At 36.7% G+C, this 72,089-nt stretch overlaps 1 protein-coding gene across 1 annotated transcript; it reads left to right on the top strand.

Moving 5' to 3' along the window:
• Positions 1-25,952: 25,952 nt before the first annotated feature.
• LOC103561029 (vitamin D3 hydroxylase-associated protein-like) lies at positions 25,953-68,100 on the top strand. The gene is made up of 15 exons (XM_008535414.2): positions 25,953-26,312; positions 31,053-31,166; positions 31,897-32,040; positions 35,478-35,611; positions 36,393-36,599; positions 38,254-38,294; positions 39,053-39,177; positions 40,586-40,711; positions 44,791-44,888; positions 46,046-46,145; positions 59,752-59,795; positions 60,160-60,199; positions 61,344-61,452; positions 64,874-65,019; positions 67,641-68,100. Exons 1-15 carry the CDS (start codon positions 26,082-26,084, stop codon positions 67,767-67,769), a joined length of 1,788 nt encoding a protein of 595 aa, XP_008533636.2. The 5' UTR covers positions 25,953-26,081; the 3' UTR covers positions 67,770-68,100.
• The last annotated feature ends 3,989 nt before the right edge of the window (positions 68,101-72,089 follow it).

Below are 72,089 nucleotides of genomic sequence, written 5' to 3'. Positions count from 1 at the left end.
TGTACCTGTATAGAGAAAAGTCTTATTTTAAGTTTAGATTTTTTTAACTAACTATAAAAAATACCTTTAAAATATATCTGCATCTATTGAGTAACTAAATAAAAATTACGGTTGCTAGATTGGAGGATAGACATGGGCATATTGATTGAGTGCTGTAGATCCTCTATCTGGAGCATTTTGGAGGAATAATCAATATGAGCTACTGTTTGTTGAGCAACACCATTTATGTGATGGGTGCTTCAACAAATGATCTTATGTCTTTGTACAAACTCAGACCATCAGGAAATGGAAACTGAGAAGTAAAGCAATGTTATGAGTAGTTTTATGCATAGAGTCTGGTGTTAGACTGTCTGGGTTTGAATCCTGCTTCTCCCTATTACTTTCTATGTGGCTTGGGTGAGTTCCTCGTCTCTCTGTCTCCCTGTTCTTCTCCATACAGTGAAGGTAGTAATAGTCCCCAGCTCAGGGGTCCTATGAAAATGAAATCAGATAGGACGTGTAAAATGATTAGCACATTGTCTGGCACAGAATAAATACTACATAAATGTTAGCCACTAGCATTACTATTATTATTATTATTATTTGCCAGAGGAAGAGGATAAAGGAGAGGAAAGTCATCTAAGGTCACAATGTGACTGGCAGGGAGCCCAATCTCTTTCAATTGGAGCCTCCCTTAATAACATCTGAGTTGAAATGTTTCCATATGCTCTTTTCCACTGCTGTTGGGAAAAGTCCAAATTCCCTAATAAGATTTTTGGGTTCATTTTTAATGAGGCTTCAACAATCCCCTTCAGTCATCATATGCTTTAGGTACTCTGGTCTACTTGATTCTCAAACCCGAACTTCACATCTCCACATCTTCGCTCATTTTTTCCTTTTGTTGAAGTGTTCTGCCCTGTCCCTTTATATATCTGGGAAATTGTTATTTATCCTTTAAGACATAGCTGTCCTAGTCAGAGAGTGTTTGGATGCAGTCATAGAGACTCCCATAAGCTAGATTTTATGGAAACTGAATTTAATGGGAGGACGCACAGGATATCAACCAGAACCTAAGGGCAAGACGTGCAGGCAAGCCTCAGGAGGACTGGAGTCCGAAATTGGAAGTGGCCTGGAATCAAACCTCTTTTCCTGTCTCCCTCTGTCTGAGAAGCTAAATGTCTTTTCCTCTTTCCCCTACAATGTCTGCTTCACTCTTCTGTCTCAGAGATTGTGTTCTCTGTTTTTCACATACATGGTGGAAAATAGCAACCACAGGCTAAATATTCTTTCAGTTTAGTTGATAACAGAATGGGTTAGAATTTCTATTTCCAAATTGCAAATTTCTTGGGAAGCCAGACCAATTACTCAAGCTTGGGCCAGCCTTCTACCCCTAGGACCAGCACTGGCTAGGAAAGGCAGGGCTCTTTACTGAAACGTGTCTTCAGGGTCCTGCCCCTTGCTGTGAAGGAAATGATGCAGAGATGGGATGGATATATGTAGGCCAGGAAGCCTGCATTAATCTTCTCTTTAAAGCATATCCAGACTCCTGCCAGCTAGGACTCATTACTCCCCTTTGTGATCCTGTGGAGCTTATCAGATGATAACATTGTTAATTATACGGTACACCCATAAATATTCTCATTAGGGTGTGAACTCCTCAAAGACTAGTGGGTTGTCTAATTTATCTTTGTATTTCCATCACTTGATAGTGGTATAGCTCTCAAGGAGTTCTGTATAATAGGGGAAAACCAAGAACAATACCAATTTCAATATAAGAAAATATTTGAAAAGAGAAACAAGCATTATTGGATTTCAGGGGAACTAGAGATCATTTTTGATATGAGTAATTGAAAAGCTTTCATGAAGGGAACAGCATTTGAGTTGTACCTTGAAAGATATGTAGATTTTGTCAGGTAGAAAAGTTGAGAATAAGGCATTTCTACCCATGAGAAAAACAGGAGTGAAATTGTGAAAGTAGGAAAATGGTAAGATGTATACATGGAAGTGTAAAGTGAGATTCAATATAATTTTGTGGTTATTGAGAATCTGTAGAAAGAATGAATAAGAGGTATGGTGAAAAACACAATTAATATAAATTTTACAAGCTTGCACTGAAACAACAATATTTTGTTAGTTTTTTTCAACATATTTTACAAGAAGACATTCAAGTAGAAAGATACATTAAAATGATTGCTCCTGGAATGGGAGAACAGAATAAAAGTACAGTATCAGAATAAAAGAAAATAATAGATACGTAGTTAGGAAGCTAAAAGTTGTATTACTTTGTTTTCCTTTTTGTCTAGAACGTGATATATTTTATAACAACCCCCTTTATAGGAAAAGTTATTAATAAATGACATTCAATGAATTGTCATGTCAAAGATTTATATTTTAGTCTTATCTGTGTGAAAATAAACAAAGGCCACCCAAATGAGAATATGCAAAGGCTGTTTATTCCGAGCTTGCTGTAGCAAGGAAGTCAGCCACCATCACTTGTATCTGCTCAAAGGCAGAGGAGGAGGAAAGCTTTATAGTGGAAAAAAGGGAAGGCTTTGCCGGATGTTGGTGTGGGGAAGATGTTGGCATGGTACCACCTTTACAGTGGGGTCCCTAGAAGTGGAACATCTTATGAGATTGGTTTGGGGAACATATTTGACCTTTTCTGGTTGGCCTTAAGTTAGAAGTGGGGGCAAAAATTGGGGAAGCTGTCGGTTATTAATCAAGTTCTAGTTCTTTAGACCAATCCTTATGGGGATTCTTGTCTGGTTTCCTGGACTGTTTGCTAGAGATAGTGGTCTGACTTCACACAAGTCTGCCTTGTAGATCGTAGATTGACTTTCTGGGCTGGTTACTACAGTTTGTGAGTCAGAGTACCATTTTTACATGTGGTCTGGCCATTGTCCATTTGTATATTCAGTCTCTCATTTGCAAGGATAATTCTAAATGCTTGAGGATAATGCTATATGCAAAAGGGATCACTTCTTATATATACATATATATATATGTCTATTATCGAAGACTACAAACAACTCTTAGTTATTATAAACATGTTGAGCAAATTCAACATACAAGCAATTGTAAATGAGAAAAACAAAAATGTTTTACATACCATCCCTGCATTTTCCCAGGCCTAAAAACTAATGAGCATTAGAGTTGAATGCTAGTAGTAACAATACTTATTTAATTGGCTCCTGTCCTCATACTTTTCTAAAGTAGTTGTTGTTGATCTCCAGGTGTTTTAATCTTAGATCAATCATCCAGAAGCTCCAGTCTGGTGCCATTTTTAACTATCTCTCTCCCCCAAACTCAAGGCCATCTTTTTACTGGGTCAATCTTTCCTTACCTGGTTTTTTCTTTCTTTTCACATAAAACTCTTTGTTTCCTATTTTTAAAAAAATTTCTAAAAAGCCTTTCTCTTTGTCTTGTTGGCCATACCCAGAAACGTATGCATCCCATTTTCTTCTGAAGCTGGAGACTGTGCTGTATATAAATAAAGCATTCATGACTAAGTGTGAATGAAATGGAATTATTCTGCCTCTGTCACTGGATAATCATCCAGCAAGTATGCTCACCTGGGCTGTGCAACGTTTGATGCCTTTGACAAGTCTGCCTTGAAGCACTTTGTGATTTCCAGAATAACACATCGTTTTGGCTTTCCTCTTAGATGTCTGTTTCATTTTGTCATCATGAACAGATTGCCCAGTCTTTGTTCTTTCCTTATCATCTGTGGTTTTCAAGGTTCTGTCCTCAGAAGTCTTCTCTTCCTTAACTCATACTCCCTAAATGATATACTTACTCCTGTGGCTTTAATGACCATTTATTTGCCAGTCCCAAACATATATCACTTATAGGTTGCACACCCGTGTATTCAGCTCCCTATTGTATATATTTTTGGGGGGTTGGACTAATCTAATAATTGTCTTTTTTCTTTTTATTTTGTTTTCACCTAGACGTGGGGGTGAGGGGGTAGGAGTGAAAAGCTTAAGAATCCATGTGGAGATGAAAATAAAACACTGACTTTAAATTAGAGCTTTCTGGTAATTTCTACACTGGAGAATGTGGCAAGGCTCCCATTTCTTTTTTCACTCTCCTGCCAAACTTCACTCTTACAAACACACACTTCCTCCCTTCAGGCTACGGTAGAAAACCATGACCTGTCTCATATTCAATGATGCAGAGCAGCAGAGAGAAAAAGGATGAATCTTCAGTAAAGTTGCCCCACTCTGTTAATTTAACCTATTGGACATCAAACTCTCTCTAACTTGGCAAATGGATAAATTGTTTCTTTACACACAAGGAGGGATGTTTGAGGGAGGAGAAGTGAGGTGACAGAATAGTTTTGCTCTGATACTAATCTATCTCTCAGGAAAACACAAAACAAAATTAGTTTTCTACTGGGAGTTTCCAATTGGATCTTCTAAAGGAACTTTGAATTCAACAGACAAAACCACAGCCTTCCATTCACCATCTCACCTCAGCCTGCTTCTCCTCTTGGTCTTACTGACTCAGTGAACACAATCACCCTTGAAACCAGTAGAGTTAGCCATTGATGATTAAGTAGCTAGGAACCAAAGGTTTTTTTCCTTTTTGCAATTACTGATTATAACTTTTAGCTGTTTAACCCACCCACTGTTAGCTGTGCTGTTTAGGCAATATGCTATCTGACTCCCACTAGGTTCCTATAGATAACATCTTCCTGGAGCCTTGGTCACCATGGTAATGGGTAGGCAGATCTTTTTCAGGAATTAGAACTCCTTGTTCACTTCAGGCCAGTTGAGACCACCAACTCATCAACTGGGCCTATGCAGATGTCTGATAAGTGACCTTTTGACATCAAGAGGCTAAAAACTCCACCCTCGGGGGCTGGCCTGGTGGCACAGTGGTTAAGTTTGTGCATTCCGCTTCAGCAGCCTGGGGTTTGCCAGTTCCGATCCTGGGTGCAGACCTGCACACCACTTGTCAAGCCATGCTGTGGCAGGTGTCCCACATACAAAATGGAGGAGGATGGGCACGGATGTTAGCTCAGGGCCAGTCTTCCTCAGCAAAAAGAGAAGGATTGGTGCCAGATGTTAGCTCAGAGCTAATCTTCCTCAAAAACAAACAAACAAACAAAAAACTCCACCCTCAGATTGTGCTAATGCCGCCATTTTGTAAGCATATGTCCTATGAAGAGGCGTGGAGTCTGACTACGCTTGCGCAGATCGTCAATCACCTCACCTCTCCTCACCTCCAGTCACCTATCTCCACATTTCAGCCCACCTTACCCCCGTCCCATAAATATCCCTGAGTCCCTATTTTCGGGGAAGCAGACTTGAGATTCCTGCTCTCGCTTCCTCACATGGCTGCGTTGTGATTAAACTCTCTCTGGGCTGCCATCTTGTCATCTTGCTGTTTGGCTTTCCGGGTGGTGGGCAAAAATGAACCTGGTTCAGTAACACTGAGAATGAAGAAAAGACAGAAATATGCATTTCCTATTTTTCCTACATATTCTCCAAGAAGTACTAAAAATAGAAAGGGAAAAATGTACATTCGTGTTGGCAACAACATCCTTTTTACAACTGATCCTCTGCCATTTCACCATGCTAGTTGAACTTCGGCTTTCATCAACCATCTGACAATGGGGCAAAGTCATGAATTTGCATTGTGATGCCTGATACTTGGGCCTCTAAATCCTGCAGTCTCATTCCTGGCTGGCTATTTTTTAGAATTCTTTTTTTCCATCTGACCAATAATAACCTCTTCATATCAAATAGTTTATAATATGTAAGGGTGCTCAAAAGTTTGTTTAGAATGCATACATTTCTTTGAAACTTGTGAAATAGGTGGATGACATATAGATCTATACAAGGAAGAGAAGATTTGTAAGCATCAGTTCTACTTTAAATGCCAGTTCTTGTTGTAGACTGAAAACCAAAATTAATATGACCTCCTTACACACAAAAAAATTATGTTCTCTAGGAATTATAATTCTTAGAATTGCAAAGAACACAACAACATATTTCACAGAAATACACTAGATTTTGTCATTTATTTTACTTCTTATCTTGGATGAAAATGCATTTCAAAATTTACCATTTTAAGTCTATGCTCTTAATAGTTGATTCTGTCCATACAGAGAAGATGGCTTAGACTTACCCTATGAAAGTAATTTAACACCTCTCAACTATTATAAATTAAGAATTATAAGATCTGTAATAAGTCAGACAATTTTATAAGAACACTACTGAAAATTCTTGATTATAAAACAGTTTAAATGTACTAACGTGCAAGGTATCACTTTTTTTTATGCTATAGGAATAATGACTTTTTTCATTACTTTTCTCTGAATCTGACACTCAGACCTAAGAATCTTTGTGGTGATAATAAATAACATACGTTATGTACTTACTATGTGCCAAGCATTGCACTATGTACTTCATTCATAAATTCATTTAACTCTATGAAGTAATAGGTATTACAGTTGTACAGTCCTTATCCTGAAATCCTTGGGGCCAGATGTGTTTTGAAAATTGGAGATTTTTAAGTTTCACAACAATAATACAGTGCGTATATTATAGATTATGTCACACACAGAAGAGTCTGCAGAAACACTTCATAATCAAACTCATTAACATTTCAATAGAGAAATTGATAAATGTTCACATTACCTGAGAAAATATGGCAATGAGTAATCCATATCAGCTCAGATGTGTTCTTGTTGCCAGGTGAGTTTGCTCCAAACTTAAAGCTTTTAGTTTTGAAAAATTTTGGATTTTATAATCATGCAAAAGGGATTGGTGACCCATATTTTTCAGATGAAGAAATGGAGGTATAGAGTTATTAAGTAGCTTCCCCAAATCCTATTGGACAGCTAGAAATTAAACCCAGGCAGTCTGGCTCTAGAATCTTTCAAGTTCCATAATCTACCATCATCCCTCGAGGCTGAACGATAAAGAGAAGACGATTTCCCTTCCTCAGCAGTGCAGGAAGTGTTTAGTCTGTGTCCGTACAAATGGATTCCTTTAATAATATGTAATCTGCTACCTCACAAGAACCCACTGTTCTTTCTAATGAAGAGATGAGATCTACTTCTCCATACCTCCATTCATGATTCATAGTTTTGCCTTTAGAAGCAACAAATAATAAATCCATTCCTAAATGACAGTATTTCAAATATTTCAGGATGGTTCTTACCATTTTCCTTTATTTTCCCCTCTGTTTATCTAAACCCTCCCGGTCAGTTCATATATTACATTCTTTCCTTTCCATAATAGGTCTAAATGTCCTCCTGACAACTACCATGTTTTTATTAATATTCCTTTAAAAAATACATTGACAAGACGAGAAGTCAGTAAGCTGATTTGGCTTTTAGAGTAGAACACAGTGGGATACTTATTCCTGTGATAAAACATCATTCTTATGTTGTTGGAAACTAACTCATGAGCTAGCTTTTTAACTATTTTCTGCTATTGTCTTGTATTACATCTGTGGTTAACTAATACCTGTATATCTTCATCATGTGATTTGCTAGCAAGTATAATTTTCATCACCATTTACTTAAGCAAATGAATTTTTTAAAACCCAAAATCTAGTCTTATATATTTATCATGTCATATTTAACAGTTTTTAGCTTTGCCAGGATAACTCAGAATCTAGAATCCGTTATCTATTAGGTAACCTTCTGGCTTTATGGCATTTAGGTCTCCACTAAGTATCTTTTTATCAGAGATTCCATCTTTGATCATGCTTTATAAACTTGCATCCTCCCACCATCACACTTTATTACCTTAAAAAATTATCATTTGACTTTCTATGTGCATGATAAATTCTATGTGCAATTTGCTTATTTTCTTGTTGTCTGTCTCTCTCAAACAGACTGTGTGCTCCAGGAGAACAGTTTTTATTTTCTTCACTGATGTAACCCTCAGCACTTCTGACAATGCCTGACACTTATACATATTTAATAAATACTTTAACTAAATTAATTGAATGTTAGCATACATTTAATATCTTCATCAGACCTTTGATAAAACTGTTGTACAACTAGCTAGCCAAAGATAGAATTTTATAAGCAGGTCACTGAATATCTTATTAACTTTGGCATATAGCCATTAATAAACAACTTTGGCATTTGGTATCATTTTAAATCAAAGACATCTATGCAATTTTCAATCAGTTTTTTGTTGCAGTAATGATATATTTCTCTCAGACCTTTCCCTAATCAGTGAATAAATTAATATTGCCCAACAAAGTATTTTACTATGATTTGCTTTGAATAAGCAATGATACCTTCTGCGGGTTACCTCATTTTTCTCATGCTAACAAAGAAACCATTTATTTAATAATTGATTCTCTAATTTTACCAAAAGTCAGCATCCAGTCTGTCCAGTAATTATTTGTTCCTTGCTTTTGGAAGTTGGGAAATTTGCCAGTCACCAGTCTAGAGTTCTTTCCCCAACATACGTGATTGCTTTGAATATAAATGTTCCTGGATGGTATGGAAATATGCTTTTTCCAATCTATTATAAAATTAACCAGGACTGGGATACTTAAACACACTAAAACTGTCTGGTCCTTCTCATTATATTATTACCTGTAGTGAACTGATGTTGCTTTTCTCTTTCCAATTCTAAGCCTATCCTAATTGTTAGAGAAGATGCATTTTCCGTAAACTGTTGATATATGTTATCTTCATCAATCAGTGGCTCATCCCTTCTTCCTCATTTACTTTTATATGATAATGATAGTAATAACTAACATTTAAGGATATTTTACTTGAGCCACATGCTTTTTATATTTATTCTTATTTAAACCTCAAAATGATCCTAAGAGGTTGATATCCCTGTTATCTTCATTCTCAGAAAGAAGGAATGTCCCAACATATTCCATATCTTAGAAATAGAGTTCAGTTCACACAGGTCAAAGGGGGCCAGAGCAATGGCTGCAAGTAGAAAGTTAATAATAGAACCAGAAGTCAGTTAATTGGCTCTTAATTAGCTGATCTGGGTTCTGATCACTGGACCAGTCAGAAACTCCATTATTTCCAGCCCTGTATTCTAGCTTGGCGGTAAACCTAATTCACAAGACAAACTGTAACAAGTATAGCAAGAGAGTGAAAAGAATTTGCTTTTGTAGAAGAAAGACAGACTCATTTGCTGTTAACTAGTTTAATATTTAATCTCTTAAATAAAAATACAAAGTGCCCTCTTTTTATCAGTAGCTGCAGAAGACTGAAAAAAAAATTAAGCACATCATTCATCATAGCCTTCTATTCAAAAATAAACCAAAGCCTTCCTCTCTAAAGATCTGGATTTAAGTTGAAAAGAGTGAGTGTGAAAAGTCGCTGCTTAAATGCAAAGTCACATTTGGTGGCGTGATGAAAAGTGATTGAATGCGTTTTTTACCTCAAATGTTCTTAGAGCTGGTGAGCGTTTTTATCCCCAGGATTTCAAGCTTTCAAGGTATATATGCTCTTTTTCTCTTTCCTAATCTTTTCAAGTAGTATTGATAAGATCAACATTTATTGGAAAAAAATCAGGCCTTAGAAATACATATTTTTTTCATTTCCCACAATTTATTTCCAGGGAAGGTAAACAGAGTTTATACTTATCTATTGCAAGAAAGCTTGTTTACATGTATTACATTCAGCAAAAACCTGAATGGTGAAGTAAAAGGATCTCTCACGAGGACAGAGGACTAACCCATAAACACAGCTGACCCTACCTAGAAGTGGTGTAAATTCATCGGTTCGTGTTGTATTTTGAGGTCGAACAAAAGTTTCCTCTCCATAAAAATTGTAATAATTCTGGTCCATCAGTGCAGTGCCTGAGTCATTCACCAATAATTAATTTCTCCCCATCAAGGAATTTTGTGCCTTAGAAGGCCACACTGTGACTTGAGAGGCAGCCCACTGGAACTTTTCTAACTTGGCATGGACTGGTTGATCAGCTATCTCAGTTTATCAAAGAATAGCATCTTAGAATATAAGAATAGCATCTTAGATGAAAGAGCATCTCACCCAAGAAAGGTAGTTTTTAATGGGCTGGGAACATCTTGAACTTGGAGGACACAGAGAGGATGATAACGTTGTGGGTTTACTGTCCTTCACAGGGGAAAACAAGGGTGGTCCTATTTTTATAGGTATTTTCTTTAGCTGTCAGGGAACTTTCTCACTGAAAAGACTGCATTTTCTCCTGGGTACATGATCAATGCTCTGTAATCAACATTCAATTTCTTTACAAGTAGGCTTTCCTGTCAATTGGTTACTATTGCCATTTAATAATGAGAGTGGAAACTGGAGGCTGTTGGGTCTGGGCAAAATCTTCCAGAAATTTGAGGTTTTCTCCTGGTTGATAATCCACTTTGAAAGGCTCTTGTAGTTGTCTCAGTCAGTGCTTCTTTTTATATTTGGCCTCAAACCCAGCCTGGGTTAAGACTAATTTAATAGATTCCTATTCTGTAAGGAAAACTGTTTACCTTGATTTTCCTCTCTGGACAAAAGAACCTTGATTACAAAGTCAGTTAGAGGTTATTTGATTTAGTTATCTAGCTGAAACCAAACAAGAAAGTGTTTTATAATTAAGGAATTTATGAAGATGGTAAAGAACGAATTTACGGGTGACTAAATCTACGTTACTGTACAGTTAACTTGAACATAATTATATACAACAAACTCCATAATTATTATGTGGGGGTCTGATGTTAACAGTAGTTTCTCTTCCTTAGAAGTTGTGAATCCTCTTTGCCAAGGAGTGACTAAAGAAAGTGTTTTTACTCTGATCTACTTTTAGTTTTCCTTTTCTTTTTTTTAAACATCCATGTTCTGCTTTGTATTTTAGATGTGATTTACCTTAATCATTTGCTGGTGATATTAGGGATGGTCACTTCTTTGACATTGCCAATTAAAAAGTTATCAGTCTCAGGACCAGCCCGGTGGCGTAGTGGTTAAGTTTGCATGTTCCCATTCAGCGGCCCAGGGTTCACCGGTTTGGATCTCGGGCGCAAACCTAGGTGCTGCTTATCAAACCACACTGTGGCAGGTGTCCCACATACAAAATAGAGGAAGATGGGCATGGAGGTTAGCTCAGGGCTAATCTTCCTCAAAACAGAAAAAATAAAGTTATCAGTATCTTCATCTGAAATTGCTCAAAAGTTTACATGTAAAATTTTAATACAGAATTTCATAAACTGAATTTATTTTAAAAATGAATTTACTTTTCCTTTTGTAGTTTGAAAACAGCACATTTTCATTTATGAAAATTTAGATAAAAAGAAGATAATAATCATCTGTTAGTCAACCACACTGTGTATATCCTTTCAGATTTTTAATGCATCTTCATGTACATAAAATCCCAGAGTCCCTGTATATTCTGTGTACCCCTTGTTTTTCACTTCATATATCACGAGTCTTTTTCATTTTCAATAAACATACTTCTATGATATCTTGAATGGGCATTTAAATAACCACTATTTTTGCACATTTAATTTGCTTCCATTTTTTTCCTATTGTAAATAACACTGTGGTAATTATCTTTGCAATTAAATATTTGGGCACATACTTAATGATGTCTGAGAAATGGATTTGCAGGATGAAAAGGAAAATGTATTTTAAAGCTTTTCACAGCCATTACTTTATTGTCAGTTGTAGTTTAAAAACAATGCCTGCTCCTATTTTTCACTACCTCCTCTGACTGCCTATTTTTGAAGATGTGAAAGTTCTTTATCAAAGTATTCTCATCACAGCCATGGTATTCTTCTCTTGCTCTGCGAATGCAGAGAGTTTCATAAGCTTCTGTCTTTTTGGTTGGCAAGAGTGAAACATTTAAAATATTATCCTCTGGGTAGAGCAAGGATTCTGTTAATACCAGATGCCACAATCTGGAGAATGTGCTGTCAAACACTTTACAACAATTTGTGCGGGCAAAGTTCATCCAATTCAGAATTCAGCTCATGATCCTCATACCCATAGCTTCTTTAGCATCTGGAGGTCCAGGAGGTTTATATTCTCCTGGTCCCTTCTAAATCTAAGTTCCCGCTTGCCTAAGCCTCTCAATTTCACTCATGTTTCACATCTCAGTGTTCTATTTTTTCTCAAAACACTACTTTGTAGTTTTAATTGTGAAATAAAGAGTGTATGTTGACCGTTTTTAAAAAAGTCAATAGGCATTGCCTAGAAGAATAAAAATGATTCTATTGATGGCAAGAAACAACTCCAGACAAGATTCTTCAAACTTTGGTTTACTAATTTATTTTCCAAAAGGTATCCATGTTGGAGATATCCAAAAAGTATCCAACGCCTTGGAGAGTCAAGCAATACATTTTTATGAGCAAATGGTCACAATATTATCTCTGAATCATGAAGCAATTATTAATTCATATTTACTGACAAATAGAAATGGCAAGCAATAGGATATATTGGAGTATCTAAGAAAGCCATTTGGTGTAAACCTAATTCGGCCTGACTTTGTTTTTTCCAAAAGGGCCTGACGTGGCCATTGAGCATGCATTATATATCTGCTTTTAACATTTCCTATGGTGAGAACAAATGCCCTTAAGATAAAGGTGCAACTTCCCCCAAATTGGCATTTCCTTAGGATGAGCATCTCTTCCTAGGCAAGGAACTGATTGCTGTGCTCACCTTTGACTACCCAGCTCGCCTGTGATCACCCAGCTCGAGACAGCAGACCTGCCACTCTGCTGAGTCCACTGAGACAGCAGACTTACCTGCTGTGTCCATCAATCGCTGTGCCGACAGAGCAGTCTCACGACTACTATAAAAGGGACATTTCAATCATATGTGAAACATCCTCTTTGGGGGTATATAACCACTCTGTACACCCCACTTCTTTGGTGCCCTTTCTTCCTTTGGGAAGAAATCCCTGGGCCATGGTCCTCACATTTTAGCTCAGAATAAACTCACCCAAGTTTTCATTTATAGATTGGTTATGGATTATTTTCGTTGACATTACCAAATTCCTATTCTGAGGAATTTTATTGTAAATTATGTTTGAAATAAAAAGATTTTGCAATTAAAGGAATAACTAGGTATTTTAAAAAGCTTAAGGGCATCTCCGTGTCAGTTATTCTGCCTGACTTTGAAAAGTATTTCCTCATTTTATCCTTAAAATAAGTTTGCAAGCAAGTCAGGTAAATGAGGTGGTGAGTGAGTCTAACTTCAAATCTTCAAATGCAATAAAGAAAGCTTTGCTTTTATGATTTTTTGTAAGAAATTTTATTATAAGAAAGCAGATGAATTCTTTGCTACTGCTTTGATCTACATCACCAGAGAATCACAGAGTTTTAGAATCACTTGTTGGACAAGGACCTTAAGTGTCAAGTCCAATGACTCATCCAATGTTTAAATATTCGCTAATGGGGTCCGAGGCATTAATGAACTCCTCCAGGAGTGGAACTTGGTTTAAAGAACATAGACATTATCACCAATGATGTGATTTTGCCTTTTCTGTTTCTTTATTATTTTTCAGAAGACCAAAATCATTATTACTATTTCCTTAAAAATAGGTGTAGGCAAGGCTGGAAGACAAAGAAAATTCCAAACCTGCTTATATTTGTTTGTAAAGGAAGCAGCTGCTAATTGTTTCATGGTCTTAATCATGGCCTGGGATAAAATTACTTGGGGACAAATTTAATTTGGCTTGATGTAATCATGTGGAAGGTGGTCCAGAACTCGGATTTTTACAGACCTCTAGGAATGTCTCCAGAAGATTTTGGAAAAAGCTTTGCAAACTCCTAACAGTTGAGTTCTGAGGCTTCTTTTCAGTCAGTCTACTAGAAAATTTTCTAGAACGTGAACCATCTGAACAGTGATATGACTAGGGTGGTAGAACACAGAGTTGAATTTCTGACACGAGACCAACCTGGGAAAGATAAAATTTGTTTTAGTTTCCTGATGCTGCTTTAACAAATTACCACAAACTTGGTGGCTTAAAACAACACACATTTATTCTCTTACAGTTCTGGGGCTCAGGAGTCTGAAATCAGTTTCACTGGACTGAAGTCAAGGCACTGGCAGGGCTGTGCTCCCTCTGGAGGTTCTAGAGGAGAATTTACTTCTAGAGACCACTCACATTCCTTGGCTCTTGGCCTCCTTCCTTCATCTTCAAAGTCAGAAACAGTAAATCAAGTTTTTGTCACACTACAGTCATGTACTGCATAATGACATTTTGATCAACAGTGGACCGCGTATACAACAGTGGTCTCACAAGGTTATAATGAAGCTGAAAAATTCCTGTTGCTTAGTGATGTCCTAGTTGTCATAACGTCATAGCTCAATGCATGACTCACATGTTTGTGGTCATGCTGGTGTAAACAAACCTACTGTGCTGCCGGTCATATAAAAGTATAGCACATGCAATTATGTACAGTACATGATTCTTTTAATGATAATAAATGTCTATGTTACTGGTTTATGTATTTACTATACTATACTTTTTATTGTTATTTTAGAATGTATTCTTTCTACTTATAAAAAAGGTTTACTGTAAAACAGTATGCTGTGTTACACCAGCAGCAGCTTCATAATCTCATGTTTACTGCGTCTCTTGATTGCATCCTTTTCTCTTGTGCTTGATTTAATCTCGTGTTGCTTTGTTCATCATGGCCCCTAAACATACAAAATCCACTGATAATGTTGCCAGGAAGAGACCATGTCGAGTAACTGACCTGGGAACAAAATTAAAAGTGATCAAGGACTACGAAGGTGGAAAAATCTGTGATGGTTATTGCTCAAAGGTGGAAAATCAGTGATGGTTATTCCTCGCCAGTCAGGCGTGTCCCATTCCACCAAAACTACAATCTTGAAGAACAAGAACAAAGCAATGGAAGCTGTGAAAGGATCTGCTTCATTGAAGACAACAAGACAGGAAATGTCGAGAAGGGCCTATATCAGACATGGAGAAACTTCTAATTATTTGGATTAAAGACCAGACACAAAAATGTATCCCTCTTAACACCATGACAATCATGGTCAAAGTAAAAGTTTGTTTGCAATGTTGAAAGAAAAGGCTGGACCCAACTACACTGTTGAATTTATCTCTAGCTCTGGGTGGCTTAAACGATTCAAGAATTGTCATTCAATACATCATGTGAAAGTGAGTGGTGAGTCTGTGAGTGCGGATGTGAAGGCAGCTGAAGAGTTTTTGGAAACTCTACATAAGCTGATTATGGAGGAAAATTACTCACCAGAGCAAATATTCAACACGAATCAAACCTCCCTATTCTAGAAAAGAATGCCTAAAAGGACTTTCATTCATAAGGAGGCGGAGTCAATGCAAGGTTTCAAGGCTTTTAAGGACAGGATAACAGTCTTGCTTGGAGCAATGTTGCAGGCTACAGTTGAAACCCTTTGTGATTCGGCATAATGAGAAGCCCAGAGTCTTCAAGCATATCAGTAAGCACACACGGCCAGTGTACTACAGGAGCAATAAGAAGTCATAGATGACTCAGCTCCTCTTCCAAGATGTCTTCCTGAGCTGCTATGCCAGTGAAATGGAAAAGTACTCTTTGGAGAATAATATACCTTTCAAGATTTTCCTTATTATTGATAATACTCCTGGACATCCTCCTTTTATTGGTAATCTTCATCCCAAGATCAAAGTGGTGTTTACCCCTCCAAACACCATCTCTTTGATACAACCAACGGATCAAGGAGTTATATAGCGGCTTTTAGGCCTACCACCTGAGGAGGACCTTTGCCCAGGCTATTGTTGCAAATGAGGAAGACACTGAAGCAATTCTGGAAGGAGTACAACATCTACGACTTGCATCAAGAACCTTGCTTTGGCTTGGGGTGATATCACCAAGGAGTGTATCAATGGCATCTGGAAGAAGACATCCAAGAGGTTCATCCATGACTTCAAAGGATTTGCAAAAGATGAGGAGGTTGCAAAAATCAACAAGGCTGTGTTTGAGATGGCAAACAACCTTAACTGGATGTGGATGGGTGTGACATCGAGGGGATCTTAAAGTGATTCCTGAGGAATTGACTAATGAGGAGTTGCTGGAACTGGAACAGGAATGCACAGCTGAAGAAGAGGCAAGAGAAAAGCTAACTATAGGAGAAGAAAAAGAAGAAGAACCCCCAAGGAAATTCAGAGTGAAGGGTTTAGCAGAAGCTTTTGCAGACCTCAACGAGCTCCTTAAGAAGCCTGAAAACATGGACTCCAAGACCAAAAGGTTTTCATTAATAGTGAGGAATGTTTAAGGTGCATTATCACTTATAAGCAAATCTGTGATGAAAAAAAATAGAAACAAATCATGCAAACCACCATGAATGTATTTCTGAATGACTATGTCCTGAGGAACACCTCCTCAAGAAAAGACCCAGACAGGTCCTTCAGGAGGTATTCCAAAAGAAGAGATTGTTATCATAAAATATGACAGCTCTGTGAGTGTTATTGCCTCTGAAGACCTTCCAGCAGGACAAGATGTGGAGGCAGAAGACAGCGATAGTGAGGATCCTGACCCTGTGTAGGCCTAGGCTAATGTGTGTGTTTGTGTCTTAGTTTTTAACAAAAAAGTTTAAAAAGTAAAAAAAACTTAAAAATTTAAAAAATAGAAGAAAACATAGAGTAAAGATATAAAGTAAATATATTTGTACAGCTGTGTAATGTGTTTGTGTTTTAAGCTGTTTTTACAGAAGAGTCAAAAAGTTAAAAAAACTAAAAAGTTTATAAGGTTACAGTAAGCTAAAGTTAACTTACTATGGAAGAAAGAAAAATATTCTTTTATAAATTTAGTGTAGCCTAAGTCTACAGTGTTGATAAAATCTACAGCAGTATACAATAATGTCCTAGGCCTTCCCACTCACTCACTGACTCACCCAGAGCAACTTCCAGCCCTGTAAGCTCCATTCATGGTACATGCCTTACACAAGTGTATGATTTTTTTAATCTTTTGTACTGTATTTTTATTGTACCTTTTCTATGTTTAAATATGTTTAGATATACAAATACTTATATTGTGTTACGGTTGCCTACAGTATTCAGCACGGTAACATGCTGTACAGGTTCACAGCATAGGAGCAAGAGGCTATACCATACAGCCTAGGTGTGCAGTAGGCTATACCATCCAGGTTTGTGTAAGTACTCTCTGTGATGTTTGCACAATGATGAAATTGCCTAATGATGCATTTCTCAGAATGTAGCCCTGTCGTTAAGTGATGCATGGCTGCCTATTACTTTTACCTCCTCCTTCTTCCACATGTAAGGACTCCGGGTTTACATTGTCACCATCCGCATAGTCCATGATAACCTCCCTATTCTAAGGTCATCTAATCAGCAAACTTAATTCCATCTGCAACTTTAATTCCCATTGTAATTTTCCATGTAATCTTACATATTCACAGGCTCTAAGGATTAGGATGTGGCATCTTTTAGGGGTCATTATTCTGCCAACTATGAAGGTTTTTAGGCAATGTATTACTTTGCCAGGACTGCCATAACAAAGCATCACAAACTGGGTGGCTCAAACAATAGAAATTTATCTCATAGTTCTGGAGGCTAGAAGTTCAAAATTAAGGTATTTGTAGGGTTTATTCCTTCTCAGGACTGTGAAGGAAGGACCAATTCCAGGTCTCTCTCCTTGGCTTATAGATGGCCGTCTTCCCCATGCATCTCTTCACAGTGTCTTCCTTCCTTCTATGCATGTCTCTATGTCCAAATTTCTCTTTTTCATAAAGATACCAGTCATATTGGATTAGAGTCTATCTGATTGACCTCATTTTAACTTGATTCTCTCTATAAAGATTCCATTTCAAGAAAAGGCCTCATTCTGAGGTGCTGAGGCTTAGGACTTCACCATATGAATTCTGAGGGTACTTAATTCAACCCATAACAAGCAATCTCTTGCTTTAAAACTTGCCCAAGAATTTACAAAGTTTTTCATCATATTATACAGAGGATCTGGGATTTTAAAGAAGGAATATTTTATTTTCTGATCAGATTTACTTAAGTAATGAGGGAGAGAAAGTATTTTTATATTCCCAATACTTTTCCTCAGCTAACATGAAACACATTTTCTACTCATTTGTCCCTCTAACTTAAGAAAAAAAATTCCACAACATGAAGCCATAAAGTAAAACTAAAATCCTACTTCTCCAGAGAATTCAGATAATTAGCAATAGAAATCTAGGTGGCAAATTGACCTGTTACAATTACTAAAAACATATGAATTCTAAAATTCAATAGAAATGTTGTCTCCCTAGTTAAGGGCCTCAAATCAGTTCTGAAATGCTAATTGCTCTCATTAGGAATGTTCTTGTTTCCCTGAAAAAATGGTAGAGTTTATGCCCTCACATAATACGTTAGCATCTGCTTTTTTTTTCAGCCCTTAAGGAAAAGAAAACTGTGTTAAACTCTTTCCCCCTCTCTGAGAATCCATCAGTCGCTGTCAATGGAGGGCCTGGGCTATGCACAGTCAAGTACTATGTTTTGGGAGCATGAAAACATTGTAAAACAGTAACAAAACATATTGCCTGCCCTGGAAAATCAGTCAAAGCAGTAGCATAATTTGAAGAAACTGAAGGGAATATATGATTTTTCACGTCATCACAGTATAATGCCCCCATATCTCTAGGGACAGAGAAAGAGACTACATGAAATGTGGCAAACTCGACCGAAGTATGATAAAAATAAAAATTAGCTTTTTGTTTGTGAGAGTGAATGTTGTAACACTTTCACTAAGATAGAAATTTAAAACATAGGTACATGAAGCCAATCTCGATACATCCACTAGTCCCCTATTATCGCCCATCCTCCATGATGCCTGTGGGAGGGAAAGATACAATGGACAATGCCTGCAATCTGGGTTTTACTAATGTACGGATATACAACACACAGCCTGTCTGACAGTCTTTAGTCAAAACAAAAAATATTTACCTGATCAGCTAGTACAAATGTACCTTATTCCAGCAGTGTGCAAGTCAGACCTTCAAGAAAAGTTGTGCAACTAACTTCCAAAAGTTAGATTGCCAGTTCTGAAACAACTATTAATTGTAAAGAAAGCTGAAAGAAATTAATTATAAATTAGAATTGTTCATTTAATTTTATTAATATCCTGAAATAGGGCATCATGGGTAAAAATCAGTATGAATAAATGCACTTGCCTAGAACTGGAATCGTGTCCAAACTCCACAAGACAAATGGATTCCAACTTCTCCCGATGGGTAATGTAAAGCTCATTGGTGTGGTACACACATGCTAATGCACCCCTCCGTGTAACAAAGTCACACATCATCATTACAATATGTTAGCTAATTATGGCTGTAGGAAGAAAACTTACTAAAGTGGATTTTCAAGGGAGAAATAACTTGTTTTCCTGCCCTTGACTTGGTACCATAAAAATGATTCTATTTTTCTCTTTTTTTCACAAGGGATTCTTTGATCCTGGTCATCGGCATTTTGGTCGCCACTCTTACCAGCCATTTAACAACTACATTTATAAACTCGACAAGAAGCTTTTAGAAACTAGCTGAGAGTCTATGATTGAGAAATTTACTTCATTTTTCTTGCTTCTATTTTCTCCTCATAATAAGATGTTTGTTCCTTGTAAATAATTTCCTTGGTTGTGGTATATCCCCGGGGAGTCTGTGCAGTCACTGTGACCCAGCTGGCCTTGTTAGGATGGTGGGGCCCTGGTGTCAGGCAATATTCAGACCAGCCAGGGCCCCATTGTCACCTCCTTTCACCGCTGCTTGCCATGGCTAGAAATAAAGAACAACAGTAATTACTTCCCAACAGGTAGGCTCCAGGAAGGCTTTTTTTTAGTGATAGTGAAAGAAAGTTTAATAAAGATACACCTAGAGAAAAACAGAATAGAATTTGAAAGACCAAAAGAAAGTTTATTTTAAAAGAAATAATGCCTCTCTCGCTCTTGTCTTTTTTCTTTTTTGTCCTGATTAGGATTTAATCGTTCTTTCTCCTGCTTTCTGAAGAGGAAACAAACCCTGTATCACTCTCTTTTATAAAATACTGCCCCATCATTCACCGCAAACACTCAGTGACACATAATTAGTGTAGGTACTCTTATAGCTGCAACACGTAATTTTCTGTGGCTATTTGAGCTGTTACAATAGAGAGGAACAGCCTGTCGTCTGTTATGACATGTGGGTATGAGCATAATCTTGAGAGAATGCCTACGGATGGGTCGAACAGCCTCCTCTACCCCAGTAGGGGCTTGGCCAAGAGCCTCTCTGCTTTGTCAGTGGAGAATGTGTTAGTTCTCATGAATCCTGTGGAAAACAAAGGGTCCTCCCTGCGAGGGTTTGCGAGGGTTCGAGGATCCTGGTCTGCTTTGGTCATCATCAGTGGGTTAAGCTCATGTATGAAATAATATAACACTGTTTCTCCAAATTGTCTCCTTGTAAAAAATACACAAATCTAAGGTAATGCTAGGATTACAAAAGATTTTCAAAGGGCCTGAGTATATATAGCTAGCAAAAGTGGCAAAATCTGGTCATCTGATTCTTTTCTCATTGAATTAGCAGGGAAGCATACTGCTTATCATCGATAATTATAGTTGTTCTTTTTTATGTCACATTTCCCTTCAAAACCATTCGTAGGTACTCTGATAGAATTATTTAAGTATGGATTCTAGAAAATAATACTCTACTGGGTGCAAAACTTTGACATACCAGAATATCAATTAAAAAAATGTTATAGACTCTAGCCAGCTGTGCACTGAGGAAACTTTCTTAGACATAAATGTGTTAACCTCATGCATTGCTTATGAATATGCACATTAATTTTTATAGGGTTAGTATTAACACCATCTAAATTCACATAGGTTTGTTTTACATCTGCACCTGCAGTGTTTGTGGTGTGTCAAATTTGTTGACATTTGTGAGGACTTTAGGCATGAGGTAAGCTGAAACTGTTATTAAATGGCCTATTAGATATTAAAAATGATAGTTAATTTGATTAATCAAAGGAAGAGGATCTAAGCAGTTAAATACCATTACATTTCATCTTTTCAGCTTAGGGTGTATCAAATCACCTGTGGGGAGTTTGCAGCCAAATTGTATTCTCTGTGCCATAGTCTTCTTGGCAGGCTATACCCATCTTTTCTTAAGTTTTGTAGTTGGACTGGTTTTTTGGGGGTGGGTGAATAGAGAGAAATGGGTCTTGAGTAATCATCTTCTATGCCACACGTTTTCCTTGAATGCGTGGCCAACATCATACCTGTGTATGTTTGCTGTAACCAGTTCTGTGCCTTGATCAATAAATATTTTGTCAGTGATCCAAATGATAAAGTTAAAAGAGCATGTTGCACAGGCACTGTGTAATTAGTTCCCTTATACTATTTAGATTCTATTAGAAGATTTTGTTCGCGTGTTTGTATCTTTTTAATAACTCACAAATTACTACTTATAATAGGTGCATATCCTAAGTGTTAGAGATGTTAAAGCAGTTGGCAAGGAAAAAAGGTATGGCATTGGAAATCATGCCCCACAAAACCAAGAGGCTGTGCAGGCGAGAGCATCTGAGTTAGAAGCAAAAGTAAAATAATGTTGAATTGGTTTAGTTACAAGGATGCAGTAATCATATGCTTGAAAATTCACTTATCGCTCAGGGTTTGGGGCCATGTATATGTACTAAAGCATAAGCTAATAAAAATGTAAATAAACCAAAGTAAGTTGTAGAGGCAGAAACTGCAAGCTCTTTTGCAAATGCTGTCATTTGGAGAATGCCATTTTACACATAAGACATTTCTTATAAAAATCTCTTGACCCATGAGCTTTGTGAAATCGAAGATTAATTATTTTTTTGTTTCCAGGCATTTTCTCAGTATGACAAGTTGTTGGTGTAAGCCAAAGGCGTTATCGGTGTTTTGCTTATCTTGGATTTCAATACGGTGCACCCTAGTTTTTGTCTGGGACTCTGTGTGATTTCCCATCTTTCCTCGTGTCCCAGGGAAGGGGAGGTGAGTCCAGACCATACAAAGAAGAATAAAGAGTTGCCAAAAATAGCTACCACTCCTTGAATACTTAATACATGGAAGTCACTTCACTAAGCACTTTACATAAGCTGCCTCATTTTGTCTTCAGGTATTTTGATCCATCTTTTACAGATGAAGAAATGGAAATGGAAACCCAAAGAGATCAAGTAACTTGCCACATAACAAATATCTTATAAATTATGATCTGATGTGTGTGAACTGTTGCTTGTCAAATTCCAGAACCTATACTCAACCATTCCACCATTCTGCCAATATAAATCTAGTTCCTCATTTCAGGCCCTGACAAGCCAGACGGGAAGTGAGTGCTGTTCAGCACAACCCCTCAAAGGCCATACCTAAGGCATGTGAAAAATCCTTCTGTTCTAAGAGGAATCCATGTTTTAAGACCCAGAAGAAAGTGCCTGAGGGCAATTAGCAGCTTAATACTTTTTTCTCTAATTCAAACCATGGGAGTCTAAAAATGTTTTTATTACATTAAGTTTAACATTGGTCAGAGGTGTAAGTTAATGCTGATCTGTAACACTGCTGTTCATACTGAGTAGCTCTTGAAATTAAATAATTTCCTGCTAGTAAAGTAGGTAGTCTAGAGGTCCAGTAATTTTGGTTTAAATTTGGAAGGAATAAGATACATTCTTTGAATTGCTCAGTAAATTTAAATGAGAGAATAAAAACTGAACTGCCCCACTGCTTACAGGTACCATCATTGATGAGACTTTGTGCCTGGGACTAAGGCGATGTCTAAGATTCTCTCTATATTCTTTCTATCTGTCAGGACAGGGGTTCTCTAGGATGCAGGGAAAAGCATGAAAAGCTCTCTCTGCCTTTCAGGGGTGGGTGGGCATTTAAGAAGGTGATGCTCACCAAACACTTGGGAGAGAGGGAAAACAAAATAAAGATTATTAGCATTTTGTTGTATTACATATATGAATGGACATCTAATTCCTACAAGGAATTTTAGTTGAGCCAGAGACTTGAAAACTCACCAGGGTCACAGTGACAGTGAAGGTGGTGGGAGACAATAGTGGGAATGCTGGTAATGACAGAAGCGGAATTCTCAAGCCAATATATAGGGACTTTACCCAAGTAGCTCAGTCTTCAAGATATCGCTAAGGAAACATGACCATCATAGCTTCAAATACATTAGAACCATTAAGATAGTTTATCCTAATAAGATACCAATAAATCATGGAGATCTTTGTGAGAATAACAGAGTATTCACCAACATCTAATACCCCACTAATGACCTAGAAAATAGTTATCTATACATTTATTTTGTTGTCATATCCCAGGCTGTATATTCAACTTCAATTTTCACTTTTCCTTATTACCCTGAGCTTTCCTAGAATGCAGTCAGAATCTAATATTTGTGATATTGCAGCTGCCTTTTGCAGTGGAAAATGAAATAGTACCAGTTTGGGTGTTGGTCCTTTTCAGCCATACTGTGACGTACGGTGACAGAAGTCACTGCAGATGATCAATTCTGGTCCAGATAATAAAACCCAAATCAGCAGAGTGAGCTGGGGTTAGATGTCAGGAGCACCAGAATCCAGTCTTTGCAGTAAGATTAAAGTCAGGATATGACCAGGGTCAAATGCCAGATTAATACATCAAGATTTATTACATCCAAGTGGGTCAAGCTATACTGTCCAAAAGTTAAGATCTAAACCGCGCAATTTAGACGCAGATAAATTTTCATGACATTCGTGAATTCTAAAAGTACTGTTTCCAGAACATGGTGTCTGGAACCACTGCTGCTAAGAGGAATGCACCAGTGGTACCACTGTTATGGATGACTCTGTGCTCGCTGAGAAGATCCTCTCACATCTCATACCTCGTCTTTAGCAAAAGACCACCACCCTTCTACACCTGTTCCTACCCACATCTTCAGCGTTTTTCAGCCAAGAAGTTGGAAAGCATGGCTTTTCCTGATCACCTTTCCTCAGCCTTCTCTAGACTCTCAAGAACCATAAGGTGGGTTTGACCTAAGGTTAGGAACTGACGATGGGGTTCAAGTCCATCATCTTATAATCATTGAAATTGAAGCGTATGATACAAATTTGTATTTCTAAAGCAATTAGCTGATTACAAAGCCCTCTAATGTGTATTTTCTTAGTTTCTCTTTATAGCAACCCTAAAAGATAAATATAGCAGATGTTACTACTCCAATTAACAAAGATATGGAAAATGAAGTTAAAAGTACTAAAGGATTTTGTTTTACATTCTGTAGATAGCAAAACCAGGCCTCAGATTTGGGTCTTTTGATTTCAAGTTTGGTGCCTATTCTATGATATTTTGTTCCTTGATGTCATGGAAGAGAAACTGGCTCAGGATTGCAGTGATCATGTCAAAACTGTGATTCCCCGGGTCAAGTCTATACAGCTAACACAACACCACACATCACATGAGCTGCATCAGCATCGCCTGGGAACTTGTTCGATAGGAAAATTCTCAGCTCCCATGCCGGACCTACAGAATCAGAAATGCTGGGGGAGAAGACATATTATCTGTATTTTGATAAGCCCTCCAGGTGATTCTGATGCATCTTAAAGTTTGACAACCGCCATTGTGTGTTATAATGATTCTTCATTTTGGGTCTTTACAATAATAATCACTACATATATATATAATCACTACATCCAGTTTCTGGCAGGAGAATAGTGTGCTTATCCATTTTGCCAAGCTATCAAGCTACACGGGAATATTTATGAAATAACTATGAGATTATATAGTACGATTGTGAAACTGATCTGCAGAAACTTTCAGTTTCTACTCAGTAAAAAATTTATGATATCCTTTAGTATAGCTAAAGCCCAGTTTTAGTTTTTCTTCACCCAGATTGCTGCTCCTCAACTGTTTACACACAGTTTCCACCAGGATATCTGCTCGTTGCTTTAGTGCCTTATTCTTCACAAAGAAAATGCCTTAATCTTTGCTTAGATACCAAGTTTTCAGCACTCAGTTTCCATGGGGGATTTGCTACTCCCCAAAGTATGATGCAAAATGCTGGCTAGTTGCTTTGAAAGAACATTTCTTTCCTTCTTCCTCTTCCTCTCCTCTCTCCCATGTCTATTTCCTCTCTCTTTCTCTTACACGCTTGTCAAAAACACATGTACATGTTTTTATTTTACAAAATTGGGATAATTCTATGTATGCTGCTCTATAACCAACATTTTAAGTTTTCACACATTATATTCAATCCCCATGTTCTTCAATGTTTTTATAAAGAACAATTACATATTCACACAATATTTTAGAGTACAGATTTTGATAATTTTAAGCTTTTCTCCTTTGAGGACATTTGGGTTATTTTCCAAGCTTTTGCTTATAAGCAACAGGGATGAACAACTTGCTATGGAAATATTTGGGGATGTTACAGATTGTTTTCTTGGGATGAATTCCTAAATTCATGGAATGGGTCAAGAGACAAGGCTATTTTTAACATTTCTTAGAAATGTGAACCATTTCATTTTAACTTTAAATTTCAATTGCATATATGCAACATGATTTTCTCATTTTCTGCTTCATGCAAGGGATGGAAAAATTTTGGTAGCAAAAGCAATATTTCTTCACAGCTTCCCGGGCATCATTTTGTCCTAAATCTAAGACAAAATTTGATTTTTCATTTACTGCTTGAGCCAAGCCAAAGCCAAGAGCAGTGATCAGAGCAGCGGTGTGGCTACTGCATTCATATGCTATTGGCAGCTAATTATCTCCCAGCTGATTTCATCTACAAGTCTCCTTAGATTCAGCTGATTTTATTATGTTTCTAAAAAAGATCATGGTGGCACTTGATGAGGAGTGACAGGAGGGAAGCCTAACAGCTGAAATCAATGAAAAAAGTAAGATTGCGGTGCTTTAGAAGGAAGGGGAGAGGATGAGGCATTGAAGAAATGGCTGTTGGTCAGGCGACTTTTCGGAAGAGGAAAAGGAAGACATGGGACACCTTGAGTATGCCCCAGGAAAACCAACACTGTGTGTTCAGGACAGGAAGAATGTTTGCATACAGGTTGGGGTGGGATAGAACTCTGTTCAAAGTCTGCAACGAGGGTTAATCATTGGCTAACTAAGAAATAACCTTAGGTCTGGGAGAGAGTGCTCATCCCCAGAAGGTGCTCTATTCTCTGGCAGATCCTGTGTCCCCCTGAAACATGCAAAGGATTCAGGATATGTTGGGGTATGAAAGGCTGACCCAGCTCCTGCCCACCACAAAATTGGATGGCCGAGTCATTACAGCTATACTCTGTGGCTTCGGAGCTGGCATCCTGCTGCGCAAGTGGCTCTTTAGGAGACAACTTCAGAAGAAGATTGCCAAGGCCCAGGAGCAGAGAGAACGTTTGCTGGAGCAGATGAAGGCAGCAGTGCACCGCTTCAAGCAAAAGGTACGCTTCAAGACTATGTACCCGTTCAGTCATTTACTCATTTAACAAATGTTTGCGGAGGGCTTACTTGGGTCAGACAGTACAGGAGCTTCTAGGTGTGCAGGTGGATCAAAACCAATACAATTCCTGCTCAATGGAGTTTAGTTTTGAGAGAGATAGATACTATTCAAACAATCACATCGTAAATGTATAGTTGCAAATTGCAATAGTGCATGACGGAATGAGAGAGGCTTTCAGGTTCATATAACAGTGGGGAGACGGCAGAGTCTGGGGACTCCAAGAGGGCTTTTCTGCAGAAGCGATTCCTGAGGAAAGACTCAAAGAACACGTAGAAGACAACTAGATGAGACATTTAGTGGTTGGAGGGTGTCCTAGAATTATTGAGAAAGGTGGAGAAAAATCATTCCAGGCAGAGCATGGGCAAAGGCCCTGAAGTAGAATAAAACCTAGCATATTCCAGAAAGTGAAAGCCAGTCAACATGGCTAGAGTACAGTTAGCTTTGGAAAGGTAGCCTCTGAGAACTTCAGAAAAAATGATCACTGGATCAGCATTTACCAAATAAGCAAGGGGCTCCTTTCCCACTTACTCCTAGTCATCAGGAATGCTAGCCCAAGTGACTATTTTGTTTCCTTAATGGAAATTTTATTTTTATTTGAAAAATGAGTTTACCCTTTTTTTAATATGATAAAATATTTAATGTTATTAAAATATTTGTTTTCTCTAAATTAATGGAGTTAATATATGTTTTAAAATTCCCCCGTACTTGGATAATAAATTATTGGAAAAAATGTTTATTTGTCTGATGTGCTTTATGGATTAGGTCGTTATTTTATAATTCTAAAATTAGTCAAGTTTATTGTGAATTTTATATTTCCCTTCTTTGATTAGTTTCACACAGATCATTTTTCTCTTCGCTGTTTGCAAGCATTTTATTAAATGATTCTTATTAACACTAACAAACAAAAAAGAATGCTAGCTAAAACTCCAGGTTTCTTCTGCATTGACTTCCTGAATCATAATCTCTGGGGTCGTGGCCTAAAAAAATCTGCTTTTTTTCCAAATCGCCTAGGTGGTTTTTTTTCCTTTTGCACTTTAATCTGAGAACCAGTGCACTAAACAGTAAAGCAGTCGATTGAAGAATAATTTTTGAGAGGTGGCTTTATTTTAACTGTACAGATATTGGGTGTGTATTAGCTTTCACAGCTGTCCTGAAAGACACCATAAACATAGCAGGGTAAAGTATATCCGTTGATTGGCTCAGAGTTCTATACATCAGAGGTCTGGGCACTGCGTTACTAAGTTCTCTGCTCAGGGTTTTCTAGGGCTGAAATCAAAGTGTTGGTTGGGCTGAGTTCTCATCTAGAGGCTCGGGGGGCAGAATCCTCTTCCAGACTCGCTCTGCTTGTTGGAATAGTTAAGTTTCTTACAGTCATAGGACTGAGGGCCCTGTTTTCTTGCCAGCTGTCAGCTGAGAATGCGCCCATCTCCTAAAGTCTGCCTGTGCTTCTTTGCCATGTGGCTCCCATAGGCAGTTCCAGGTAAACAGGAGCACATCTCTCTAACTTCAAATCTTTGATTTCCTCCATGACCTCTAGACCCAGATTTAAAGGACTCGTGATTAGGTCAGCCCCACCTGAATAATTTCCCTTTTGATTAACTCAAAGTCAACTGATGCGTAACTTGAGTCACATCTGCAAATCCCTTTTGCCATGCAACAACACATCCTTGGGAGTAATACCTCATCGTATTCACAGGTTCTGCTCGCCTTCAAGAGGAGAGGATTATACAAGGATGAGAGTCATTGGGGGTCATCTTAGGACTCTGTCTACTACCAGGTGCTTCCTAGGGCCATGCACTACATATATATACATAGATAGACACATAAATACACATATATAAAATTTAATTTGATACAACAACCTATGAGGTAAATATTAATACAAGTCCCTTGTTGCAGATGATAAAACTTGGCCTCAGAGAGGTTAAATAACTTGCCAAAAGTCATTTATATTGTGAGTGATAAGCTTCAATCTGACAAGTTCAGCTTGTCAGACTCTAGATCCTGTGCTCCTAATACCTCATTAACTCTGTTCACTTCATTTCCAACATACTCGAATGGAAATAGAGGAGAATCTTTAATTGCATCCACATTTCAGGAATATCTTAATAAAGATTATTTTCTCTCATAGAAGCTTGGACCTAAAATCTCAGGAAATCCTTCTTTCTCCTTTTCTCCCTCTCTACAAGGTAAAGTGCTCGCAATAACAAGTTATGTTTACATGGGAGACAGGCCAGCTATTGCTCTATTTGCAATTTACAAGGTAGGTCACTGTGTGGAGCCAGACTAAATCCCTTTAGTTAATTATTAAGTCCCTATGACCTTTAGACTTTCATCTTGGAAATAATAAGTTCTTTTGTGGGTAGAGTTTAATTATTAAGATTAAGAAGTAAGAAGATTGGGAGCCGGCTCAGTGGCACAGCAGTTAAGGTCACACTTCCCGCTTCAGTGGCCCGGGGTTCGCCGGTTCAGATCCTGGGTGCAGACATGGCACCACTTGGCAAGCCATGCTGTGGCAGGCGTCCCACATATAAAGTAGAGGTAGATGGGCACGGATGTTAGCTCAGGGTCAGTCTTCCTCAGCAAAAAGAGGAGGATTGGCAGCAGATGTTAGCTCAAGGCTAATCTCCCTCAAAAAAAGAGAAAAAGTAAGAAGATTAGGTAAGAAGTATAAAGACTAAGAAGTAAAAATATTAGGGAAAAAAAGAAATGATATCTATGAGGAATTACTTATACCCTAAGATATGTAGTTTTGATGTAAGATAGTAAGAAAGCTATAGAATTTATTTCCCCCTAGTAAATGCACGTCTTCTGCTAGGCCTTTAGGTTTGTGGGAGGGTAGCCAGGAAATTATTTTTTAACAGCATCACCCTGGAGTTTGATGTTAATACAGCTCATTTTGGAGCACCAGTGCTTCTCCTTTTTTGTGCCCTTAAATCCCTCTGTTTTCTGAGGATCCTTGGCAATACCATTCCCAGACAGGTATCGATGCTCTTTCTTTTCTCCTCTCCTGAAAACTTGTTTGGCAGAAATTGCTACCCCCATTAACACTGAGGAATAAGTGACTCATTAAGTTTAAGGGAGCTGTCTCTGGAGGCATTTGTATTTTGCCAGAGGATGATCTCTTAAATCAGATAATTTATGTTACATTATGAAACTTCAAATACTGGTAAGTTGTCTAAAGTTCCACTGGTAAATCAAAAAGCTGTCTGAGGCTCTTGAAATCCCATGTATTAAATATTACCTGCTGTCTATCTGTAATTCCACCTCTCCCTAAAGGTACTAATGTTATTGAATTCGTAATTACTTCATCACATAAAAATATGACATATAGAGGAAACTGGGGATCATCTATAGAAATCAATGTTGATTTCTCAACGATACCAGCTCCCTTAAAGTAGCAATAAGGAATTATAGCTGGAAAGAGGATTCTTGGGTCTTTTCACCTCTAACAATCAGTAGGACTCTTTATAAATAGACCTCAATAGCATCCATTTTTTTCTGAGTTCATTTGTGAGTTATTTTTTTATATAAAGTTTTTTCACCTACTGATATTAATGGCACATCCCTCCAGTTGTAGTTAATCAATTTCCTTTGGACTTTTGCCTGAGCAGAGAAAAAAATTAGAATTCTGTATTAGTATTATTGATAATGCATCTATAATTGGTGAGATAGAATCTTTGAAAGATTTTTTTCCGTTAGTAACTGGAATGCAATTTGTTTTACCTACCACTGATCGTTTTAGTGTCAATTGTATCTATTATAACATAGTATTATACAATGTATATTTCTGACAAAGACTGGTATATGTAAGTGGCACATTCTATTCTTAGAGGAAAGTTTAGGCTACCTCTTTCTCACTCTTCACTTTGGAGGGTTCTCTGCCTCTGGGAAGGCATTCTCTGTCTCACAGTTTAAAGTATGTTGTTGTGACAAGGAAAAGTCGAATTGTACCGTGTGTCATTTGACGTCAATTGTGTGAGGCCACACCCTGTATGGTATATTTGCAAAATATATCAGTGTTACTGTTGACAAACAATTGAGGTAAAGTGATAACATATTAAATTTAAAACAAAAACCAAAAAGACTCTGTGCTAGGCTTTAGGAAGAAACACTTCCTTCTAGGTCTTTTTGGATTTGCCACTCTTTGATTCTTCTTGCCTTCCATGAAGTAAAACATTGAGGCTCAAGAGCAGGGAGGATGCTGGGAAGAAGGGTCCGAGGAGACAATTTCACCCAGGAGGCCTGACTACATATGGCCCAGCTCAGGGGTTCCACAGAGCATTTGGCGGTCAAAAGAAGCTAATAACAATGATTTCACTTGGAATTTTTCCTCTCCATGTTACTCCTTAACCTATGTGTTACGAATGACTACTAATTAGTTTATAATTCCTTATCTACTTAAAAGTATTTGCTTTTATATATACTCCTTGCTTTTTCTATGTGGCTTAGAAAAGCACACATTAATATATTTTATCTGTGAAAGTGTACATGTTTTTCTAACAACAGATTGTAAAGTCCGTGAGGGAAGGAGCTATATCTTTCTTTGATATTTCCCACAAAATATAGCTTAGTGTTTTATACTTAAAATTTATTAAGCAAAGATTTAATATGTGGTGGACCATAAATAATTGATTCCTCCGCTGGAATGTCTCCTCTCATTTGTTTCATTTTCCTACAGCATCCAGACATCCGGGCTGAGTCCATCCTCTCTCTGTCGCTGCTGGAACTGAGTGAGAAGCTCCAGGAAGGTACCTTCAGCCCAGAAAATGTCCTCTACACCTACATGGAGCAGGTGAGGGCCGTGTGAGTGAAACTGATGGACAAAGCTTGAGAAAGGAAACCTGGTTCTTTAGATGGGAGGAAACATCACCAATTACTGGTGGTTCTAAATATAAAGGTCTGGCTCTTACTAGAATATGCTTGATATGAAGAGATGGTTTACAGAAGTGGGAAAACATTATTAAATGCCTAGACATGACATCTATGAGGGATGTTTTAAGGATTGAACTGGAGAAGGAAAAAATTTACTGTAAGGAAAATAGACATTTTCAATAAAAGATTTAACCTTAAAAATGACCTTAGGGGCTGTCCCGGTGGTGCAGCGGTTAAGTGTGCACATTCCGCTTCAGCGGCCCCAGGGTTTGCTGGTTCAGATCCCAGGTGTGGACATGGCACCACTTGGCAAGCCATGCTGAGGCAGGCGTCCCACATATAAAGTCGAGGAAGATGGGCACGGATGTCAGCTCAGATGTAGATGTCAGAAATTCTACTGTGTCATCTTCAGATAAAAGACATTCATTATTGCCCAATGGAGATTTTTAGAGAGATTAGAAATCACCGGTAATGAGATATTTTTCGAGGCTTTCCTGAATACCCTCTAGAGTCCTTCCCAAACTGTAATTTTATGAAGTGAAAAATTCACTATTCAAGAGGAGATAGTGGATGTAATTGTCTCTTGAATTCCTTGTTCCTGGGTGTTTTAATATTGTTTTCTTGTTCTCTCTGTTGGTGTTGATGAAAAGGCACTGAAGGTAAACGAGGAGCTGAACTGCCTCACGGACTTTATTCCAGACTGTGAAGAGCAGCTTAGAGAACTACAGAAGCGCAAAGAAAAGGGGCTTCTATACGGAATTCCAGTCAGCTTGAAGGAGCACTATGATTACAAGGTGAGGTTCCATTCTTCCTCAAGAGATTCCCTTCTCACACAAATGGAAATCCCTCAATTACTCTGCCGATTACAGATTTTTTGTTGATTATGTTAAATGTAAAAATTCAAACAAATATAAGCATGTAAAAGTAAGTTCTTTTCTACAACCAATTTACTAACCCAAGATAACCAGATCTTTTAGTTTTTATGCATTTATGTGTATAATTTTATATACGTATATATGAGTAAATGTGATTACACTCCCTATTCTGTTACTCAATCTGTGGTTTTCAACTAAAATATACTGTGAACAACTTTCCATGTAAACACTTATAGCAATATTTCACCCTTTGAAGTGACTCCAGAGTCTTCCCTGATTTGAGTATGTTATAATTTACATAATGAAACTCCTATTGATGGATGTTTACATTGTTTCCTTTTTTCTTTTTCTTTCTACGCTCACATAATCATTTCTTTGCATCAGTGCTTCTCAGACTTTTTGGTCAGGACTCTTGAATTCTCTTAAAAGTCATTATTAAAAAATTTATTTTAAACTGCCAATGTGTGACTGTGAAGAATGCAATGACTAATACAGTTTGGTGCCACTGCCTTGATTAATGGTAAGATATTAACTACTTTATACACCATTGCTTTTGACCATTAGTGCAAATATCAACACAGAACAAAAGACAAAAGACATTTTAATATTATCATGAAAATAGTTTTTACCTCACCAATTCCCTGTAAGACTCTTGAGGACCTGGAGAAGTCAATGGATCACTTTGAGAATCATTGCCTTGGATAAATGACCAGAAATGGCATTTCTGTGTTAAACGGTGTATTTATAGATTGAAGGGCAGTTCTATGACCAGATTCTTCACTAGATACCAGCTAATGTAGGAACTAAAGAATCATAACCACAATTTATTTGAAGACATCTTCTAGAATACTTGGCCCAGTGTGAGGAATATAAAGCAGAACCTTAATAGGATTCCTGGTGGGAAAGAAAAAAATCTGGATTTCTCTTTCTGCTGTTCCCAGAAGGTGGCATACAGGGGAAGCTGAACACAAGGATCTCTTTGGTCTCTCACTAAGACATTATATCATTTCCCCTTCAAATACTTTGCTTTGTATCCAAAAGTTCATGCTTCTTCATCTGGAAATCAAGATCCTCTACAACCTTACTTCAACCTACCTTTCTAGGCATATATCTCCTACTCTTTTTACCTTCCTCTGCATCAGCTAAACAGAAATATTCCCAGCTTTTCTAAGTGGGATACTCTTTCCTACTTTTTGGCTTCTTTGTGGTTTCAATCTGACATTGCCTGTTTGAACTAAACAAATCCTCTCTGTTCTTTAAGACTTGTCTTAAAGAGAAATTCCATCTTATCTGTGAAGGCTTTGTCATGGTCTCTAACAAAGTGTAGATATTTTGCAGAAAAAATAAGGCTCATATACACAAGAAATGGAAAATAGTGCAAGACAACTTTTATTGCTTTCTGTCCTGCAACAACAGTTTCTGCCTCATAATAGAGAAAGAGAACGTGCCATCTTCTTACATAGAATGCAGAATATTAAAGGACAAAAAGCATGTATTACTTTATACCTCAATGGCTGGTCAAGTTCTTGAGTGAATTAAGGAAAAATGGTGCTTGGGGCCGGAGGAGGATGAAGTTTATGACCATGCTATAGCCTAATTATATACGCCTCCTCTATTTGGTTTCCTGTTATTAATCTTCCTTCTTTGATTTTTCTCCCTTCACTGAACTTCTGTAAGCCTTAGTCTCTATTACACAATTTAGCATTTGATCCCATGTTCTCTTATAGTGTTTTGTGTGTATGGGTTTTATTTTCCCTAACAAATTCTTTAAACAGAGACTGTGAAATATATTTCCACTGTATTCCATAGTATATGACATAATACATACAGGATAGCATAATTTCTGCTTGCTTGAGATCAAGTCTCTGAGCTCTCATGTCTGTGAGTTAAGTCAGGACTAGAATAAACATAAAACCTAACATTGGATATTCAGTGCTTAACCTGAGGGTGTTTGAGAGAATGATGATTCATCAGATCTTTAGTCCAGTGTAAAATTCTCATGCTCCTATCTTGTTAAGTAAATAGCGTGATGGTTAAGGGTATCATGTCAATTGCCTGGGTTCAAATTCCAGCCTAACACTTACTATCTGTATGACCTTGTGTATGTTTCTTAACTTCTCCATGCTTTGGAAACACAGAAAATAACCATACCTATTAATGGAATTATTGTTTGAGTTGAAAGGTTTAACACACACAAGAAATGCTAAGAACAGTATCTGGTTTCTAACCAGTAATCACATATCAGCTGGTAGTAGTAACAGTAGTAGTAAAGCAGTAGTAGCAGTAGAACCAACAGAAGATTGAAACCTTTAGTATTATCTCTTCATGAAAACTCTGAAGTAAAGGATCTTCAGGAAAGAGAAGAATCATAGCCTGAAGCAACGTTTTCCATGCCACTTCTAGAATAATTTTTATGTGGTCATAGTAACTAAATGAAAAAGTTATTGTCATCTTTACATGTTCATAATGGGACAGAGAGTTCCTAGATGTATAAATTCATGGTATAATTCAACTTCTAATAATTTGGATTGGTTTTAAACTTTTTTATAATTCTTACCTTTTGATTAAAAAAAAAAGAGTAAATGCTGAAGACAGATGCTCAGATAACCTATCCAATGCATGATCAGCCTTTGATTTAATAAATTAGCCAGTTAAAAACTTAGAGGAAGCACAATGTTGTAAAATGGAATAAATTTAAGTTTGGGGGTCAGGCATTAAATTTGATCTTCATCACTTAACTGTGTGACTTAGAAACTAAGTTATTTAACTGCTTTGAGTCTCAATTTCTTCAGCTGTAACATACGTATATAGTAAATGTAATAATAAAAAATGTTAACATAATAAGCATCTAGAACATGGAAAATATTTGAGAGTACTCAAAAATTGATATCATTCTCTTATTTTTTCAGGCTATTTAAATTAGTCTTTGATTATAAATAATCAGATTGTACATTGCTTTAAAATATAAATAAACAAATATATAAACATATTACATAAATACATACCTACATACGTATACAAATACATACTCAAGAATGCAAGCTTGTGAGATCTTCAGCATAAAAGCACAAAAGAGCAAGTATTTTTTTAAAGTTTTTCAGTGATGACTTATGATCTATCGTCTATCTGTCTATCATCTACTATCTATCATCCCTTTACCAACCCATCTACCAAGCCATCTACCTATTATCTATCTACCTACCTACCCATCCTATGTTACATGGAGAATCCAAAGGGTAAGACATGATTTTAATATATAAGCAATGACTACCAAATGGCATGTGATATATTTAGAAAATTATCATAAGAACTGGTTGAAGTTTCGAAGTCATCTAATGACTTGGTGTTCCCTTTAGAATCATGTCTCTAGCTGTGGCCTGGTGAGCTTTCTTGGAATTCCTGCAAAAGATGACTCTGTGATTGTGAAAGTGTTGAAGAGCCAAGGGGCCATCCCTTTTGTCAAGACCAATGTTCCACAGACCATGTTGAGGTCAGAGTCAAGTTCTCAACAGTGGGGAAGACTGGCTTTCCTTTAGTCTGAGACTAGCTCCTGACTCTTCTGCTTTTGTAGGGCAAAAGGCAGCTACCTTTAACATACTATGAGTTTAAATCTATGTTCCTTATATTTAAAGTGACCAAAATGTGATCCAAGGAAAAGCAATATTCTGAAAATCCCAACTGACAGAGTAGCCGAGTTTAGGTCATGAACTTTTAGTTTCATAAACCAAGAAGAATATAAACCACAGTTGCTACTGCCAAGGAGACAAGAGAAGAAAAGAATGGGCATGAGGCAATAAATATTTGGCTCACTGGTCCTCAGAAAAACAGTTGGTAAACACCACACTAGACATTCACTGATTTAATCTCATACTCTTTAGACGAGTTGAAGCTTAACCATCCCAGATGGTGCTCATCTTATAACTATTTTTAGAGAAAGACATTCATTAGCCTCCTTTACTCATTTATACCAAGGCATAGGAAACCTTCATGATCTGGAAATTTTCATGAGTGGCAGCTTATTCTTTCCTTAAGGATGATAAGGACTTGTTATTATATTTATCTTAATATCCTTCAGATCCTTCAGAATCATTACTACATGTTTTCTTCAGGAAGGGTGGAAAGTATTGTCTCAGCTTTAAGTGGAAATATAAATAATTTTAAGGGCATAAGAGGGTAGTGTATGTAGGTATAAGAGAATTCAGAAATTTAAGGGTATTGGAAAGAAATCTCTGCTGCCATGGACCTAATTTCAGACCTTTGATCTCTTTCAGCTATGACAGCAGCAACGTGATCTTTGGAAAGACTCTGCACCCCCAAAACCCCAAGAAAAGTCCTGGGGGTTCCTCCAGTGGGGAAGGAGCACTGATTGCTGGAGGGGGTTCCATCTTGGGCTTGGGCAGTGATGTGGGTGGAAGTATCCGCATACCTTCTAGTTTCTGCGGTATTTGTGGTTTAAAGCCTACAGCATCTCGACTGAGGTAAGCTGACATAATACATCATTCAGAGGGTACGAATTAACTTAGGCTTTTGGATAAAGTCGAGATTACTTATTACGGTTCTTTCTACATTCTCATCTCATCCGTAGATTATCCATAGTAAATCATACTCAATTCAATAGGATCTAGGCAAATAATTTAGTCCTTTGCCATTAAGAACTACAGACGTTGTCATCTGAACTGACTCCTTCATCTTTGTGAAATGTCTCAGTTGTTCTGTAATTAGGGACTACCATTGGAATCCTGTTAAACGAGGACTGCTTTTATGCTTTGTGAGTATTAGTGGCTTTCCTAATCTGGAGCTGGTAACTCTTAGAATAGGAGGAATACATATATTGTCATGATGTGAGGAGAGTAGAATCCTGCTTGTATAATTGCAATTGATTTTGCCAAAGACTCTTACATTTTGCCAATTGTCAATACTACTCAATTGCACAGGTAAGTCTACATAGTTAAGTCTCTCTTAAAGTAAGGCTATAAAGAATGACCCTTTAAAGTTGACTCTGAAATAAAAGTAAGCAAGTATTTTCAAGATCAATGTCCATGATGACACAAGTCTTGTTTGAATAGGGAATGTGTTTATTCCACCCAGGTGATAAAATTGGTGATATTTTGGCTTCTTTTTAATAATGTTGGCCAGGTCCACTGTGAGGATCAGATAAGCTGTAAAGTACTATACAAATAAAATGTTGTCTGTTAAATTGTGTTTAGAATTAGGGTAGTTTCTACAAATCAACTGTTTTCTAAGGTGTTTTAGTCCCACAGTAAAGACCCTTAAGGGCAAGGAAGAAAAGAAAACATAGAGATTGATGGGAGCAGGGTTTTCATTTTCCTAATTGTCTAGTGGATTCTAATAATGCCCCTTCTGGACCTCCTGACAAAGCCTACTTTTTCGTTTTCCCTGAATGGAGTTTGTCCACATATAGTAATGGTGAAATTATTTTTAAATATTTATGTAATCCAAATTACTTAATATAGTTCATGTGGTTAGTAATACAAACTGCTCTTGGTTAAAATGAAAGCAGTGAGCCATACAGAGGACACTGACCCGCGATCTATTTGATGTCCATCTATCACTTGTCCCCAGTTCTGTTTATCTTAGTGCTTCATTCCTTAGCCTGTTAATAGAAATATTTTCTTTGTATATTCTGCAACATGCTATGGTTCCTTGTTTCTAATTTTTACACTGTTTAGATAATTTCAGCTTCTTAGTTAAAAAAATCTAAATTCTCTGTCCATAATTCAAGGTCATTAGATCATGCTGATCTTTGCAGTGAAATTTCTATGATGAAAGTCCTTTCTACCCATTTTTTCCCCAGTTTTTCTTTTCCCTTTATTTTCCTATCTCAAGGTCCTTCTTTTCTGTTAAGATGTGAGATATAAGTTGGGAGCCTATTTTTCCTAACTATTCTTTTCTGTAACCTAACCTCCTTCCACCAAGCTGAAAACTTCTCGAGGATGGCAACCATGTTGTTCATATTCAAATCTATCTTTTTAGGTGCCTAAGCCCCCAAAATGCTCAATAACTGCTTTTGGATTATATAAATGACTGAATAGATTATATTTAATAAATGATAGAAAAATTAATCAATGAATAGCATTGATCTCTAATACTCAGCAAACCATTATTTTATAGCTTCCTTGGTACCCCTGTCCCCTTGCCAGGCATGGACACTGGTAAGTTCCTTTACCTATTGTAAGTTTTGTATCAAATACATCAGTATGAAGTCATCTCATCCAGGCTCACATAGTTTACTCTTCCGTAAAGAGTTAAAGAAGGGTAGCTCTCCAGGGAACGTTGCTTGACTCAAGATCTGCGTAGGGAGGCCCTTCTATATCTCTCTTCTATAATTGACTTATTTTTATATCCCTAGTTTCTATCTGAGTACCTGATCCATAACAAGCACTCAATATATGCATATGAAAAGACTAAAGAGAATTAAAAGAAATCACAGATTCTAGAAACCACCATATCAATTCGCTTTCCTTGTGAAAATATATCCTAGACTGTTGTGGATAGGTGTTGATATGGATTGACTTTGAGCTTCAGTAGAATGATGAGACTCATTATCACAGAATGTTAAGTTCCAATGATGGCATTAAAAGATGAGCTTAATTAGGAACTGTTTTCTCTGTCAATTATGCCCAAAATAAAATTTTAAGTAAGAGAAAAACAGGAGGAGTGACTAGACCATGCATTTGGACAGACTGAAAATGATCAGATACAGAACATGTAGAATTTGGTGTCATTGCCTAAAAAGTCACTTTTCCCTGTAATGGAGAATAGCTGAGGGATATTAAAAAAAAAAAAATACCCCCCAAACCTAAGGGATTCCTGAGACAGTCACGGAGTAACAGAGGCAGGAGAGGTTACTCTGCACTCTCGAGGGATATGTAAGGGCATCCAGAATGTGAGTTTTCTCTTTCACTTTCAGTGACCGCCAGCCTGGGGCCCATGGCCAGGGATGTGGACAGCCTAGCCTTGTGCATGAGGGCACTGCTGTGTGAGGAGCTATTCCATCTAGATCCATCCTTGCCACCTCTCTCCTTCAATGATGAGGTAAGGCAGAGCAATCAGGTCCTCTTGGGAGATGAGTTCTAAAGATGTTCTACTGTAGGCCAAGTTGTTCCCATTAAAATGGGAATCAGGGCTCAAACTCAATGCTAATTTGTATCATTGACACGTGAAGCTAAAAAATTTGGGAAGAAATTCTTGATGTGCACTCTGTCTCAGTTTGCTTAACTGGGACACAGCAGATATCATTCTATTTTTCTACCTGTTCCAGAAAGATGAAGGAGTCAGATTTACTCCACTCAGGAGCCCAACCCCCTGCGATTGAATGCCAGTTTAGTCACTAACAACCTGTGTAACCTTGAGCAGGTTACTTAATGACTCTCTGCTTTAGTTTATTCACTTGTAAAATGGAGATAGTCACGGTACTTACCTGATAGCATTTTGATGAGGGCTATAGGAGTTAATACATAGTAAGTGCTCAACAGGTTTATCAGGTCGAAAGAGTTAACGTCAGTGAGTAACTGGGACTTCTCCAGTTCCGTAACGCCATAACCCTCCCGAATCCTCATTTGTAGAACAGCAGCTTGTGACTCATCCTGCAGAGATCCCTGTTTGAAGGAAATGCCCAATAGGGGCATAGCATGTGGTAACGCTTCTCTGAGAGCTGGCACTCAAGTTAGCTGGAGCTTCCTAGGCACCGCTCCACTTACTCACTGTGATCTGCCTTTGGTCTGTCCTCTTTAACCTCAGGAAGTTTTCCTTGTATCTGGAAAACAGGGCAGCCTTCCCAGTCTCCTCCAAAAGCTAGTTTGGTCAACTAGAAGATATTGCCACTAACCTACCTATGAGATGCTCTAGCCTTGGGTTTGACACGTTTACTCTGCTCCAGCTGGACTCTGATCACGGCTCTTATTTAGCACTGCAGCTTACATTTTTCTAGTCGATGGCTCAGGTTATATTGATCATTGATCAAGGGATCAAGTGGAATTAATTGACATGTTTGGGAATTGAACCTGAGAACTTGGCCTTCGTCATAGTTATCTGAACTTAATATGCTTGATAATCCCAGGTACTGCCCAGCTTCTTGAAAGAAATGATTATTTTAGAGTTATTGTACCATTTCTACTAAAAATAAAAATAATAGGCATCACTTGTGAGTGTTTCCTATATGGTAAGTAGAGTGCCATGAATTTCAAAGTAACCCCAGAAATTACTGAATTTTCAGAGGCAGTAACAGACTCAGTTTAAGGAGATGAAACAATCTGTCCAAATAAAACTAGTAAGCAGCACTTGTGGGATTTGAATCCATGTAAATTTCTTGTCATACACCAAGCCACCAATAAGAAAGAAGAGAAACATTTTGAAGTCTTTCTCTTTCCAACTGACTCTAATAATGTTTTCTTCATCATATTTATTCTCCTCCCTGTGATATGTTCAACTCTTCCCACTAAAGGTGTACGCCAGCTCCAAGCCCCTGCGCATTGGCTATTATGAATCAGATGGTTTTAGCCAGCCAACTCCCAGCATGAAGAGAGCTATCCAGCAGACCAAGCAACTACTAGAGAAGGCAGGGCATGAGGTAATCAACTTCCTATGACTCTGGACTAAGGAAAAGAGCCAGCTCAAATGTGGACTATTTAATTACCCTCTAATCATGCCTCTATTAATTTCATATGCCAATCTTTAGGTATTGTTTTAATTAATTAATAGTTGATTAATTTATTAAACATCAAGTATCAGTACTATGCTAACTTTGTGCCAAGCTCTCAGTAAGGTAATATGAACAATATAAGCAAAATTCCTGCCCTTTTATAGCTTACATTTTACCTGAGCAAGAATAGACAATAAGTAAACATGTATATCAGTGATGATAATTGTTATAGAGAAACACTAAGACAGTAAAGGGGCATAGGAAATTCTTAGACAAGAAAGTTGTGAAAATTTAAATAGGTTGGATAAGCAAGACTCCTTGATGTTTCTAAGGCCCGAAGAGTGGGTCATATGGATAACTGTGGGAAAATTATTCTAGGCAGAGGAAACAGCAAGTGCAAAGGCCCTGAGGTGAGGTCTTACTTAATATTTTCAAGAAACAGCAAGGAGACCAGTGTGGATGGAGTGAAATATGAGTGAGCAGGAAGGTAGTAAAAGATTAGGAGAAGGAAATAACAGAAAGGCCAGATTGCATGGAGCTTTGAAAGCTGTTTTAAAGAAATTGGCTTCTATTCTAAGTGCTATGACAGGCATCGGGGGATTTTGATCAGGGAAGTAATATTATCTGGTTTATGTTTAAGAAGGATTACTTTGGCTGTTTTGTTGAGAACAGATGGTGGGAGAGGGACAAGGGCTTAAGCAGAGACCAGTTATGGGCCTATTGCAATAATTTAGGCAAGAGATGATGGGAGTATGAAAATTTTTGACTGGAGCCCAAGGACTTCTTGATGGATGGTAAGTGTGGTATAAGAATGAGAGATGTCAAAGATAACTCCAAGGTTCTTGGCCCAATCACCTGTAAGGGCGTAATTGCAATTTGCTGAAATGGAGAAGATAGTGGGAGGAGAGAGACTGCAGAGGTACCAGGAGGCCAATTGGGATATGTTAAGTTTACAATGCCTGTTAGACTTCCATGCAGAGAAGAAAATAGACAGGTTTCTGTAGGTCAAGAGAGAGGTCCAAGCTGAAGATGTAAATTGCAGTCATCAGAACATATATTATATTTCAAAGTGTGTGAATTTACAAGGTCTCTCAAAGACCAAGAGTAGATAGAGAAGTTCCAAGGTCTAATGACTGGGAAAATACAGAGGCATGGTAGGCACTACATATGGCTACTAAAGTTAAAATTTAAATTAATTAAAATTAAATAAGATTAAAATTCCATTTCCTCAGTTGCGTTTGCCACATATCAAATGCCCAATAGTCATCTCTGGCTACAGGCTACCTAACAGGAGGGTTAAGCTATAGAACATTTTCTACCATGTAGAAGATTCTACTGGGCAGCTATTGTAGAGGTTGAGAAGATGAGAATCCAACAAAGAAGACTGAAAAGGAACAAGTGTGTGATCCTGGAGACTAAATAAAAACATCCCTCTGGAAGAAGGGAGCGAGAAAGTGGGCCAAAATGCTGCTGATAGGTCTAGCAAGGTGAGGACTGAGAACTGGTCATTGGATTAAGCAATGAAGAGGTCACTAGCAATTTCTCTTCCATGGTTGGAGCAAAGATCTGATTTGAGTGAGTTCAAGAAGGAATGGGAGAAAAACATGAATATTAACTACTCTTTCAACAGGGAGCAGAGAAAATGTGCTTGTATTGGAGGAAGAATATGGGATTGGTAGAACATTTCATCTAATACGAGAAGATTAAGCATGTTAGTATGTGTATTTTGATGGAAATCATCCAGAATGAAGAGAAAAGTCTGCTAATACAGGAGAGGGGGAGAAAGAGAGAGAAGGAAGGAGGGAGACTCTATAACTGGAGCAATTCCCCTGAGTAGGTGAGAGGGGATGGAATGTAGCACACAAGTGTAGCAGTGAATTGGATAAAAATGAAAGAAAAGTAAGATGACATGGACACAAATGAGGGTAGGTGGTTAAATATGGTTATGTGAGGCTGTGGAAGTTCTCTTCTTATTATTCCATTTTCTCAAGAAAATAGGAAGCAAGGTCATCAGCTGAGAGTAAAGATAGAGATGGAAGTATTGGAGGCTTGAAGAGAGAGAATATAGCATGAAAGAATGACTTAGTAAAATGGGAGAGTGAATGGACTAGGCTATGTACTGCAATTGCTGGGGGGTAGTATTGAAAATTCTCTTGTGTGAATGGTTATGAATATAGAGTGAGAACATGTAACATGGATATATATTTACTCCAGCCATATGCACTTGCATTTTGTAGGAGTGGGTAGAAAGTTGAATATAACCAGGATAAGCAAGTACAACAAAGCAAGGAAGTTGAGACTGTAGAACAAAGGGAGTTAGTATAGTGATGGATTGTGATTTTTCGGCTGTGTCATGTGGCAAGTGAGCCCAGAAGGGCAATAAGGGAAAGCATAGTAGTGGTAGAGTCAATTTTGTGCGTACTGGTTGGTGAAATTGAAAAATGTAGCAAGTGGATTATTAGTGGGAACGAATGAGATAAGAGAAAGATAGGAGATGAAAGTCAAAGAATGGGATGCTTAAACCAGAGGTTATGGAATGGTTGTAGATATTAGTAATGACATGCTCAAGAGTGTGACTGTGGGAATGAGTAGCTAAGTTCTGATGGAAATCGAGATATTCAGGGAAAACAAGACCAAGGATCCAAGATATCAGGATGCTAGAAGAACTGTTTGTGTGAATATTGAAAAAACCAAAAATAACACATGTATTATTTTCAGAAAGTGATTGATTGTGAGCCAATAGTTAAAATCTATAATGTTTGTGTTAGTTTTATTCATTAAATCAATGTTTATTGATTGCTTTCAATAGAGTACTATTTTAGATCCTGGAGATCTAAAGTAGGGATGATTTCTTCCATCTTGGGGTTTTCCAGCTCAAAGAATATAAGGTGATATTAAAATAAATTAAATTTTAATTGTATTATTTTCATCACTGCTTGAAAGATTGGAATATGTCCTCAGTGGGCTGTTTTATCTACAATTTCCTTTATTATGGATGAATTGCAATCTTTTTTTGTTTTGTTTCCAATTTTTAGTACAATAAGTATAGCAATTTAGGAATGGGCCTTTGAAAATATTAAAGTAAAAAAATAATACCATGAAAATATTTCCTTTGGTTACACCAAATATTTTTACTACTAAATAAAAGTAATTTGTTCCCAAAAACAGATTCACAGCAGTAGGAAAATAACTATTAACCATATAAATAACAATAGAACAATAGAAAATAAAGAAACACATTTAAAATAGACTCTGTATATTCTAATTTTATAATTCTTTTCTTTGTAATGTATTCACTATTAAGAGCCACTGCAACTTAAGTTACATTCTCATATCAAGAATTTTCTACGTGATTTTTAAAAAATTTATCAAGTTCCATTTTTTTCGTATAAAAACCTGATGAAATACCCTGTTCTTGAAAGTATGGTTCTTCTGTCTTTAAAAATGGAGGCTTAGTCCCTCCACTGAATTCCCAGGTGTACTTAATGAACTCGCTGTCTCTCTTTGAAGGTGAATGCCTTCAATTTTTAGAGACTGGTCCTATTTTATACAACAAAACTATGTTAGAGTTTTCCTACTTAATAAACACACTTATGGTTTCCCAATATTTGCTAATATTTCAGATTGTACTTCAAGGAAGAGAGAGAATGAAATACGGCCAATACTTGGGAGTCAGGAGCCACTGTTCTTAATACTCACCCTAGGCCCAGTAACAAATCTCACTATGACTCTCTGACATCACCTCAATTTGAGATTTTAGTATGATTTACAGCCTAGGGTGAAACAGTATAGTTAATAATTCCACTATAGTACTGAAGAAGTCACGTCATGCAGCTGTGATGTCTGGATTAGCCATTCTAATTTTCACTTCCCCTTCCTTTCTTCCTTTCCTGTGCCATCCCGACCCCAAACTCATCCTTTTCTGTAAATTAAGACTTTATTACAAGATCAATGAACTACTTTCTTTACCAAAGATATTTCTCTTATTCTCTCTTTCTTCTCTTTAGCTCATTCCCTTCTCTGTTCCACGAACTGAGCACATGGTTTATGAACTCTTTCTCGGAGGCATATTTGCAGATGGAATAGAAACCCTACATGATCTATTGTAAGTTAATGCTGTCTGAAAGGGCAAAAACTCTAGTTAATTTTCAGAAACTTAGGTCCCTGGGGGAGGATTATTTTTTAAGTTTTGTGATTCTAATTATTTTAGAAGTTCATTTTTTTTTCATGATGGGATGAAATGGTCCCTAGGGTGGTATTAGGAAAATTATGCTTCGGCTTTAATCCATTAATACACTAGTCATTGGATTTTTGTCATTTCCACCACCTATAAAATGAGAACCAGAATCTTACATTTTTGTAATAAATAAATAATAGGCTTGTAGAAATGCCTTGAAACTAAAAGTCTTCAAATAACACAACTCTTACTGTCATTTTGCAACTGCTCTAGGATATATATTTATATCGCTCCGTACTCATCATATATGTAAAGAATCACAAAGTGGAGCACAAGGGTGATATTTTATTTATATAAAATTGTCTCTAATACTGTTTGGATGAGCAGAAACATTTGTAATAAATTATTACAAAGGACAATTGCAATCTCAGTTTTAGTCTCCAAAGTGTTCATTTATTTGCAAAATATGAAGAAAAATCTCTGTCACACAGATCAATAATTATAAATGGCCATATTTTAAACTCACTTTGCCGTGTCGAGAAACCCACCAATGAAACTGAGTTGACAAGAAAAGATTTTATTTGAATCAGACCCAATACGAGTTTATCTAGCGTTAATGGACTTCTGATAGATTAAATTTACTAGATCACACATTTGAATGAGTGTGTTTTAAATTTTAAAATATAGCTAGATCAACTTTGAAAAAATTTGAATCAGATTTCTTCAAGATCCACATGGTGTTTCTGTGGAACTATCCGATCCTGCATAAAACAAAATTTGTAGCTTCTAAGAAAGTTTATTATCCAGCTTTCAGACAAAAACAAGTGGACCTGAGAACTGCTTCTAATTAAAACATCTGGTGAAAGCCTACTCCTGTCATTAATACTTGTCTTAGATTCAAATCAATCCCATCTATCAGTAAATCTTCCAGATGGGGAATTAGAGAGGAGGTGTTTTCACTTAGTTTACTATTGAGACCAGCTGACTTGGCAGTGAAAAGGCAGAGATGAGGGAAGGAAGCATTGCTATATTAGATTTGGGAGCAGAGGCCAATTTCCCTAAAAGTCTCTCCTTTCTTTTCCTAGGAAAAATGAAATGATTGATCCTTGCATGCGCTATCTCTTCAGACTGAGCTATTTTCCAGCATTCGTTAAGCGGCTTCTCTCCTTCCTGTTAAAGCCCATGGTGAGTAGCACACTTCTCCCTCCTTGTGGGATAGCCAGAGAACTGGGCATAGGGGAAGACAGAATATATATTTTTCTTCACTTCACCTGCCTGAAGTTAAACCTTTGGGCAAGCTGCAACCAAAGCTGCTCTCAGGAATATGAATAGCTTTTTTAGACTGAAATAAACCCAAACATAGATACAAAATACTGCTTTTTTGAGAGTCCTTACCTCAAGAAATTCAAGCGCCAAGGAAAAGAGTTTCTTTCCTATCCTGATAGTGGCAATGCTTTGGAGACAATCTAATTGCGGCATCTAGATTTACATGGGTCTGTGTTTTCAGATCTAAGGAAGTTCATGAAACAAGCAGAGTGATTTTACAATTGCCCTAGAGATTTGAGTCTACTCTAAGGCAGGGCTTAAAGGAAGAAAGGGCACTTCAATTAAATAATCCCTCTGTTCATCAAAGAGAAATCTAAGATAAAGGGAAAATCCATGAGCCATCTATTTAGATCAAGTATTTCCCCCACATTTTATTGTTTCTCAAAATAATGTGCTTGCCTGTAGGTTTGTCTTAATCTAAACTCGCTGCCCTAGGGCTGCAAAAGCACCCCACTGACATTTAGAAATACATAGTGAAGTTTCCGTTCACTGGGATTGCTTTAGTGGCGTGAGGGTTTTCTTTGGAGTTTAAAAAATCTCCCAGAGTCAGCTGCAATGGGGCCAGCACAGCCGATCAATGAGCCGCGTGTGGTTATATAGTTATGGGAGGGTCTTTCTAAGTTGACGGCTTTTGCATTCTTCTAGGAAAAAGCAGATGGAAAGAAAGTGGTTCTGTGAATACTGACTTCGATGACATGTTTGTCTTTGAGAATGTGGACTTTGAACTAGAAACATCAAGTTTATCTTTGTTGAAATTATAAAATTGGACCAATTAGTGGCATTGCCACACATAAGAAATTTCTAGATTTGTGCCAGGTTTCCTATAGGTAACAGAGAAGAAACTTGGTTACACCTCAGATATAAATGATTCCACCCTCAAGATCAGGCAATATAATCTGGGAAATGATTCTCTGCTCTCTTCTCTGTGGTCATATTAAGCAAGTTACCAACCATCCCTACTTGAAAAAATGGTTGATTAACCACTTTGGCATTCTTGAATCCTGTTAGTTATTTTCATTTTTTATATTAATGAACTTCATTTTTTAGAGCACTTTTAGGTTCACAGCAAAATTGAGTGGAAAATACAGAGAGAGCCCATATACCCGCGTCTGCTCACACACACAAGCTCCACTACTGTTGACATTCCACACCACAGTGGTACATTAATTGTAATTGACTAATCTACATTGGCACATCATGATCACCCAAAGTCCACAGTTTACATTAGGGTTCATTCTTGACATTCTATAGGAATTGAAAATGTGTGATGATTTATAGCCACCGTTGTAGTATCATACAAAACAGTTTCACTGCCCTAAAAATCCCTTGTGCTTCTCCTATTTATCTCTCCCTCTCCTCTAGACCATGGCAACCACTAAACTTTTACTATTTCCATAATATTTCCTTTTCCAGAATGTTATATAGTTGAAATTATACCATATGTAGCCTTTTAACATTGGCCTCTTTCACTTAGTAATATGCATTTAAATTTCCTCCATGTCTTTTCATGGCTTGGCAGATCATTTCCGCTTAGTACTGAATAATATTTCATTGGAGGTACCACGGTTTATTTATCCATTCATCTACTGAAGGACATCTTAGATGCTTCCAAGTTTTGGTAATTATGAATACAGCTGCTATAAACATCTAAGTGCCTTTGTGGTGAAAGCAGACATTGTATGATTTTTATTCCTTTAAATTTGTTAAGGTGTGTTTTATGGCCCAGAATGTGGTCTATCTTGGTGAATTTTCCGTGAGAGCTTGAGAAGAAGGTGTAATCTGCTGTTGTTCAATGTAGTCTATAGATGTCAGTTATATCCACTGATGGTGCTGTTCCGTTCAACTGTTCAACTATGTCCCTCCTGATTTTCTACCTGCTGGATCTCTCCTTTTCTGATAGAGGGGTATTAAAGACTCTAACTGTAGTAGTGAGTTACTCTATTTCTCCTTGCAGTTCTATCAGTTTTGCCACATCTATTTTGATGCTCTGTTAGATGTTTAGGATTGTGGTCTTTTTGGAGTTTTGACCCCCTTAAAATTATGTAATGCCCTTTTTTGTGCCTGATAACTTTTCTTACTCTAAAACCCATGCTGTCTGAAATTAATATAGCTACTCTTGCTTCTTCTTCTTTTTTTTTTTTTTTGGTGAGGAAGATTCACTCTGAGCTAACATCTGTTGCCAATATTCCTCTTTTTTTGCTTGAGGAAGATTAGCCCTAAGCTAACATCTGTGCCAATCTTCCTCTATTTTGTATGTTGGTCCCCACCACAGCGTGGCTTGACCAGTGGTATAGGTCCGCACCTGGGATTCGAACTGGTGAACTGGGCCACTCAAGTGGAACAGGCCAAACTTAACTACTACGTCACGGGGCCAGCCTCTTACTCTTGCTTCTTTTTATTAGTGTTAGCATGGTATATTTCTCCATCCCTTTACATTTAATCTATCTATATCTTTATATTTAAAGTGGGTTTCCCTTAGACAAAATATATATAGGTCTTTGTATGGGATCCACTTTGACAATCTCTGTCATTTAATTGGTACATTTATGTTTAAAGTGATTATTGATATAGTTGGATGAATATCCACCATATTTGTTTCTGTTTTCTATTTGTTGCTTTTGTTCTTTATTCCTATTTTTGTCTTCGACTCTTTTATGCCTTTTGTGGTTTTGACTGAATATTTTATGTGATTCTATTTTCTCTTCTTAGCATATCAGTTTATTTCTTATTTACTTTTTGTAGTGGTTGCTCTAGAGTTTGCAATATACATTTACAACTAATGCAAGCCCACTTTCAAGTAGCATTACACTGCTTTACAGGTAGCATGAGTACCTTATGATAAGAAATAATCCCAATTCCTCCCTACTGCCCTAGTATCACTGCTGTCATTCATTTCACTTATAGGTAAGTCTGTGTGTGTGTGTGTATGATATGAATACATTGTTGCTATTGTTATTTTAGACATACTGTTAAATCAATTAACAAGAAAAATTAAAGTTCTTGTTTTATTTTCACTTATTTCTTCTCCAATACTCTTCCTTTCTTTATATAGATCCAAGTTTCTGAAATATATTATTTTCCTTCTCTCTGAAGAACTCCTTTTAACATTTCTTGCAGGTCTACAGGCAACAGATTCCCTCAATTTTGTTTGCCTGAGAAAGTCTTTTTTCTCCTTCACTTATGAAGGATAATTTCACAGGATACAGAATTCTAGGTTGGTGGGTTTTTTCTACACTTTAAATATTTCACTCTGTTCCCTTCTTCTTGCCTGGTTTCTGAGGAGAAGTCAGATGTATTTCTTATCTTTATTCCTCTATAGGTAAGAAAATTTTCCCCTCTGGATCCTTTCAAAATTTTTTCTCTATCTTTGATTTTCTGAAGATTGAATCTGATATGCCTAAGTGTAGGGATTTTGGGGGGCATTTATCCTGCTTGGTGTTCTCTGAGCTTCCTGAGTCTGTGGCTTGGTGTCTGACATTAATTTGGGGAATTTCTCAGTCATTATTAGTCCAACAATTGCTTCTGTTCCTTTCTCTCTTTGTTTTCCTTCTGGTATTCCCATCATGTTATGCTATATTTTTTGAAGTTGTCTCACAGTTCCTAGATATTCTGTTCTTTTTTCCCCACAGTTTTTTCTCTTTGCTTTTGAGTTTTGGATGTTTTTATTGTCCTATCTTTAAACTCAAATTCTCTCCTCAGCCATGTCTGATCTACTAATGAGCCCCTCAAAGACATCCTTCATTTCTGTTACAGTGCTTTTGATCTCTAGAATTTCTTTTTGATTCTTTATTATAATTTCCATCTCTCTGCTTATTATCTACCTGCTATTGCATGTTGTCTGCTATTTTAATCAAAGCTGTTCTCATATTAATCATAATTTTTTAAAAAATTCCTGGTCTGATAAGTTCACCATTCCTACCATATCAGACTCTGATGGTAATATTTGTTCAGTCTCTTCAAATTGTGTTTTTTATCTTGTATTATGCCTGGTAATTTTTTATTGAAAGGTAAACATGATGTACTGGGTAAAATGAACTATATGGTAAATAAGCCTTGAGTGGCAAGTTGTAGGTGTGTGTTGGGGGAAGCATTCTGTAATCCTATGATTAGGTTTTAGTCTTCTGGTGAGCCTGTGCCCAGGACTGTAAACGTTGCAAGTAATTCTCAGTTTTTTCTCCACTCAAGGGGGGCAAGATGGCTAGAAGAGGCTGTAGTTGGATATATCCCTTCTTCCACATGGATGACTAGTTGGAGCTGGAATTAGGTATTTCCCTTCCCTCAGACTGGTTAGGCGCTGGTAAAACCTCAGCAGGTTAGGTTTTGATAAAATAATTTCTCCTGAGGAAAGGCCCTTTAAAGTAGAACAGAATGCTGTGGCATATTTTTTAATGTTTTCTTTCCCCCTCCTCATGCCAGAAGCACGAGGGGATTTTTCTCTGATATTCACTGTGAGGACCTGATAGAGCTCTTGGAGGTAAAATTCACAATGCGTGGAGCCCTCTCTGACTGGATCCCCCTGAGTTTTTAATTCTCAGAGTTGTCTACACTGAGCCCCCAGCAATTTGTCAATTACAGTTCAGGTTTTCCTATCCCAGCACTGGTTCCTCCAGAGGTTTTTGATCATGCATTTCTGCTCCAGCAAGTTGTGATTCTCTATATCTACTTGTCTGTCTCCCAATTTTTGAGGAAGCGGTTTGCTCTGCGACCTTACTTTTCTGATAAATCTAAGAAGAGTTGTTGGTTTTTTTTCAGTTGGTTCAGCTTTTTACTTGTTGTTAGGATGGAGTGGTGATTTACAAGCTCCTTAGGTACCGGACTGTAAGCTAGAAGCCTGTTGATTCTTAAATTCAACTTCTGTCATCTGGTAGAGTGACAAAATTTTCTTTCCCTTCCCTGCCCAACTTGTTTCAACTGAAAAAATTTGTGTCAATTGAAAACATCCTGTTTTCATCTTGTTCTGACCAACCGTGTCTATGGACAGTACCATTCTTTGGCAAACCCAGTGCACAGGATTCTGATAGGGACTTTTGAGCGAGAAGAATATATTTCACCATAACAAAAAGGAGGTCCGAATATTAACTCTCTCTTCAAAAACCTTGGAAGGCTAATCTAGTCAGCTCAAGTGATTTTGTCCGCTTCAACTCTGCCAAAGCAATCTCAGAACCGATTTAAGAGAATATTGAATAGAGCTAAATGTCAAGAAGTTTTCTCTTCAACATTCTTAACTAATTTTCCTTCGCTTTATTATCTCTTCACTGAAATGACCCTCAGTACCAGCATCGTGTGAGGGCTGTTTACAACCTGTTCTGAAGTATATTCCTTCCACCTTGACTTTTATAACTCAAGATATTGGAATTAAGACTGAGGATCCTGATTTCACCAGCAGTGGTTGAGTTTGTAGCATTTCTTTCTTGATATTCCTATTTCTCCTATTCTTCATTTCTGAGGATGACACTGGAAATGTCTACATTGAAGCATAAGCCTATAATCAGCCTGCCCCTGAATGATGTCTTTTTCTGTGGTCTTGGAGTCTAAATGGCTCTTAGTACAATATGAGACTAGGTTTTCCAGCAACCAATAAGTAAAATATCCATTATTGTCGAGTTTATAGGAATTATTTTTGGAAAAAATTCTAAGAATTTCCCATCCTGGCAGGGAGAATAATGCCTGGAATGAGCTCAGGCTCTGGATCCTAGTCTAAGTCCCAAAGGAGGATTTATTCTAAAGAAATATGTTACCTTTTAGAATCCAAGGGGGGAGAGAAATGTAATTGGAATTGAAGAAGAAACTAGAATAAGAAATTAAAAAGCTATTAGAACTCCGTATTTCACCAGTGCTTATCTTTTCAAGTCTGCGTCACCTCTCTTCCTGTAGGTTGCTTTTCTCTGCTTTTCCAGCCACCCTGCAGAGAGATCCTGGAAGTTGTTGCAGTTAGAGGGTAATAATTAATCACATCCCTTTCCCCCCATGGGTTCTGAACCAGTTTTAGAGATGTAGGAATCAGACAGATGAAGATAAAAATATCAGCCTTATTTTCAGTAAGGCTGGATTGGAGAATGTGGGTGGGATTTAAGACCAAATGGGCTTCCTGCTACTCTCCCTCCTGAATTAAAGCTTCTCAAAGATACAGGTCTCACCCTGCAGGGACAGAGTCTCCCCAGGAAACTTACACCATGGAGGAACAGACAAGGCAAGCAAGTCCTGGGGAGAAGAGCCATTTGTATGCAAGGTCTTAATTCTACTCAAAGAGAACTAAAAAGGTCAGAGTGTCAGTATCTAACCATTCAGATAAATCAATTATGAGCAAGGTGCAGAGAGAGAGACTGAAGTTCTCTCTGGGAAAAGGCAACTGTGAGAATAAAAGGGCATGCATTTCTTCTCTAAGAAATCGTTTAGTCTTATTTTTAAAAGACCTGGTGAAAAAAAATCATAGTGACTTAGTTGGGTGAGGTGTCTTCAGTATGTTAATCAGCAGTAGCCAGGGTACAGGGCCTGTGCAAGACAAATTTGGCTGCCAGAAATTCTCCCCATTGGGCTTGGGAAACAGGACACCAGAGAAAAGCAAAGGTTGTGAGCTTGGCAGACACATTAAAAATGTTTAATACGTGCTTCCACTAGCTACCACTAGCTACGAATGAGAAAACAATTCTTTGGTAACTTTTTATTGTCATATAATTTCCAACTTACAGAGAAGCTGTAAGAATAGTACAAGGAACTCCCAGATTCATCCGTGTTTTGCATATTGTCTCAGTTGCTTTATCATTCTCTCTCTGTCTTTCGTTTTGCATATTATTTTTTTTTGAACCCTGAGAGTAATTTGGTGATATCACACACCTTTATTCCTAAATATCTTAGTGTTTTTCCAAAGAAAAATGACATTTTCTAACATAATCAGAGTATAGTTATCATAATCAGAAAATTTAATATCAATACATTACTATTATCTAATCCAGAACTCATATTCAGTTGTATTCAATTGTCCCAATAATGTTCTTTCTGGCACTTTTTTTCTCCGAAAATGAATTCCATTCAGGTTCATATATTACATTTAGTTATCAAATCTCTTTAGTCTCCTTTAATGTGGAACAAGCCTTCTTTGTCTCTGTGGCCTTGATATATTTTTTTTTTTTTTAAGATTTTATTTTTTCCTTTTTCTCCCCAAAGCTCCCCGGTACATAGTTGTGTATTCTTCGTTGTGGGTTCTTCTAGTTGTGGCATGTGGGACGCTGCCTCAGCATGGTCTGATGAGCAGTGCCATGTCCGCGCCCAGGATTTGAACTAACGAAACACTGGGCCGCCTGCTGCGGAGTGCGCGAACTTAACCACTCGGCCACGGGGCCAGCCCCATGTGGCCTTGATATTTTTGAAGAGTATGGGACAGTGTAGAATGTCCCTTATCACTGTCTAATGTTTCCTTAAAATCAGATTATGTATTTTTGGGTCAGGAATGTCACTGAAGTAAGGCTGTGTTCTTCTCCATGCATCATATAAGGAGGCCTATGATGTCAGTTTCTCCCAATTTTGATGCTATTAGCTTTGATTTCTTGGTGAAAATGGTTACTGCCAGGCTTCTCTATTGTAAATTTCCTATTTTCTCCTTTTTACTAATAAATGATATTTATGGAGATGTTTTGAGATGATGCAAGTTTCCTGTGTATAATCAATTTTCATTCACTAGTTTTATCATCCCTTGGTGATTTTCCAACTTTAGTCTTTGTTATGTAGGAGAGCTTTCCCTTTCCCCCATTTATCTATTCACCTTATTTACATACGTATGGCCTAAATAATTCTTATTTTATGAAATGGGTTATAATTTTTACTGTTATTTATCTTTATGCTCAAATTCTTCAAGATCTGGTCAGTAGGAATCCCTTCCAGCTGGCTCCTGTGTCGCATTCTTATGGCCTCACGCTTTCTGTGCACCTCTTTACTTTCTGCTGTAACAGGATGTTCCAGGCTACATTTCTATTTCCCCTAACCCAGCCCTTCAAGTAGCCTAGTTCCCTTTAATGAAGAATGGTATTTAGAAACTAGATGCTATTTAGGTTTGCTCACTGCAATTGATATGTAATTGCTTCTAGATAGAGCTAAGAAAAATATAAATATAGAAAAGTATATTCCTACATATTTTTATAAATTCTATAGTTCTATATTAACTATATTAAAAATCATGAGTACATACTTACACAATTCCAATCCAGAACCATGGAGTTTAGTATTTTAGTATCTGCCCTTTCCATATTTGTATAGAGTGCCACTGTGAATAATAAAACTAAAGTTCAATATTTATTTCCAGTTCTTTTTTTGTGTGGTAATATTTACATACAGTGAAATGCACGAATCTTATATGTCCAATTTGATAGGTTTTGACAAACAAGCACAGTTATGTAACCCACATTCTATCAAGATGTAGAATATTTTCTTCACCCTAAAAAGTTCCCTCTTTCCCCTTTCTGACTTTTTTCACCATATATTAATTTTGCCTGTTCTGGAACTTCATGTACAAGAAATTGCAATTTGTGCTCTTTGAGTCTAGCTCCTTTTTGCTTGATGTGTCTGTGAAATACATCCATGTGTTTGTGTATATCAGTGTACTCGTTCATTCTTTTTTATGGTTATTACTAGCCCATTGCATGAATATACCATGTTTTAAAAATCCTTTCTCCAATATTTGGATAGTTTTCTATAAAGCTGGTATAATCCATCTGTTTTCATTTTCTTTGGGTGCATATGTAGGAGTAGAATTGCTGAGTCAAAGGAAAGTAGATGTTTCACTTTATTAGAAACTGACAAACTATGTTTCAAAATGTTTTACCATTTTACACTTGTATCAGCAAAATTTGAGAGTTCCAGTTGCTCTGCAGCCTCATCAATACTTGATGTTGTCAGTTTGTGTGTGTGTGCGTGTGTGTGAGGAAGATGGGCCCTGAGCTAACATCTTTTGCCAATCTTCCTCTTTTTGCTTAAGGAAGATGTTCCCTGAGCTAACATCTGTGCCAGTCTTCCTCTACTTTGTATATGGGATGCTGCCACAGCATCGCCTGATGAGTGGTGGTAGGTCCGCACCCAGGATCTGAACCCACCAACCCCAGGCCACTGAAACAGAGTGCACGAACTTAACCACTATGCCATTGGGCCAGCCCCTGTTGTCAGTATTTTTAATTTTAGCTCTTCTATTCCATGTTATGGTATTTCGTTGTGAATTTAATTTTTATTTCCCCAGTGATTGATGATGTTGAATATTTTCATGTACTTGCTACCCATTCATATATCTTATTTTGTTCTTTTTAGAAACTATTTCTTGTTATATATGTGTCCTAAATATAAGTCCTTTGTCAGATATAAGTAGTGTAAATATTTTCCTCTAATACATGGCTTGCTTATTCATTTTCTTAATAGCATATTTTGAAAGACAGATGTAATTCTGACAGTCTAACTTATTTATTGTTTTTATTTTATGGTTATTCCTTTCTGTGCCCTGTCCAAAAAAATTTGGTCACCCCAAAGTCATGAAGAACATCTCCTACATTTTATTGTAGAAGGATTACATATTCAGCTTCTATGTTTAGACATATAAGTCATCTAAAATTTGTGGAAGGTTTGTATATACTGTGAGGCTAGGTTTTGGGGTCTTTTTATTCCATATGAATAAGATGTCCCAACACCATTTGTTGAAAGACTTTCATTTCCCCCATTGAATTCCTTGATACCTTTGTCAAAAATCAATTGATCGTAAGTGTGAGGGTGTATTTCTGAAGTCTTTATTCTGTTCCTTTGCTCTGTTATTCTATGCCCATATCACACTGTCTTGATTAGTGAAGCTTTATTGTAATTCTTAAAGTCAGGTAGTGTGAATTCTCTAGTTACATTCTTTTAAATAATTGCTTGGCTATTCCAGGTCCATTGAGTTTCAGTAAAAAAATTTAGAAATATCTTGTCCATTTCTATACTTTAAAATGTCTCTGAGTTTATACTTGGAGTTGCAATGAATTTATAAATCAATTTGGGGAGAACTGGTATCTTAAAAATATTTAGTCATCTAAGCTGTGAAAATGGTATAACTCTCCATTTGTCTTGTAGAAATTTCTGCAGTGTTTTTAGTTTTCAAGGCAGAGACCTTTCACTTTTAAATGTATTCCTTTGTATTTTATATTTTAGCAATATCATTAATGGGAACTTTTATAGTTTCATTTTCAGTTTCTGAATTGTAGTGTAATTTTTCTATCACATGACCTTTATAAATTTACTTAGTAGATTTAATTGTTGCTTTATAGATTCCTTAGATCAAGGGTTGGCAAACTATGGCATGTGGAACAAATCCAGACCACTGCTTGTTTTTGTAAAATTTATTATAATTTTAATTTTTTATTCTTTTACCTTGTTGTATTCACTGGCTATGACCCCCAGTATATATATACAACATTGAGTATAAAATGTCATCATTGCCTTGGCCTTGTTCTAAAAGGGACGTATTAAGTATTTCATCAACTATGACATTAGTTGTAGATTCATCATACTTTTAATTAGACTGAGAAATTCCTTTTATTCTTAATTTTCTGAGAGTTTTTATAAATATGGGATTTTTATTTACCAAACTTTTTTTCTTCACCTGTTGAGAATATTGTATTTACTTTTTTCCTTTATTATGTTAACAAAATAAATTTTCTTAATTGAGTGTTTTGAAAGTTAAAGCAGCTTTCAATTCCTGAATAAATCTCACTTGATAATAGTATACTATCCATTTTATATAACAGTAGATTTGATTGGCTAATATTTTTCTGAGAATTTTTGCATGTATGCAAATAGCATTTTTTTTAATGTTCTTTTCTTGTTATATTTTTATCAGGTTTTGGTATTAGAATTATACTTGTCTTATAAAACAAGATAGTGATTTTAGATAGCCCATAACTCTGTTTTGTTTTTTTATCCAGATTTATAATCTCTGCCGTGTAATTGGAGTTTTAAATTCATCTTACCTTTAGTGTAGCTATCAATATGTTTGCATTCAGAATGACCATTTCGCTGTTTACTTTTTGTTTATTCTGTCTGCTCATATAAAATGACATCTGTTCATTATTTACTTTTTCTGATTGTCTAGTCTTCCCTTTCTGCCATCTAATAAATCAAATGTTTTTATTAGTATTCCCTTGTAATTTCTCTTCTGGATTTTCAGCTCTACTTCTTTTTTTAAATATTTTATTGCTTGCTCTAGGGATTACAATCCTCATCCTTAACTTTTCACAGTCTGCTTAGAGTTGATATTGTATCAGTTCACAAGAAATGTGAATCTGGCATTTGCATGTTGCTTTAACCCCTATACTTTGTGATATTGTCAAATATGTTACTGTACATGTATTTTAAATCCCACATGATTGTTATAATTTTTGTTTTAGACAGTCATTAGGCTTTTAAAGAAGATAAGAAAAATATAGTTTTTATATTTACTCACATATTCACTATTTCTGATATTCTTTATTTCATCATGCACACCAGGTTCCCACAGAGTGTGTATTCCCTTCAGCAAAAGTAACATTCTCCAGTATTTCCTTAACTGCAGGTCTGTTAGCAAAAAATTCTTTTAATTTTCTATCTGAAAATGATCTTAAAATTTCCTTCCTAGTGTAATAATATTTTCACTGCATATACAGTTCTAGTTAATAACTCCCCAGCAATTTATTGATGACATTCCATTATCTTCTGATCTACATTATTTCTCATTAAAGATCCATCATTTGCATGGTTGTCCCCCTACGTGCAATGTATCTTTTCTTTCTGCCTGTTTTCAAAATTTTCTCTTTATCCTGGAGTTTTAGCAGTTTGATAATGTGCCTAGGGGTATTTTTCTTTATTCTTCTTAGATTTATAAATTAATATTTTTCTGAGTAAATTTGGGTAACTTTTCAGCCATTATTACTTCACATATATTTTCTATCACAATTTTTTTTTCTTCCTCTTCACTCTAATAACATGTATGATAGACTCCATAATACTATTCTACATATTACTGATGATTTATGTTCTTTTATTTGTTTTGGGGGGTTTTCTCTGTTTCTTCAGAGTGAATAATGTCTATCGATCAATCTTGAAGTTCAGTGACTCTTTCATCTCCTGCATCTGATCTTATGTAATGGCTATTCAGTAAAATTTTCATTTTACATATTTTATTCCTTGCTTTTAGAATTCCCATTTGATTCTTTTTATAGGCTCTATTTCACTGCTAATATTTCCCTATCTACCCATCTGTTTGTTCATTATGACCATCTTTTTAAGCCCTTGGACATATTTTTATTAGGTGATTTAAAATACTTGTCTGCTAATTCCAACATCCAGATCATCTCTTGGGGTTTGTTTCCAATGACTTCCCTCTCCTCCCAGTTATATGTTGTATTTTCCTGCTTCTTTTCAAGTATAAAAATTTTTTTTTATTGTCTGCCGAATGTTGTGGATGCTAGGTAGTTTGGACTCTGAATTTGGGTCTTTTTTTTAGAGAGAGTTGAGATATTTGAGTTTTGTTTTTGTGTTTTTCATGCAAGCAGCTAATTTCCTAATCAGTTAATCTTAACTTTTCAAATTTCATGTTTGAACTTTGTTAGAATTATTCTAGAGTGGCTATTACTGTAGTAGAAAAGTCCTACTCCTAAGGCATAGCTTTCTTTCATGAATAACCACGTTGTTCAGCAAAGTGTCTTTCCTCTAGATGTTCATAAATCTTGTGTACCCAAGTACTGTGGGAACTTCAGAACCTTCATTCAGCTTACAGATCCCCCGGAGCTATTTTCCATATGAACACACAGTCCTGTACCACCACATGTTCAACAGCTAAAAACAGTTGCCTCATGTATCTCATCCATACACACATATACATACACACGCTCATACATGTATACAGGCATACCTCAGAGATATCGCCGGTTCAGTTCCAGACCACCATAATAAAGTGACTATCAGGCTAAAGTTACTCACACAAATTTTTTGGTTTCCCAGTGGATATAAAAGTTATGTTTATACTGTAGTTTCTTAAGTGTACAATAGCATTATGTCTAAAGAAACAATGTACATACCTTAATTATAAAGCACTTTATTGCTAAGAAATGCTAACCATCATCTGAGCCTTCATCAAGTTGTAATCTTTTTGCTGGGAAAGGATCTTGTCAAAAACGCCATATCTGCGAAGCACGATAAAGTGAAGCACAATAAAATAACGTATACCTGTATACATAATTTCCAAATACAAAATATTTTCCCGGTGGAAATCTGTTTACCTAGTTTTATATCTCTTTTCAATATATCTGAAACTTCACTCTGTGTCAACTAATATAATACCATAGTATTAAAATGTCATCCATGAAGGATATTTATAATTTCCCACTGCAATCTCTGAAAGTCCCAACACAGACTCTGTGCTCTGCTTGGACAGTTACAGTCCTTCTTGATGAATCTAAACTCATCTTCTGGCTTCTTTTAGTTCCCACGACTGGCCAAATTCTTAGATAAAACCTGCGGCATTGGGTAAGTTTATCTGTGTGCATACATAAGACAGTATTAGTTAGATTACTGAGATTTATTGTCCTCAAAGTAGGAAATCTGCCACGAATATGAAAGTAAAGTCCCATGGTTATTTATGTTGAATATTTATAGTTGGGTAATAAATGTGGATTTCAGGGTAAAAAAATATTGATAAGTTACCAGGAGTAGCAGAAGGAGAAGTACTGAACAAGATAATTTAAAGAAAAGTAAAAGAGATTAAACGTGTTTTGGGAAAGGGGAGTGGTTAGTAGATATAGAGAAAGTTCAGGACTTCTGCCAAAATATATACTGAGGTTATAAACTGGGACGTCTGTACTCACCTTAATGTCTATGTTGTGCATTGCAGGTCAGTGAAGAAACTCTGGAAGCAGCATGACGCTGTGAAGGTAATTCAGATTTCTTCTAGGGTTTGAGCTTTACTGGTCACTGGGTCAATGATAAATGGAGTGAGTTGAACATGGATTGGTAAGCATTCACTGTCAAAACAGGGATGACCACTATTTCTCTTTTGATCTCTCATGATTTCTGGTTACTGTAAATCAGCTTTTCAAAAAGCCCTTTTAATATAAAAGAAACTGCATTTTATTCCTTCTACATGTATGACTTAGCCTGTGAAGCCGGTTATCAGTAAATACAAATTTCTGGGAATAGTGAGGCTTAGTACAAAGACCATTGGCTGTGAAGATTAAAACAAACAAATAATGACAATAATAACAAAAAACACTTGAATCTTGAATCTGTTGCTGACTAGCAGTGTAATCTTGGGTCAGTTTTACTTAGTTTTTTTGAATATAAATTTCCTGATCTATAGATTTAAAATAATCTCTGCTTCACATGATGGCTATGAGAATTAAAGAAAGAAATATTGCTGTAGCTAGAGATGTACATTACCTGGCGTAATGCCTGACACGTAACGTAGTAAGACGTTATTCTTTCTTCATTCGTGAATAAAGATTGTCTAGACCAGGAGTCAGCAATTGTTTTCTATGAAGAACCAGAAGAGAAATATTTTAAGCTTTGTGGGCTACACCATCTCTGTCATAGCTACTCAGCTCTGCCATTGTAGCACAAAAGCAGCCATAGACGACATGTAAAGGAATGAGCTTGACTGTGTTCCATTAAACCTTATAACAAACTGCCAGCAAGCCAGATTTGGTCTGTGGGAGCAGGCGTTTGCTGACCTCTGGACTAGATTAAGGAATACGGCGGGGTTTTTTTGTCTGTTTGTTCATATATTTAGTTATTGGATCTATGTTTTAGAGTCCTCAGGCTTAAAAAAAAAATGCAGAAAGAGCATCCTCCATCTCATCTTCATAGAGGTCCTTTCACATGTCTGATCAAGACAACACTTCAGCGTCCTTTTCTGTCTTTACCATGGTGTGTTTAAAATCCAACTTCTTTGGTAAAAGTATGATTTTGTTACATCACCTTCAGCAATTTTAAAGGACAAAATTTTCTAAAATAATGTAAGCCATTTTTTCTTTTCTTACAAATAGTAATGCTTGGGTTTAATTCTTCTCTTCTTTCTAGACTTATCAGTGTGAATTCATTGACAAATGGAAATCTCTGGAGTTGGATGTTATTCTCTGCCCTGCTGTATGTCCAGCCTTCAACCTGGCTTCTAGTGGGATTCTCCTTGGTAATAAATAATTTTTAGTTTTTTGTTCTTTAAATTAGATAAATGCAGCATGGTATGAGATATAGGAGAAAGTGTACTGGTTTAGCAATCAGAAGAATTGCATTCTAACCCTGGATTTGTTGCCACTTTGTGTTATGTTAATTGAAATATTTAAGAATGAATATATTAGAACCTACCTCTTATGAGATTACCATCAGCCTTAACTTCTTTCTCCAACTCTGTTATCCTCCTGAATTTATTTTCTAATATTAGTCATTTATTTTCTTGTTATTCTTTCTTTCCTCTAGTTTTCCCTAGCTAAATAGTTCTAAATTCTTATTCATGCTGCATTTTGTGGTTTATAAGTTTCTTTGGTGTGCATTATTTAATTTGATTTTCACAACCACTGTGAGTATGAAGGACAAGGCTTTTAATCCTCTTTTACTTCATAATTAAGGAATTAAGTGATAAAATAATTTAAAACTATGAATTTAAGGTCACATGATTGGAAAATAATAGAATGAGTACTAAGACCATACCCTCTCACTAGTTATCCACTAATTTGTTCACTATACTCTGAAGAGTGATAAGCCTCTATTTGCTAATTTTTTTAAATAGGCTTTTTGGGGGATACTTTTAGGTTCACAGCACAACTGAGCAGAAGGTGGGAGATTTCTCGTAGACCTCCTGCCTCCAGACATAAATAGCCTCCCCTGCTATCAACATCCTGCATCAGAGTGGTACATTTGTTACAACTGATGAACCTACACAGACATGTCATTATCACCCAAAGTCCATAGTTTACGTGAAGTTTCACTCTTAGTATTGTACACTCTATGGGAATTGAAAGACGTATAATGACATATATCCATCAGTGTAATATCATACACAATAGTTTCACTGCCCTAAAAGTCCTATGTGTTCTTCCTATTCATCCCTTCCTCCTAATGCATGACAACCACTAAACTTTTTCCTGTCTCCATTGTTTTGCGTTTTCTACAATGTCATATAGTTGGAATCATTCAGTATGTAGCCTTCTCAGACTGACTTTTTTCATTTAGTAATGGGCATTTAAGTTTTCTCCGTGCCTTTTCATGGTTTAATAGCTCATTTCTTTTTATCTCTGAATAATATTCCATTGTCTGGATGTACCACCATTTATTTATCCATTCATCCACTGAAGGGCATATTGGTTACTTCTAAGTTTTGACAATTATGATTAAAGCTCCTGTAAACGTTCATGTGCAGATTTTTGTGTGGACATAAGTTCTCAACTCCTTTGTGTAAATGCCAAGGAGCATGATTACTGGACTGTGTGGTAAGAGTATATTTATTTTTGTAAGAAATTGCCCAAACTATCTTCTAAGTAGCTGTACCATTTTGCATTCCCAGCAGGAATAAATGAGTTCCTGTTGCTCCACATCCTTACCAGCATTTGGTGTTATTAGTGTTCTGCATTTTAGCCATTTTAATAGATGTGTAGTGGTATCTCCATGTTGCCTTAGTTTGCATTTCCCTGATGACGTATGATGTGGAGCATCTTTACATATGCTTATTTGCCCTCTGTATATCTTCTTTGGTGAGGTGTTTGTTAGGTCTTTGGACCATATTTTAATTGGGTGTTTATTTTTATTGTCGAGTTTTAAGAGTTCTTTGTATGTTTTGGATAATGGTCCTTTTTCAGCTGTGTCTTTTGCAAATGTTTTTTCCCAGTCTGTGGCCTGTCTTTTGATTCTCTTGACAGTGTCTTTTGCAAGCAGAAATTTTTTAATTTAATGAAATCTAGCTTATCAATTATTTCTTTCATGGTTTGTGCCGTTAGTGTTTTATCAAAAAAGTCATTACCATACCCAAGGTCACCTAGATTTTCTATGTTGTCTTCCAGGAGTATTATAGTTTTGCATTTTACACTTAGGTCTGTGATCTATTTTGAGTTAATTTTTGTGAAGTGTGTAAGGTCTGTGGCTAGATTGGCTTTTTTCTTTTTTGCTGAGGATGTCCAGTTATTCCAGCACCATTTGTCAAAAAAACTATTTTTTCTACATTGTATTGCCTTTGTTATTTTATCAAAGATCAATTGACTATATTTATAGGAATCTATGTCTGGGTTCTCTGTTTCTGTTCCATTGATTTATGTATCTATTCTTTTACCAATTTGCCACACTGTATTAATTAGTACAGCTTCATAGAAAGTCTTGATACTGGAATAGTCAGTCCTTCCACTTTGTCCTTCTTCAATATTATGTTGGCTATTCCTAGAGTTTTACCTCTCCTTATGAACTTTAGAATCAATATGTACAAAAGAATTTGCTGGAATTTTGATTGTGAATCCATTAAATCTATCGATCAAATTGGGAAGAACTGACATCTTGATAATACTGAGTCATGAACAGGGAATATTTCTCCATTTATTTGGTTTTTCTATGATATCTTTCATCTTAGTTTTATAGTTTTTTTAATATTTCTTTTACATATTTTGTTAGATTTCTACCTAAGAATTTAATTTTGGGGGTGCTGTTGTAAATGGTATTGTGTTACTAATTTCAAATTTCACTTGTTTAATGTTGATGTAGAAGAAAGCAATTGAGTTTTGCATTCTGTAACGTTGCTATAACCCCTTATTTGATCCAGGGTGGTTTTTTTGGTCATTTCTTTCAGATTTTCTGCATAGACAAATCACATCATCTGTGAACAAAGACAGTTTTATTTTTTCCTTCCTGTTCTATTTATCTCCTATTTCCTTTTCTTGACTTATTGCATTAGAAGTGGTAAGAGGGGATGCTCTTGTCTTGTTCTTACTCTTACTGGTAGGAAAAATTTTATATTCATGTGCTCATTTCAGCTTTAAAGGTTAATTGCTTCTTATTTGCACCGTAAACTTGTAAAATAGCATATTTACTGGTTTATTCAATCAACAAATATTTCATTGAATGCCTACTATATACCACACACTGGATGGACACTATTAATATAAATAAACACCATCTCTATGTTATTTTCCTATTATATTAAAAACATCCTGAAATTTAATGTCATACTTTTTCACATGTATATCCTCCAAATGTATGTGATTGAATTATAATAGTGCTAGGTAAATATTTGAAAATCAATTAATTTTCTATGAATGTATAGTGAATGTCTTTTAAAGAATGAAAATCTCCAATCAACCATTTTAAAATAATCTTTGGAGTGGATATGGAGTAGAGAACAAGGTGACAAATCTGGACCCAATTTTAATAATTTCAGTGAAGGGCCCACTTCCTCTTATTTCAGTTCCTTTGCTCCACTGAAAAATGTAAACAAGGCCACTTGTTTTTCTGAGTTGTGGAAGGAAGAAGAGAAAAGAGTTTGCTTTTTCACCTTGTATGGGTAGAAGAAAGGAAGAAACAAAACGGTAGGAAAACTGGAGGAGTTCTGATGAGTCTGTGTGCCTGCTTTCCAGGTGTTACCTCCTATACTTTCCTTTATAATGTTCTGAACTTCCCTGCGGGAACTGTCACTGTTGACACAGTGACAGAGGAAGATGAGGAGAAGCTGAAACAATACCAAGGATACTACCATGACTTCTGGGACACACAACTCCGGAAGGTGAGTTAATCCAGTAGAGGGCACTGAGTGGCAAGGAAAAGGTTTTTTGAAGATTTCTTCCTCCAGATGTTGGGGCTGTTGCTATCTTTTTCTAGTTCCTAAGAGAGAGAAATTTAATGACCTCTACTTTCTTTCTCTGTCCTTCATGCCCCATTGAGCCACATTATCATATATATTTGATAATGTTACAAGAGAATGTTATTTTCTTTTGCAATGAAATAAGGATTGAACCTAAAAATAACTTTTTTCTTTCTCTGTTTATTAGAAAAAGAAGTATCTAATAACATTTCTACTATTGTTAAAATTCCAAATTTGACCTTTTTAGAAAATAGAATGTTTGGACTTTTAGGATTCTCAAACGGTCCTTCATAAGTCTTGTCTATTACACTTTTATTTGTCCTGATTTAAGACACTTTTTCTTTGAGTTTTATGGAATAGAACAACAGGCAAACTTTCACAAAGCCATCACTATTGGTATGAACACCCTCCTTCTATTTCCCCCTTATCCTCACTACACATTATAGAACAGGAGTTTGAGTTCATTTATATTGAATCTTTCTTTAGGATTTTTTGTGTTAAGAATCTCCCGACCCACATGTCTTTGGAGTATTTTCAGAGACGAACTTTTGAATCTTAAACATTTTTAATAAATAGGCTAGTAAGTCTGGAAGCCATATAAAGCCGAGCCTAAGGTACAGTGGTTAACATGTCCCCGTCCCTAAGTAAAAACAAACAAATACACACACAAAATCAATCAATTTTATCCCATTACCAAGTATCTCGTATCCAGGGAGGACTATAGTGAAGTAACTATTACTTCTTGCTTGGGAATCCGTTCTTCAGTCAAATATTATTCCCTCAAACATTTATGAGTTCCTTTGTTGGTACTGAAAAACATCTATGTTTTATATAAATGCTACATAAAGATATAGAGATGGATAGATAGATATTGATATATATTACAAACTTAGAGAATGCCAAGATATGATACTCCATGTACTACTCAAATTATCCTTCTTTAATTATCTCTCCATAGAATTTTCTGGGAAACTCAAACTCCTTATGTTGGATGTTATGTTGGAGCTAGGATTTTCTCTTGTGGATTAGTTTGACTTTTGGATTGCACAAATTAAATAAAAGGGTGAATAAATAGTAACTTAGCAGTCTCTGCTTTTGAGTGCTGTTATGACACATGAAGAGTAAACATCAAATCTGTTTTGACATTCTGTGAAACAGAGCATTAACTTTTATTTTTACTATTTCCCACTTTTAATGATAACACAATGACTGAAGAAAGTAAGGTGCCATATACTTAGGGGAGAAATAAAATGTTTAAAACAAACAGTTATTAGTGAAGAGAATATACTACTAGCTAATATAAGTAGATGAATGAAAGTTAAAAATAGGTATAGTTAACTTAATAACATTTAAGAATGTGTAAATTTGTTTAAAAGACTCTAGAGAAACAAACTTGTGAATTGTATAAAAAGTATGTCACTTGGCTAATTTAATCTGGAGGATAAAATGATCAGAAAATGAGATGAAGAAAAAGATTTGGAGTACAAGCTGAGAATAAGAAATGGATATATCACCATCTAGAAGAAACAAAAAACAAAGAAAATGTTATTTAAAAACATAATAAAATAGCAAAATAAAATAAGAATAAATTCAGTTTAGTAGTAGTTGTAAAAGTTAAATGTAATAGGTAAAGTTTTTAAGGAAAATGCTTGAAAGATGAAAAGAATATTAGAATAAGTTTTAAAAAGCCGAGGACTGGCCTGGTGGCATAGTGGTTAAGTTTGTGCACTCTACTTCGGGGTCCTGGGGTTCACGGTTTCGGATCCCAGGTGTGGACCTGCACACTGCTCATCAAGCCCTGCTGTGGTAGCATCCCACATACAAAAAATAGAGGAAGATTGGCAACAGATGTTAGCTCAGCGACAATCTTCCTCACCAAAAAGAAAAAAGAAAGAAAAGAAAGAAAAATTCTAAGGTCAGCTAAAATTACCTCCTAAAATCAGAGAAGAGTAATCTTAAACAGTGATAGTTTTCAGAGTGTGAAGGTTAACATTCCCTAGAGAAGTAAGTAGGGTCATTGAGTTTAAGGCAGTTGAAGCAAACTTCTGACCTCATCTTAAAGTTGCATTCCTTTGACTAGAGCTCATTGCAAAGAATTCATGTTGGTTGAGGTCTCTTGTCACTGATTCTCAATGCAGCAGTTCTGGTGAAGAGCTGTCCCCTTCCCTAAACTCTTACCCCCCAAGGAAGACCAAACAACAGGCAGGTTACAACCTTTAGTCCCTCCTGGGATCTGAAGTACAAGTTTCAGTAACAGATGATATAGCTGAGATTATTTCAGTGCTTTTCATAGTCCATCTTTTTTTGGAAACCTCTTTTGGGTGATTTCTTTCTGTGAGAGAAAGAGAAAACACAGTGAAGGTAAAGACATACAATTGAAGCGTCAAATGGTTTTCAGATTTTAAATTCAATAAAGTCACTATAAGTTGTTCTAAAACCCAGTCCACTCTGTACAAGTGTGGTAGAATCTGATGTGTCCTGGGGAAACGGTGCCAAGGCTCAAACCAGGTAGCTGTGGAATCATGACCTCCTTTCCTTTCCAGAGTGTTGAAGGAGGAGTGGGGCTTCCCATTGCAGTGCAGTGTGTGGCTTTACCATGGCAGGACGAGCTGTGTCTGCGCTTGATGAAGGAGGTGGAGACAGTGACCCGAGAATGGAGAAGACGCAGGTGAATCCTCGGCCACTGAAGGACTGAGTCCTCCCCAAGCTTCACAATACTGAGCTTGAAATGCAGATCACGCTGCTTTGCCGCTCAACCCTCACAGGCAGTCTAATCTATTTCTCTCCCCAGGTACTCAAGTTAAACATTTTAATTAATTGATTAACATCTGCCAGTGAGCCAGGTAATAGGTGTTTTTTCCTGATAATTCAAATTCCACTTTCTAGGGAGGTAAACTAGGGCAACTGTCTTTAATTTTCAGCCTTAGTTTCTGTGACAGTAAAGTGGGGGATAATGATAATGTTTAGGGGTGACATTCATTAAATACTTACTATAAACTGTAATTGTTTCGAGAGTTTTATTGAGATTAAATCTTCTGATTCCCAGGACAATATTTAAAAGAGTGGTTGTATTATTATCAGCATGTTTATAGATGAGGACATCGAAACTAGAGAGATTAAAAAGTGCCAGAGTTACAATTAGAACTCCGACTGTGCCTACCTGCCTTAGAGAGTAAGGCTATAATAAGAAGAAGTTCTGTAAAATGCATGCCACACTGCATGGCATATGGTACTCATCAATCAACATTGGCTTCTGTTATTATTTTTTTTTATGAATCTCTGCTTCTTCAGTTGGAATTTCTCTCTCTTCAGAAGTCTATCTCTCTTTTAAATGCCCAGGTATTTTCTGAAAGATCCAGCCATAGGAAGAGCAGACAATAGACTGCACCATGTCCATTTTAAGTAGAGGAACTGATATCCCTGTGGCCTTTGGCCTCATTTTGGGGCTACAGAATCAACTTAGGAAAAAATTTAAATTAATTTTATGGATATGGATATTTTCATTGCTTCAAATATTTTCTTCACACAGAAAAATCCAGAATACATATTGTCAACTTGAACTGTCTACAGAAATTCAGTTTCACCTTTGAATCAATTCTCATTAAATAATAATGATGAGTGGAGAACACCGGGGGATGAGCGTATAGATCAGACACGCATACCACAGTTGAAAGGCAATGCATATTTGGTTAGTTATAATTATGTCCAGGATTTAGAAATATTTATCATCCTATAGAATCCTTCAAATGTTTAAAAAATCATAATACAATAGGTGTACCATATTTAATATCATATAAATTGTTGGAAAAAATAAGCCAGAAATTTGTATGTTAAGAATAGTTTATTACCGTGACCAATCTCTTGTCTGAGCTCTCTTTTGGTTAAGAGGAAGTGAACCAAATTTCTAGAAGAGATGTAGCCCAAGTTTCTTTTTATCTTCCCATCCTCTCCCAACAGCAACAATCCTGATTCTGTGGGCTTAGAATCCACAATCACTTTCAACTCCTTTGTGCTATGCTTTGTTCTTTAAGTACTGGGAGGAAAAAGGGCCATGTTTCTTGGAGCTATGCAGCTGACATGGTATAAACTATTTCAGAAGATATTCATTTATTCACTCACTCACTCATTTAGTGCAAATATTTATTGTCTATGATTTGCATAGGTGAACAAAACAGGCAAAGATTCTACGTGTTCTACATATCATCTTGTTTGTATTTTTATTTCCATGTTATGTATGTGTTATGTGTGTATAAATCCTACGTGTCTCTTATTACACGTATTCCATTGTACACAGACACATACACACTCTCCATGTATGTTATTCAGGATGTTTCTAACAAATTAATCTTCCTAATTCATTGGTTTCTTCAGGATACTTGGCTATTGAAGACTGATTGTCTTCCCACTATTTCAAGATCGAGTCAAAGCTCCATAGACCAGGCCTCAAAAATCTCTGAAACCTAATTCCTAACTATCATTCTAGCCTTATTTTTCACCATTGACCAACATAATCTTTTCATTCCATTTAATCTGCTATACTTCTTCCTCCTAAATGCAATTTATAAACGTTGGGAGTCAACTTCTACTTCTGGCCAAAATGGAATAACAGGAACTAGATTAATCCTTGTACCTTAAATGAACTAAGAAAACCGGACAATATATATGAAATAATGGTTTCCAGACATTGCACAAGCAGGCAGTGCACAACAATCATCATAAAAGAGAAGAAAGATCCCCACATTTACCCCTGTTTTCTTTCTTTTCGGACCTTTCTTCTTGGAGATATTTCTAGCCACAGCGCTGAGAGGAAGAATCTGGGGACAGCCTGGCAATTTCCTAAGCTGATGTGATAGAATTGGCTATAGAGGGAGGTTCAAGTGTCTCGACTTCACAGGGCAGAATGCCATGGAGGGAAAATCAGCACAGAAAGAGCCACAGAGAACTGTAGGGGTTGCCCTTTGAATCTTCGGCTGAATACTGATCAGCGCATGTCTGTGAGGAATTATCCAAGGTCGGGGAAAAGCCATCTAAAAAGAAAGCACAACAATCCCTAGAGCTTACTCAGAGCCTGGAATGGTTTGTTTCCCACTAGCAAGAGTAGAAAAGTCTCATCATATGTGAAGCATCAGGTAGAGAACTTAGAAGGCGATTGCCTCAGTAGTGGAGCATAATTAGTCCGAGACGAAAAGCTGCGCTAGTTCACATAACAGTGCTTGAAACCATGCCTTCAAAGGATAAAACTGTTTCCAAGTAACTTCATTGCTATCCAGAGCAAAATTTAAGAATACTTTTAAAAATTCAAGGACATTCAGCACTTAAAAAGATAAAATCCACAATGTGTAGCATCCAATTGAAAACATTCAGGTATACAAAGAAGCATTGTTATCTGTTATTTTGAAGGAATGAGGCCTGACCAAAACAGTTAGTCAAGATTTCTGGAACTATGTGAATCTCTTTAGCTCCTTCATATTCTCTAAAAGAGTAGGTAAAATTGTGGTAAGTTGATCCCAATGCAGGAGATGGACTATCTGCATAGAAAGAAACACGGTGCTCACATGCCTTTTTCTAATCAGAATAAATTACTTAATGATTACTAACTTGAATTCACAGAGAACACCAATATCTGTTTTCAATCATTGGTTCTCAGCACCATGGTGGAGGAAGTGGAAAGCAGGCATCTGTATTTTGAATAAGATCCCCCACATTATTTGCTGCATTGGCCCCAGCGTCATCATCCGCCTCTAAACCTAACCTCTCTTCCTGTCTCCCTGCTGAGAATGGAAACATCATTACCTACTCCATGAAGAGGGGGTCTCTGAACACCATAGCTGACATAGTCCTCCTCTACCTCTCCTAAATCGTTATCTGTCTCCTTCTCCTGCTTTTGAATTCTTCTTATACTTATCTCTGACTGATATATTGCACATTCACTCTTTTATGGGTTTAATATCTGTTTCCATGGCCAGAACGTAAGCTCCATGGAGCAAGGGTCCTCGTCTGTTTGTCTCTGAATCTTTAGTCCCTATTAGTGGCTCATAGCTATTTCTCAAATAACTGAAGGATTCTTAACATCATGTAATTATTTCTTTGTTGATCTCAGTTTTTGCAATGTTCTCCAAGTACAAGTCAGAGCTTTTTACATTATTTTCCGATAACAGGTGCTAAGATGAATCAACTAAATTCTTAAGTTTGATAACGGATTAAATGAAAAATAGATAATGAAGACATTCATTCATCCACTTCTATGAGTTTTTAAATATACGTGTACTGCTGGTAGGGATTCATAGCAAATGCATTCTGATCCCCCTAAATTATCACTTGGCTATCAAATTATTAAATTACATTGATTTAAATTAATCAAATATTAACTGTTTGTTAGGTTCCAGGTCCCAGAACTGTGCTTGGTTCTGAGAATACAACAGTGAGTAAAATATTCTCATGATTCCTGCCCTCATAGCTTACCGTCTAAATGCGTGATAACTAAGTATTTCATTCCTAAATGACACGCGTTTGGGAGATAGAAATGTGAACATCTAAGACAAATAGCTCTAAATCTGTGTAGCAATTAACCTGTTACTTCTATGATGAACAGTGATAATGTATTGTATAGGAAATGAAAAAGAAATACTGGTAAAACACCCAGAATGTCTGGAGTACTGTCTGTATCCTTGCAAGAATAAGCTTTTGGATTGAGAAATAGCAAGCTTTCTTTTGTTGTTTTTAAAGATTGGCACCTGAGGTAACATGTGTTGCCAATCTTTTTCTTCTTCTTCTTCTTCTTCTCCCCAAAGCCCCTCAGTACATAGCTGTATATTTTAGTTGTGCATCCTTCTAGTTGTGGCATGTGGGATGCAGCCTCAGCATGGCCTGATGAGCAGTGCCATGTCCACGCCCAGGATCCAAACCTGCGAAACCCCGGTTTGCTGAAGTGGAGTGCGTGAACTCAACCACCGGGCCATGGGGCTGGCCCCTCAGGCTTTTTAAAATAATGA

The sequence above is a fragment of the Equus przewalskii genome, chromosome 5 (genome assembly GCF_037783145.1).
Source record: "Equus przewalskii isolate Varuska chromosome 5, EquPr2, whole genome shotgun sequence".
NCBI classification, from domain to species: domain Eukaryota; kingdom Metazoa; phylum Chordata; class Mammalia; order Perissodactyla; family Equidae; genus Equus; species Equus przewalskii.
Note: the sequence above shows the minus strand (reverse complement) of the source record. Positions and strands in the feature narration are given on the sequence as shown.

What these genes read in the sequence shown, in the direction of transcription:
- LOC103561029 (XM_008535414.2), top strand. Translation starts at nt 26,082, where the DNA reads ATGCAAAGGATTCAGGATATGTTGGGGTATGAAAGGCTGACCCAGCTC. An exon ending in TCTACACCTACATGGAGCAG is followed by an intron (nt 31,167 to 31,896) that starts GTGAGGGCCGTG and finishes GTTGATGAAAAG; the next exon opens with GCACTGAAGGTAAACGAGGA. An exon ending in GGGACACACAACTCCGGAAG is followed by an intron (nt 65,020 to 67,640) that starts GTGAGTTAATCC and finishes TTTCCTTTCCAG; the next exon opens with AGTGTTGAAGGAGGAGTGGG.